At 41.0% G+C, this 56644-nt stretch overlaps 1 pseudogene; it reads right to left on the reverse strand.

Moving 5' to 3' along the window:
- Positions 1-17801: 17801 nt before the first annotated feature.
- On the reverse strand, positions 17802-17885 carry LOC115031680 (annotated as a pseudogene).
- Between the last annotated feature and the right edge of the window lie 38759 nt (positions 17886-56644).

The following is a 56644-nucleotide window of genomic DNA, read 5'->3' on the forward strand; positions in this document are numbered from 1 at the left end:
CTGCGGCGGGGGTCGTGGGTAGCTGGCGGGTGTCAGGCAACCCTGCTCTCCCGCTACCCCGGCGCTGATCCAGCCGGATGAGGCCTGTGGTCCTATGCCTTGTTGTCTGTTTTTAATAAATTCAATCTGCTTAACTCTGATTTACCATGAAATTCTTTTTTTCATCAAAACCATGTTTGATTTTGTCTGGGTAGAGGTCTCTGGAAAGATCTCTTCTGGTGGCTTTGGTAACAGTGTGGTATGGAGCTGTGCCACAACTGCTCCCTTACATTCTAGAACACTGGGAATAGAATTGTTTTTGCTCTTCCAATAATTTCAGTCTGCACTTGCTATTCAGTGTCTGCACCTCAGTATTTATCTTGCAGTTCAGGGGCAATGGAATACAGGCTACCTGACTGCTTCTAAATTGGATAAAAACCTGCTGATGTAATAGTTGAATGAATATTTGTCTAAATCACAATGTGCATATAGAAAACTAGAAATGTGCAGCCTGATGCGTTTTCACTAACACACCCTCTTACAAGGGCCCGTCTTCATCTGCCAGGTCTTCCAGGAGCTCCTACTTTCTAATAACATAGGTTCGTTTGTCCACATTGGATGCACACTGTATGTTTCTTTCCTATTTTCCAATCCCAGCTCACTCAGCATCTGTTGGCAGATAGAGCTGTTATATAGCAGAGTTTATTTTGTTCCTTCAAAATATTTCATTGTGTGAGTCTGCCAGTTATTTTATCTGTCCTGCTGTTTGTGGTATTTGGTCTGTTTCTGCTTTTAGTCAATGCTGAATTCCATTCACTCAGCCTCTGGACCCATAATTATACCCTCTGACCTTTCCCCTGAGGTTTAATTTTCTGAAGATGTTGTAAAGTGTCTATTCAAGCCCTTTGCCACTCTCCTATCTTATCTTTCCATGCTAATTTACAAGAATTCGCTACGTTCTCTGAGTCCTGTGTGTGGTTTATCTGTCTCCTGTAGTATAGTCTTGAATAACAACATATTTGAACATAACATATGATCCTAATTTTAATACACTAGATCTTATAAGTTGTGGTTTCATGTATATGCTTTCCTTGGGTGCCAGCTATAGTTCCAAGTTCTCTGTTCCCTCAGCGTGTCCAGGCAACATTGTACACCAGACTGGAAGGATGATGCAGAGTCCAGAATGGGTAGGATCTGAAGACTCCCAGTCTGGCTGGGAGTGAATGCTGGAGGTTTGGGGAAGCCTTCTCCGAGGGTTTTCATGTTCTCTTTCAGATGGTACTCAGTGAAATAGCTCTCTTAGCCAATCTTCAGTGAAACACCTTGTGTGCACACACTTTATTTGGGGTGAACAAAGGCTATATATGAACCGTGCATAGTGGGAAGGAGTTTTCAGGGTGAGTATAAATTATTGGCTGGAGTTTGAATTAGGGGGAATGCCTCATTTGCATGGAGAAGCATTCCAGAAATCCTAGGTACTTGCTAGATGGGTTATTAGGAAAGAGGAAGTTGAACTTATAGGTTTGCCAAGAACTATGTGACCTTCCTCAGGGAGAGGGTGTGGGGGACGGGCTCCCTAATTAGGTCAGGGAAGGGAAACCTTGCTGGAAAGGTGGGTCCTCCATTTTTCACTGAGTTCAGAGGAGCTATTTGGACTTGGTAGGTTTTGACCTTAACTAGCAGGGTTTCCCAACAATGAGGTTTTATTTTATTTTATTTTATTTTATTTTCATTTGGATAGTGCTATTTGTGCTTATTCCTCACAAAAAGCCATTTCTCACAATATTTCCTTGAAATTGTATTGTTTTATATTTTGTGTTTACTTGTACAATGCACTCAGAACTAGGTTTTATTTTAATAGATGACACAAGTGAGAATCTTTTTCATAAGTATTTGGTTATCTTTTATTGGAAATTTAGTCTTTCTATTTCTGAATATTCTCCTTCACTCATCATTTAACTTCAAACCGACATCCTTGTTATAATCACTGTGGCTTTATAATGAGTCCTAATATGCTGGACTTCCAACTTAGCCTCATTTCTCAAGATTGTCTAGGCAATTTGCCTTTTCATTTGTAAAACAAATAATACAAATAAATTTTAGATACAAATTTTTAACTTCCACAAAAATGCCTGCTGTGATTTTGATTGGAATGTTCCTCAATCTGCAAATAAATTTGGGAAGACAAACCCATGAGTTTCATACGTGATCCCTCTACTCAGGATTTCTTTATTCTCTGACTATTGATTTGTAGGATTACATTGGCAAAGAAGTCTTGCATACATTTTATAATTTTACTTATTCTTAATATTTTCATGTTCTTTGGTACCACTATAAATGTTGTCCTCTTACAGGTTTTGAACGAATTGATAATAGAACTAATTGACTATTTTGTATCTTGCCTTTCCCTCTAGCAACTTGACTAGATTTAAATAACACTTCTGATGATAGCGGAACAGACTGGCTTGTCTTCACATAATTCACAAATCATGGCATTACTTGTGGATGCCAGTGGAGTCTAAAAGACAGTGCTTGACCCCATGGGTTCTGAGGAACAGGTCGCTGAACAGCCTGATGAGGGTGCTGAGATCCAAACTTAGGTCCCCTGTAAGAGCAGTGTGTGTTTTTAATGGCTGAGCTCTATCTTTGGCTTGAACATCTAGGAATTGTGGTGTTCCCAGGTGGTTCTAGAGTGTGTTCTGTCTGGCTATCAGGGGAAATGCACAGTTTGAGATCTTGAGGGGTGGTGTAGTATGAAAGACTAAAGTGGTAAATACCTTCTTGAAGATAACTCAAGGAAACCGAATCAAACTATTGGTGGGCAGAAATCATGGATGTATTCCGCTGGTAGGACTTGCTGAAGGATGACAAAGAGCAGAGACACACCAGGAATGAAAGTTGGTTTTTATTTTCCAGAAAAAGAGCCAAGACCTGCCGAGGTGCTTGCAGAGGGTGGAGGAAATATAGAATGGGCAGTAGAAGAAGGCAGTTATAAATAATCATCTAGGGTCATGTGACCAGGTGCAGAAACAGGGATTGTGAGTGACATGAGTGCTTCTGTTTTATTTTGTTACAAAAAGGATGTTTCCCAAGGGACATAGACCTATTCTACATTTACAATGTAGTTGTGGTTATACAAAAGATAGTTACATCATGTTCTGTGTATTTCTTACCTGGTTAGTGTTTTCATTTGGACATGAGATATAGTTAGTGTCAAGTTGACAAGGGGTGGATTTTGATGACTATTCCCAGTGGTCAACTTGACTATATCTGGAATGAACTACAATCCAGAAATGGAGGGCACACTTGTGATCCAGATCTTGAAGCTGGAAGACACAAGCTTTTGATCTGGATCTTGAGGAATAGTGACCATAAACAGCTTAGACCCAGGCAAGGTGGTAACTCCTTTAATCTCAGAAGACAGAGGCAAACAGATCTCTAAGTTCATGGCTGGTCTGGGACAGAGAAAGTTCCAAGTCAAAAACAGCTTAGGTCCAGATGTGGTGATATATACCTTTAATCTAGGTCATACCTTCTGCCGGAGGCCTACATAAAGACAATGGGAGAAGGAAGGCTTCCTGTTTCTCTGCCTGTTTGCATTTACTTGCCAGCACATCTGTAGGAACATATACTTCAGGATTTCAGTTTATACAGATGACCAAGTAAAAAAGCTAGCCTTATGGGACTGAGCAACTACTAGATTCTTGAACTTCTTATGCATAGCTGCCCATTGTTGGGTTAGTTGAAATACAGACAGTAAGTCATTCCAATATTTTCCCTTAATATATAGAGACATTCCATAAGTTCTATGACTCTAGAGAACTTAGACTAATATACTGCTCTATTTGGGAAGCAGGCTCTAGTCTAAGGTTTAGGAGGCATTGGGATGGAAGCTGAGGGAATAGCAGAGAGGTGGATATACTGTGAGCTGTGGATCCACCTCACTTCCTTTGAAGGAAGAATTCAACTGGACTGATATTTTCCAAAGGGGATAAAAGTCTATAAAAAAGGAAATAGAAAAAAAATTAAATCCTAATTTCTGGTTTTAATGGTATTTCCTGTCTTTTTGAAAGTCTGAATGAGCCAAAAACTTCTTAGGTACTTGGAAGCTATTTTAACCAAATTAGATCTATGGAGAAGAATGTAGGCTTTGGAATGTCTTTTAGTAGACAATGCATGCTAATGGGTTTGTGGGTCACCAGGTCTCTGCTGCAGAGTGCTTTTCCCACTTGCTTTTGCTTTTTGATACACAATTGTAATTATCCTTTGCCCAATTTTCTGTGGTGGGCAGATGAAGAAGGATGCATATGACCATCTGAGAATACAAATGACAATCACATTGAGTTCTTTCTATGAGGCCAAACCCTCCTGTCAGGCAAAAATGCAACATGACTACTTTTCTCACCTCCAATTTTTTCAAGTTAATATGTCTGAAAGTTATTACTGACTTCTGGGTTCAGTAACACATCTGAATGGGGGTGGGGAATGCTTGTTTGTATGGTGAACATTGGAATGCAGGGAGGGGGAATGCTTGTTGTACAGTGTGTATCAGGAGGGGCTCAGAGCCACTTTGTGCCAGGTAAGTTGTGTGCTGCTGTGTCATAGATCAACCTCAGTGTTGAAGTGGCATCTTGATGGAGAGAACCAGAGCCACGCAAACTGAGCAGAAGAGACAGATAATTTGAGAGCCTACCACGTCATACCCATATGTGTCCTCCTTTCTCATTGGGTCCTCTGTGGTCAAGGCAGTGCCGAAAGTCCTGCACTCCAGGTTAACTCTGCAACTTCCATCTTTATTTCTTGAATGCTGTGTATGTTGTGATGGGATGTCCCATCCTGTATCCCTGAGATTTAAGTTGGTTCTCTCTCCTTTGTCCCAGCACCTAGTATACAACATGGATTGAAGGTAGTAATTTTGTTCCTTCTTCCTCTAAGTGGGAAGTGATTGATCCTACCATTGCACCAGGAGTCATATTTTACAAGGTTGTCATTACTGTAGCTCACATAGTTCACAGCTGAACAAGACTGAAGATAAATTTTGTCCTGCCGAAGTCTAAGTGGCACCTTTTGGAACCATGAAAGCTAGCAGTAGTAAGGAAGATTCCCAGTGGGGTCCAGCTTCATTTCTCCATGTTTTACAACTCAAGTCTATATTTTCAGTGAAAATATCTTTTGATCTTGTTCTGGAGGGTAAATAAGAGCAATGACAGTAGCCTGTGGTATGTAGAGTTTTGTGGAATACCATTGGCCAACAACTCCAGTAGATGTTAATGCCTCCTTACAAGACCAAGGTCACATGATATGGCTCCAAAGAATTAAATTAACCTATGTTCTAGGAACCACAGCATAATGGAGGCTGTGACAGTTTTATTAAGAGTGATCAGACTTTTTATACCTTTATCATAAACAGAATGTGATGGCAATTGCCAGGATCAATAGAGTTGTAGTTGCTAGAATACAATGATATTTGCAAGTTCTACAGGGTACACAAGATTAATGTTTAAGACCAATTGTCTTGTCAAGGTTCTATGCTTCCTTGACAACTAAGGCAACATAGAGAGAAATACAAAGAAACCTGGACACTTCACTGCCAGAGAGTGCATCAGTCTCTCAGAAACTGGAAGGCACAATATTCTCCAGGAGCCATGGACTCTAACGTGAAAAAGCTATGATGCCTGCCTCTCAAGGCAGCTAGGCCAAGCCAACTCCATGGCTTCTTGCAGATGTAACCCATTTCTGAATTAGGCTTTTTATTTGTTAACCTGCTTTGTATACTATGGGGATTGTGTCAGATTATGGAGTAATCCCATTGAAGATCTTTTTAAAATGAAAACTTTTATAAACAATAGAATTTGATCATGTTTTCCTCATTCTGCAACTCCTCAAAGACCCATCACACTACCTACGCAGCCTCGTGCTTTTTCTCTCTCTCACCTCCTAAAACCAAAAGCTCCCTTTCCCTCCTCATTTAGTCTCCTGTTCCAGTCTTCCCTGAATCTCAATAAGTACGTAACTATTCATTGTATTCCCTCTTCCTTGGGATGCTCAGAAGATCTGCAGTGTCCCCACAAAATGTCTTTGCTTTTCTAAAGTCTTCAGGTACATCATTAATTTGTTAATTTGAGATTCATTAAAATTTTTTATATATTCATACAATGTTATATAATTTCCTCTTAGGGTTGCCTTCATTATGTCTTTATAAGTTTTGATAGTTTTATTATTGAAAAAAATTGTTTCATACAATATATTTTTCCCTCCTCTGTCTCTTCCCAGTACTCCTCACCTGCTTACCTTCCCAGCTTCACACTCTTACTCCTTTTCTCTCTTTAAAACACCCAACGATGGTTACACTTTACTTTATGGCTAATAGCCACTCATAAGTGAGTACATACCATGTTTGCCTTTCTGGGTGGGGTTTTATTAACATAACTGTTTTTTAACAGATAAATGATACTCTGTTGTGTAAATGCACCACGTTTTCATCCATTCTTTGCTTGAGGGACATATAGGTTATTTCTAGTTTCTAGCTATTATGAACAAAAGGTCTATCTTGGATTTGGTTTCCTGCTTTTGGGGCCCTTTCCTCTTACTGGCTTGTCTTGTCCAGCTTTAATTGGAGAGGAAGTATCTAGTTTTACTGTAATTTGATATGCCATGGCTGGTAGACATCCATGGGAGGCCTGCTTTTTTCTGAAGACAAACAGAGGAGGAGTGGATGGAAGAGGGGAGGTAGAGTGGAGAGACTAGGAGGAGAGGAGGGAGAGGAAACTTCAGTCAGGCTGTAATAGTTAGTTAGATAGATAGATAGATAGATAGATAGATAGATAGATAGATAATTAGATAGCAAAAAAACTCAAACCAACCAACAAGACAAAAATGTGCAAGCAAAGCAAAATGAGGCAAAAAGTTCTAAAAATTACCCGTGAGTTCATTTTGTATTGGCCAGCTACTCGTGAGGATGGGACCTATTCTGGAGTACAGTTAATATTTCAGTGAGATGCCAATAGACAAACTGCATTTTCCCTTGTGAGTGGGTGTCAACTGCACATAGTTTCTTGGTTAGAGGAAGGAGACTATGACCACTTCACCCTCTCTGCCCTGGGACCCTATTGGGCATGAAACTGTGTGGTGTGTGTGCATTTGACGTTGGGTTACTGTCATATTTCTTGGTATGGAAATCTCATCTGTCTTTTCTTGAGTAGGTGTTTGAATCTCTGTTTCCTGTTATTTTTTCAGGTTGTAGACTCTCTGAATGCAGGTTAGAGTTCAGTCACTGTTTATGGTTGATTGGGTTATCAGAAGTGGTTCTACCTTGGTTGGAGCTAAGGAAGTCTCTAAGACCAGGGTAATTCTCTGTGCAGTTAGATGATTCTAACAGTCAATACACAGCAGTCTGGAGTAGGTGCTTAGGAGGCAGGGATAGAGGGAGTGTCCACAGGAGACTGATACAAAGCTGGGTTGTGGGGGTGGTAAGTGAGGAAGGGGTACACAGTCTTCTGGCAGGCCACAGGCATAGGTAGAATTGGCAACATGAGCCTATAGCCCCTACATAGAAAAGGCTAGACCAGCAGGTCAGATGCATGTGTTTCTCACACAAGCTTCTGGAATGGATAAAGTTGCTGGTAGATATCTACGGTCCTTCTAGGGAAAAAGGGAGGCCAGATTTCAGGCTTGAGATTCCTGGTCTCAGACAGGTCGCAGGAGGAGTTGGTAGTGTCAGTCTGAGATAGTGGAGAAAGGGAGAGAAAGAGAGGGCAAACTGCAGAAATGGGTGGATTTGGTGGAATGAATATTGGGTCCAAGAGAGGGCTGTGGGTTGAGTGGGGTTGGTTATTTAAGTCTAGAGTGAGCTGATAGTGTTTTTTTTTACAAGTAATTTCCTTACCACTATGAACACACAGAGATTGTAAATTGAGATCCACTATAGTTTTATGAAAATATATGATCTGTATGAAACTATTTTCAAAAGAATTGCACAGCTACTTCTGCCTTTTGCATTTTAAGGTAATATTATGACCTAGTACAAATTTAACTCAAGCTGTTTGGAACTACCCCACAGCCAGCTCTGTGTTAGTTAAGTGACTTGGGCAAGTTTTAGGAGCTGTGAAGTCTTTCAGCTTAATAGGTAGAGTCATGAGTTTACTCGTAGATAGAAAATTGAGCTTCACTTTTAAAGTGAGGAAAATATTAACTTTAACTAGGAATAATGTTGAGGAAATATGGGCTCGATTATCAGCCCTCTGGGGTTGGAAATCCTTCTACATTTTACTCTTCTTGTCTGTTATATGTGCTTGTTTTCTGTGACGTGTTCTAGGGCTGGTTTTGCAGCCACATCACTTTAGTTTCCAAATTCCTGTGACACAATGAGGGTAAGTATTTGTCCCTTTGTCCCTGGTTTCTGGCATATTTGTGAATCTCCAGAAGAACAGCAGTATCTTTTGTATGCTGGTGAGGTAAGCCATGGCTGGGCCCTCTAGAAGGTTTTAAGATTGAGCTGGATGCTCAGATGGCCAAAGCATTGTTAGATGGTTGGGGATTTCACCCATCCCACCTTCAGGAAGGGAAAAGAATCTGGAGATCACATTAATCACCCACAGCTAATACCTGCCAACCATGCCTGCCCAAGAAAGCATCCATGAGTTTGAAGTTTCTGGCAGATTACAGAGGGTAGGGTACTGTGGAAGCGCATCACCCAGGAGTTTTATACAATTCATCCATTAAAATATAGCTATGTTACGTGCCTTAACATAAACTGACAAAAGAGAAAAATGTGTTTCCTGAGTATTGAGGCATTTCTCTGAATCACCAGACCCTGAGAGGGAAGGGGGCAGAGTCTTGGGAAGCTGCAATTCACTGCAGTTTGGTCTGACTTGTGGGAAGCCTGAGCTTGTGACTCTGATCTGAAATTGGGGCTCACTTAAGAAACTGTTGAGTGGGTGAAGGAGCATCTTCATATATGCAAAGGGGATGGGGAAGAGGGGAGATGGGATTAGGGGTTGTGGAGGGGAGACAGGGAAAGGGGATATCATTTAAATTGTAAACAAATAAAAGGATAAATAAAAAAAAAAGAAACTGAGATCTCACCTGCCAACTTCAAAAATTGTGAGAAATTCCTTAGGTGATTTTTTTTTAAATGCCCAGTTGATGTCAAAGTATTAGATGACCTGTTGATGCTGAATTGCCCTCCTCTACCTCTTTTCTTGCAAGAACTGTTGTGAATAGGATCTCAATTGAAAATAAACATATCTATTTTTCTTTTAAAATCCTTTGATTAAAGTATAAGTCTAAGGCACTAAAGCACCACATTCAGGGTTGTAGCTCATTGTAGTTTTAAGTACACCTTTGTGCTAGGTAGAATCCTGCTCCTACCCACATCCTTAGGTTTTCATTTCCCAATGTCAATCGTATAAATTTTAGAATTAGAAAATCCTGTTTGCAAATTGTGTCTTGGGTATTCTAAGTTTCTGGGCTCATTTATCAGTGAGTGCATATCATGTGAGTTCTTTTGTGACTGGGTTACCTCACTCAGGATGATATCCTCCAGATCCATCCATTTGCCNTGTTTTTAATAGCTGAGTAGTACTCCATTGTGTAAATGTACCACATTTTCTGTATCCATTCCTCTGTTGAGGGACATCTGGGTTCTTTCCAGCTTCTGCCTATTATAAATAAGGCTGCTATGAACATAGTGGAGCATGTGCCTCTGTGTGTGTGTGTATATGTATGTGTGTATATGTGCATGTGTATATATGTGTATATCTGTATACATGTGTCTATATGAGTATTTGTGTGTGCATGTGAGTGTATAACCTGCCTTCTGCCAACAATTCAAATAGACAAGGAAGAGAGAAAATTGATATTTCCTTAGAGCCTCCAGAAAGACGCACAACCCTCAACACCTTGTTCCTTACCTTGTTCAACACCTAATTCCTTAATAGATGGTGCTGATTGCCATAATGAATTGTATTAATGATAGGGAGAGATTGCTCTAGGAAGTATTTAGGGACAAGCCTCCTATCAACTCATATGTGGCCTTATGATACACATGTAGCCCAAAAGGTTGTCAAGAATCTTATAGCAATAGAAACCATGACAACCTGAATTGAAAGAGAAATGCTACAATGAAATGTCAATAATTGATCATTATGTTTTAGAATTTAAAAAAGAGAGCTCATGCATGTGCTTGGAACCAGAAGATGAGCATCCCTGCAGTAGCTTCTTGAAAATGTGGAAATTGTCCTGAATAGGGAAGTACAAAGAGACTAGAAAGGTTTTGAGGTGATAAAAGAGGCCTTGGTTGTTGGAATAGACTAGCAATAGAAAACATGGGCATTGATATTGTCAGAGAACAAGCAAAGAGAATATGAGGCACAGCAGAGAAATCTGTATCACGCTTGGAGTGCATGAGTTGTCAGTAGAGCATTGGTAGCAATATGGATACTACTGGAGGTGTGTGTTATTGTCAGAAAGCATGCCTTAGAGAAAAAGTTGAAGGCTGAGAATCTTCTGCACAATACATTAGGATCTATAAGTCAGAGTATTAAGTCACATAAAAGGTGATTCACAGGTGCTATCAAACTGACTCACATCCAGGAAGTATAAGGGCATTTTCTTCCCACTACTGAAGCAAAAAATGAAGACTGAATTATCTAGTGGATATTTGTAGGTAAGCTCTTGAACATTACAGTGAAGCCCCATGTTGTGTGTGTGTGTGTGTGTGTGTGTGTGTAGAGGTTATTTAGAATTTTAAGTCTGCAGAAACACTATCAGCCAACCCTGAAAGGAATAAAGAAGAAAAAGGGGAAGGCTGTTAGAGCTTCAAAATTCTATTCATAAAAAACAGAGTGGAACAATTACTTAGCTTCATGAAGGGTCTATATTTGTATTAGTTTGTATCTGCAATGTATCCAAAGATCTCTACACTAAAGGCTTCATTCATGCCCTGTAATGTTATTTAAGTTGGCAGAACCTTTAGAAGGTGAATCCTGGGAAGAAGTTAGGTCATTGGTGGGTATGCCTGTCTCTCTCTGTATCCTGGCTACTTCTGTCATGTGTACTAACCATAATGCCATATGCCATGTAGGACCAAAGCAACAGGCATAAATGAACATGGGCTGAACTCTCTGAAATGTTAAGCCTAAGTTGACATTTTTTTCTTATGAAATCAATTGCCATAAATGCTTCATCACAGTGCTGGAAAGCTAATTATATTTCATTTTGAAATGTAAAGGAATTCAGAAGGCAGAATTTAGGACTGTAGAGAAATACTTTTAGTCTTTGAATGTAATGGAGTTTGCAAATATTTATTTCACAACTGTTTAGGATATAATGATTCATCTGGTCCTCAAATGGGAGTATCTGTAACTGATGTTCTATTCCTGGACCATTCCTGTATACTGAGAACAAACTTATATTCACAGATGGCTTGCATAATAACTTGGGCTTTTAAACTGATGGGATTTAGATGAATTATGTATTGACCATGAGATGAGAATGTTGGGGCAGTTGGAAATGGTTGAACATATTTTGCATGTATGATGGATACACATTTTGAGAGGCCGGAGGCAGTCTGTCATAGTCCCTCCAGTGATCTAAAGTATACTTGCATCATTCACCATACCTAGCTAAGTAAGCTGTTGCATTTTTAAAAAATATTTGCACCATTTTCCATCCCCACAAGCAGAGATACATGTGCATGTACGTGTGCCTGTATATATGTGTGCATATGTGTGAGCATGTGTATGTGTATGTGTGCCTGTATATATGTGTTATATGTGTATGCTTTATGTTCTGGATTGTATTATATATCTTTTAAGAGTTCCAAGGTAAAGAAATGAACTAATGTTTTACACACACACACACACACACACACACACACACACACACACACAAACAAACACACAAACAGTAACTAATGCTAAATTAAGGCTTATAGACTTACCCAGATTCATGAAACTCTAGTAAAGAAGAATGGCATTGTATATGGAAAAAAAACTAGAAAATTCTCACTATGAAAAATTGGAAAAAATATATAACAGTGGTCAATTTTCCTAGTTTCATCCAAGGTTATGAATTTAAGGACAAGGCTGTTATTCAGGTGTGTTCACCATGTTGCCTATAATAAGTAAGTCCATTTTCTTTTTTTTGGTGTGATTGTTTTAGAATGGTAGGTCAGAGAAGGCTCCAACTAGAGCATTCATAATGTTGAGGAGGTACTTGAATACACTCTTTACAGATGTGTTGAATGAGAAGTCTGTGACTGGGACTAGAGGGTCTCCAAGTTTCTCTAGGTGATTATAATTTATACTACATTTGACATCCATCAAAAGTGCAAAGGACTCGTAAAAGGAAGTTTTGGAACAAATATAGGCTTGGACTTGTTGAGATTATGAATGGGGTTCTTTCCAACTACTGAACTTCAAATGGCAACTTTTCTGCATTGTTTGAAAAGAATAGATATCAGTGACTACAAAAAATATTTATCACTTCTTAGTGTGTTATCTTTACCTTCACAAGTCTGTGACAGTCAAAGTGGCAAAGGCATAGCCATGTTGCCTACTGCATCTGCTGCTCCTTTCACACATAGCTAGCAAGCAGAAGGCCGTCAGAAAAGCCTAACTATGTAGTCATAGAATAAAATAAAAGAGCACCATAGCTCCTGTTTAAAAAATACTAGGTAATGATTGTCCAAGTATTTATGAATCTAAGAAAGGAAAACTCACTTCCTTTGGGACTTCCCTGATGGCAGCCCTGCTTGCTCCCAGGAACTCAGTAGCCACCACACATGGCAGAGACCAGGGGTGCTCTTTGTGCTCTCCCTTTCCTCCTCACCCACTCCAGTTGCCCATACCACAGCCAACTACCAGGACCTGCCTGTGTTCTGCGTCCTGTGTTCAGGTCCAATCTAGTCAGTTGCCTTACATCTATGCTGCCTGCACACTCTCCAGTCTCCAGACCTAGCACAGGTTGTGTACTGCCTGTGCTATTTCTAACAACCAAGTTTGGCTCCAGTCACATATCCTGTGTATTGTACTATACCCTAACCATTATGTACTACTGTATCCAATCTCCAGTCTTAGCCTATAAAACATCTGTGAAAGGATTCAGCTTCACGAGTAGCCGAAACTTCATTAGCTCATTCATACCCACCAGCCTTGTCTCATCCTCAAAGTCTATAATCTGGACTACTTCGAGGAAGCATAGAACTTCATATTAAACACACAGCCAATGAAGAAGACTACTTGCCCTGGGCTCAGCATAAAAATACATGGAGGGTAAGACAGTGTATCTTTCTTGAGATATACCAATCTGATAGAAATGTACTAAATTAGAATTACCTAGATGAACCTTAGGACACAGAACTAAAAGGAACAATCACATATTTCATCAGAGATTTCAAGGAAATCATACCTCAGATTCATTAGAGTATTTGATAATGACAACATAGACAGAGAGATCAGAGCTCTGTCGAAGCAGATGACTGACAAATGATAAAGGCCCAAGCTTAACAAGGTCACAAGGATTTCAGAACCACAGGGGTGAAATTTAATGAAAAAATAGAAGAGAAAGATTGTATAGGGTCTCCTCAAGGACTTGTAGCTCTGATGCAGCCAATGCAAAATTACACCAGAAGGGGAGGGGATTAGTGGATTAAGCGCTTGCTGTACCAACACAAACATCAGAGTTTAGATATAACACTCACTTAAAAAGCTGATGGTCACAGTGTAATCTCAGCATATTAGAAGAAATGACATATATTGAAATCCCTAGGGTAAGATCGCTACATAGACTATCTGACCAATAAGTTATGGGTTCAGTATATAAAGAGAATAATTGAGGATAACACACAACATCAACCTTGAACCTCTATATGCACACATCAATATGCTCTTACACAAGTGAACACTCATTCACACATACACATGCAAACAATTTCTATTGTACAAACTTAAAGAGGCAGAATAGTTTATTTAGAAAATTGCAGTAAGGTTCTCTCTTAGAACAAGATACACAAGGATTTTTAAGTGCTTGGGTAAGATAAGTAACAGTAAAACCCTTTACACAGAGAGGGATGAACAGAGTGCATTGAAGACTATTTTAGGCAATACATACTATAATCTCACCCAAATAGTTCTTTTTAAACAGGATTAGGGTGACCAAGTGGAGGAAATGAAGATGTGGAGGGCAGCTGGAGTCAGGGATACAGAAGTTGTCCCCAGATTCCATCCCAGGGCTAGTGATCATGCTGAAGAGTCTAGGACAGCAGGACAGGGAGTGGTCAAATCCCCACCAAATTTTGTAGTGTTTCTTCAACATTCCTTGGAAACTTGCTAACTCTCCCCTTATGTCTGTCTTTCAGGAAGTTGAAATGGTATCCAAGTTCCTTATATGTATTAAGGGGAAACTGCTGCTCCAGCAAAGAGAAACGCCTACAACAGAGCTAACCCAGCTGTCTCTTCTCTTTTGAACTACAGGCTACACATATCTGCTTTGCAGCAGGAGACATGGACTCTCAAGCATGAGGTTTTTCACTGCCATGGGTGATGAGCCTGAGAGAGGACAGTCAGAGGTGGTCACTGGGGCCCATTTTCACAGGAGTTCCAACAGTTAACTAACTCTGTTTCTATGGGACCTGACACTCTCTCCCAACCCTCCAGGAGCACCAGGCATTGATGTGTTACACAGATATACATACAGGGAAAACACCTGTATACATAAAGTAAATAAATATAAAAGAAGCCATTTTGGTAAAGTTTAACTTCTACCTAAAAGTATTGCAAACAGAACTGAGTGTATATATTCTCTGAAGGTGTGTAGGTATTTCAAGGAGCATTTCACAGGATGGCCTGAGTTAAACATTGTTCTCCTGTTCACTAACAGGGGGAGACTTGCACACTATTCACCCAATAGAAGAGCAGAGAATAATGAAAAGGTGGAGCTTCAAGTGTGAGTGCCAACAATGGACAAACCACAGGCACCAAGAGTGCTCACCTCAGGTTTCCTATAGGGTAAGAATAAAAACAAACTTTATTGTGACTCTCAATTGCACTAGGTTATTAAGAACTTATTTTGATTTCTAAAAAACGTACCCAAACAATTTGAGATAAAGAAAACAGTCTATAAAATTACCATTTGGTTCATTTTATGTTGGCCATCTACTGCTGATCATGGGACCTGCCCTGAAGGTAAATATAACCAATGAGACTCCATTGGAGACAACCAATATTTCCTTAACAAGTGGGTAGCACTTGCACGTAGCTTCTTGTTTAGGGTTGGAAGCCCATGTTCATATCCTCTTCTCAGTGCTGGGATTCCATCTGGTCTGAACTTGTTCACAAGATTGATACTTTAAACTTAGTCATGTACCCATGGCTGGCGATACCATGCAAGGTAGACTAGAACTCACCACGACCACTTTCCTAACCCAGTGTGATTTCTAAATATCAAATATTTATCTTTATATTTATGGGTAAGTGTAGCTACCACCTCATCAAAACAAGGTTCTTTTGCAGAAGAGGGACCACTACAGAAAACCACAATTTGTCAAGTTGCAGAGACTGTGGGTACTCAGCCCCACTCAATACATCTGCACCTTACACCTCAGGGAACATCAGGTATGATGGGGAAAAAGCACTTCAAGAGCAAGGGGACCAGAATGTCTGTTGTGACATTGTATCTTCTATAAATATATGGAAAGCTAAACCTATAGACTCTTAATGATATGGATACCTAAAGAAGGCGTGAACAATAACAACACTAGATAATGTCTCTCAACATGGGCCAGGGAAATTTCATAAGGACACATCCATAGGGGAAGAACTGTAGTGAGAATCAGTCTTTCCCAGGAATGAGCCTTCTGGTTAGTTACCAAGTGGTCAGCCTTAAAGTCACATATATAGTAGCAATGCTAAATGGACTCATCGGGTTGCATTTATATATATTTATTCACATGTGTATGTGTGTGACAATAATAATAAAGGAAAAGCCAAATTTTAGAAGAAGTTGGGGGATACAGGGTTGGACAATAGGGTTATTCAAAACATGCATTTTTAAAATTCTATCCATGTACTATATTTACACCATTCCCCCTTCCCAGGGTTGGAGGAAGAAGTGGGAAGGGGGAATGGTGTAAATATAGTACATGGATAGAATTTTAAAAATGCATGCTTTGAATAACCCTATTGTAGCATCTTTACCATCAAATCATATGATTCATATGGCTTTCTGTCAGAAAACAAAACAAAACAAAACAAAACAAAACAAAACAAAGCAAAATAAAACACAGACTTTCCCAAGTATCAAGCAAGTTTGGGAGTTGCATATACCAGATCTAAGTAGCATCATCCCTGAATCCTGTGAAGTCTGACCAGCAGGGGACAGCACTCCAAGCTGCAGCCATGTAAGGAGGCAGAACAAGCCCTTTCCTAAAAGACAGTATAAAGACAGCTGATAAAGACAGCCAAGACACAGTCTATGATGTAGATAGTTAAATTTGGTTTTAGTTTTGGGTGGGTTCCTTTTGGGGGACAGATGGTGGAATCCAAGCTGTTCCACAGCTGTGACCACCTGACACACATTGAACCATAACTTTCTTTTCTTTTTAAGTTACAGCACCAGAGGTTGGACGGTACTCTTCGATGATTTCACAGCCCCAGGGTCCAGCCTTTATTTTCTAGGGGGTGAAGTCCTGTAATAGTTTCACTTTCTCCAAAGTGTTATATCTAAATTTTCACAGCAATCATCTCTGGACAGACAGTGATAAGACAGAGGTTTAAGAAAACATGTATATCAAAGATCCCCTCTCTTGAACCTCTGCAGGGAAATTTTCACAGTTCTATCTGAGGGTTGTCAGCAGCGAGTTTCTGATAGCTCCATGGGAAAGCTCAACATTTTAAATGAAATAATTCTGGGAATTTTAGACAAGACTTTTACTTAGCTCTGAAGTGTATTACTGTACATAATGACCAAGTTGTCCATTGTATTTGGGAAAATGGTAAGTAAGATATTGGGTCTTTGATTAGAAAGTAGCAAGTGACCAAAGTGTCTGCTACAGCAACAGGCCTTTTCAGATGGCCTTCAAAAAATGTCTCTTCTGGTTATTAGCAACACCAATGCTCTGTACATTTGCTAGCTTGCAGTTACCTATAAATAGCTCCTTAGTTTTAAGATTCAGAGATCTGGTTTATAACTTTTCCTGTAGTTGACTGGAGAGAGACTTTCCCAAAACTATCATCTATTTCATTTACTTTGCTAGTAATCTTGAATTTAGTTGAGTTAAAAACAGGTTTAAATTTATACAGTTCATACATCTTGACTGTGGTAAAATTGTGTAGCTGTCTATATTTTGGATGAGGGATTCTCTTTATACAATGAATTATTGCTTATCTTTTTATTTAAAAAGTATGGCATTCATACCTCATATAGAAAACAGATATTGTATGTTAGAATGATAGGTTTATTTCTATAGCCCTCTGTTCTACCAACTGAGCTATCAAAGGATGGTAGTTTTTTTTTTAAATGTTTTTCTAAGATTTAATAGATCAAGAAATGAAAAATATATTTAAATAAAAATTGATATTTTCATTAGATATAACAGCACATATTTAAAAATAAAAATGCCTTTAAAAAGCGAAACATGACATTTTTACTTATACTTTACTATTTAAGAAAAGCAAAATCAACTTATGAATTTTTTCTTAAAAATTCCATATACTGCATAGTTGTATAATATTTATGCCAAAGGAATACAGAGCGCATGAAAAGCATGATTCTAACAAATTTAAATATTCATTGAAATAAAATTGAAAAGCAACCAAACAAAAGATAGATAAAATCTAAAAAACGGAAAAAAATAGAGAAACTTTCAGATACTACACTTGATCTTAGCCAAAAGGCCGAGAAGCGATAGAGAAACTTTCAGAAGACAATGGCTACCACCAAGGAGGAAAGCCAAAATTGAATAATGTTGAGTAGCATTGTTTGGGGACAGGTATGGTAAAATCAGGTCACAAGGTGGACATGTCTGCTGCTAAACTGGCCTGAAGACATTCTCATCATGTGCTGGCCTTGGTACTGGGTTCATATTCAGTTCCCTAAAACACTGTTTGCTAATCTCTGCCGACAGCCTGCCCATTGGCTCCTTCCTCTCAAATACTGAGGTTGGAACCAACACCCAGTGCCTTCCTGAGAGTGTTGTTTGACCTTTGCCCCAACCAGTCATAGTTGCTAAGGAGTGATGTGATGTCTGCCCTTTTGAATTTTCAAGCTACAAATATCCTTGCTGTTTTTAAGACCTTAGAGTACATTTTCAAATGGCTTGAATCTGTGATTTCCCAGATTGCAACCCTAATTAGCACCAAATAAATGTAATTTTCTCCTGTTCTCCACCAAGTTGATTTTATGCTCAGTTGACACCATGCAAATCATCTCCACTAACTCATGCACTTCCTCAGGTGGCCAGGGCCATGTTCAGTGGGTGGGCCACCGTCACAGATGAGCAGCAATTAAGCTGAGCCTGCCCTTTCAGAAGTACTGACACGTTCCTCAATTCTCCTATGAAGTGAAAGAACTAACCCTGAAGGTGACTGCACACTGGGTTGCCATGGAGGCAGCATCCGTGGCCACCTGCTCCTCCATGGAGCCCCTCCCTGTGCCTGCTTAATAAAGGAGAAAGTACCTTTCTTTGCTGCTGGCATAGATAGCTTTTCATCCCTGAGCTGCATGAAACCCAGTATTTTACAGAACATTTGGTACGGAAAAAAAAAACCGTAATGGACAGACCTTAGATTTGTCTATCTGTTGTTTTGACAACCCTACGGGATATGTGGATTTTATGCCAGGTGGGATGAAAATGAGACACATTCATGGAAGATTGCTATCTAAGCATTGGGAATGGCCAGCTTGTGGGATGCTGGAGGGTGCCGTCATAGTTTCCTTTGTCTGCTTTGAAGGCTGCTTAGCTTAGCTCTTCAGAGGTCTGTCCACATTCAGGCCAGTCCTGCAAGGGGCAAAGGGTGATTTAGACACAGAGATGCCTCCAATCTTCTGCAGCTTCTAAAGGTGGGGCACCTAATTCTGAAAGCATCTGCCAGAAGCCTAATTTTGAGATATTATAATTCCATGTGGTTGGTTAATCTGTTACAAAAATCCTCCTCTCTGCACCTGCAGACTCCACCTGCCTCTATTCTTGGTGATTATCTCGCACATTGAGATGGGCACTGTGGCTAAGCTCTGCTAAGAAAAAAAAAAAAAGAAACTAAGGCTCAGGAAACATCAAAGCAGAGCCCTAGGCTCTTGCTTGATTGGCAATGACCCCCCACTTCTGCTTTCTGGCCTCAGGGTCTGGTAAAACAAAACATCCCTTTCCCCCACTTGCTTCTTGTTAAGCTTAGTGCTCTATGCCTTCCTTCCCTGTACCTTGGCTCTGAAATTGTCCAAAGCAGCTCTATCTCACTATGCTATCTCCCCTTATCACACATGATTCTCTCTATGAGACACTTCTGTGGGCTGGGGAGGCCAACCCTTCACCTTCTGTTTCCAAATCCTCTTTGGTCCACTCTGCATACTTACATCTGTGGTCTTACAGAGAAGTGTTTTGTGCTTCAAGGCTTAGATGGAGCAAAATCTTGCTTCTAAGGCAAGACAGAGACCCATAAGACAAAAGATCTCAGGTTTATTCTTCACTCCCAGTCCTTAATGGGTTTCATCAGCATGGATAGAACGAGCAGAAATGTTACAACTGTTAAAGTCAGAGCTTGGACCCTGGCAACCTTTACAGGCAAGGAACTTCCATCTATGTCCAATAGGCGAATTAAAGAGACAAATAAATCCAGAAAGGCAAAGAAGGGCAAATTATTCACTGTGCCTATGTCTGGAAGAGGAATAAGTAAAAAGTGACTCCTAACTCCATCTTCAGGGTCCTGGGATGAAATTTAGGATTAAATAGAGGGCAAGAGATGTGCATAGCTAAGCATCCTGGTCAGTGAGTAGTAATGCTTGTCACTGATCCATCATTGTATTGGTCCTAATTTTTCCTGAAAGATGGTCTGGCAAGTTATCAGAACTGTGTGAAATCTGAGGTAAGTTCTCTGGCTGGCACCAGGTTCAGCCTAGTTCTCCTCTTGGAAGGTTCCTGGAGAAGTGCCAATTAATTGAAGCTCATCACTTAAATTGTTTAAGTACCCCAACAGCCAAAGGGGAAGGCACAAATCTTTGCCTTCTTTCCAGAGTCCCTTAGAGGTCCATACTTTGTCCTCAGCAGAGTGGGGGACAACATGTTCTCAAGAGATCAAAAATTGAAAGTGTAGAAATACGAATACATAATAATTAGTAAAAACCTACAGATTCACTCTAAATTTTAGAGCTTCTGTGTTGTAAGCAAACATAGTCTTGAGGCTATGCTTATTATTATACAAATTATTTATTACCATTCATTACTATGGTAATAAATATTACTATGAATGGTAATAAATAATTTTATAATAATAAATAAGACATAAATAAATAAATAAATAAATAAATAAATAAATAAATGCCAGTATCATTGGTGTTTCTCTTGAATGCCATGTGCTGTAATAACAGGAGTGAGGGGAACATGAAAGAAAAGGCAAAGAGGAAGAAGCAGAAGGAAATGAAGACAATGAAAAGGACAGAAAATGTTTACCTTTCAGGGATAGTTTGGGAGCACTGTCAACGTTAAGAAAGGCACAATTCAAATGGGAAAAAGTTGTCTGATGGTTTCATTTCAAGATCAAGGCAGAGAGTAAAGAACAAGTAACGAGTGGGTATAAGATCTACAGCAGTGTGGTGCTGTTCACTAACTTTCATTTTGATGTACTGAGGAAGTGAGGCCTTCTAGACATGACAAGACTGACACACATGTGAACTCACACAGACAGTGGCAGCATGCACAGCAGCTGCACATGTCTAACTCTACTGTGAGGGGAAGTAGACACAGCCTACATCCCTAACCCAGAAGCTATCTCCAATTGCTAACTTGTCCCAAAGGAAACATTAGTTCTCTCCAATGGAGTCTACAGGGTATATGAAGCACATCACAGACAGGCTCCATCCTAGCAGTAGATGGTGAACATAAAATGAACACAGTGCTCTTTTTTGAGGTGTTTTGCTTTGTCTGGGCATTTTTGCTAAAACTTACAGATCTTTTGCTCATATATTGTGATTTCTTATTTTGTTTTAGTGGGTTTTCTGTGTGAGTATGTGTGTGTGAATGCATGTTTTATCATGTGTGTGTTTCTTCTACCTATTCTTTGGCTCTTTGTTCCATTTGTTTTCTCCCATCTGGCTTGTTTTTTACCTCCTCCTCCTCCTCCTCCTTCTCCTCCTTCTCCTCCCCCTTGTTGACTGTGGCATTTGTATACGTTAACCTGGGCAATGCTAGAGAGCTGGCCCTGGTGGCATGGGTGCAGGAGAGCTGGTAAGCTGACCAACTAAGCTATCACCCAGGCCCATATCTAGGGCTTTGAGTTGGCCCACTCCAACATCTATCCCATCTATGCACTGTTGGCACATGTGAAAGGGCTCTTCCTATAGATTCAAAGCTAAAGCTCCATGACACAGCTATGGCAGGATATTTGAGAGTCATGCAGGTAAGGATCCAGTATTGATAATGTAGCAGAAGTGAGAGGCCTCAAACCAGACCAATGACTCATTGAAATGAACATTTGCAAGTAAAGATGTGTGGACAAAAAGATATACTTTGTGTGGTAGTTTGAATAGGTATGCCCACCATTGATTCATGTGTTTGAATGCTCAGCCCATAGGGAGTGGCACTATTTGGAGATATGGCCATATTGGAGTAGGTGTGGCCTTGTTGGAGTAGGTGTGGCCATGTTGGAGGAAGTGTGTTACTGTGGGCATGAGCTTTTGACGTCTCTTATACTCAAGCTCTGCCCAGTATGTAATCCAGTCTCTTCCTGGCTGTCTGAGAATCAAGATGTAGAACTCTTGATTCTTCTAGCACCATGTCTGCCAGTATGCTGCCATGCTTCCTGCCATCAAGATAATGGACTGAACCTTTTAAACTGTAAGCCAACCCCAATTAAATGTTTTCCTTTGTAAGAGTTGTCTTGGTCATGTTGTCTCTTCATAGCAATAAAACCTTAACTAAGACACTGTGTCATATACCATGACACATTACAGTTTCCACAATGAGGTTTTTTTTTTTGTTTTTGTTTTTGTTTTTGTTTTTGTTTTTTTCTGTTGGGGGGGTTTACAAGGGTGGAGGCAGACATGAAGGGACAGGGAAATGAATGGAATTTGGGTACATGATGTGAAATTCACAATAAATCAATAAAAAGCTAAAACAAAAGCAGTTCAGGACCTGCATTGGCTGCACTTTCTCTGTTCATAGCCCTCACCTTGCTAGAAACATCTCTTGAATTAAGCAGCCTTCTCCTTGTCTGCAGAGGGTGAAGTCCTCCTCCTCTCTCAAGTCCCAGCTCACAGTTGTGCTCAACAGAAGGTTGAGTAGGGTCCTTCCCTCTTTCCAAGGAAAGCAATTCTGGTGCTGCAATTTGGGGCAATGATCCAAGCTGTTGCCTGGACTGTGCCCTTTTGGTATGTGTATGGACACCCAGACTGGCTGACCCATTTTTACAGAATGGAGAATAAGGATTCTGAAGAAGGCTTTGTTAAACAGCTTGGGTGAGAGAGGTAATAGAGCAGGTGATGGTGGGTCTTCGAGGGCCTCTCCCCTGTTGCAGTATATCTCCAATGCAAATATGCCCTGGCAATGAAAACACAACACAATTAATATGAATACGTGCTGTGCACCTAGATTGGGCAGATCTATCACTACACTACCATCTTCCACATCTATGAGACCCATTAGAACTTGAGGTTTCTCTGGGCCATATGCTTCTGCTCCACTTTTCTTCTTCCTCCTCCTCTGCATCCTCTCCCTCTTCCATTTTCCCCATTCTTCTCTCTCCCAACTTTCCACTCCACCTTCCCTTTTATCTGCCCAATCATCAGCTTTCCTTTATTTTACAAATTAAGGTGGTTTACAGGAAATCACTGGAGTGCTGACTCATTCCTTGTTCACAACCCCACACAGGAGAACAGAATTAACATAAAATATAATTAGCCCCAGGGCTATCCACAACACACCCCCTCTTCCTGCTTCACTGTTCCATGCCCTGAAGAGGGGATGCACACAAACATGCCTTGGCCACAACCCAGTGTGACTGAGGTGCTTGTCCTTGCAAAGAAAACCTACATTGTAAACTCTCTATCAAATACTGTTGGGCCAAGAGCATGGTGCAGTATCCTCACCAGCTGGTTGGGGTCCTTTTGCTATACAATGATAGAAATGGCAGAGAGTGTGCTGATTGGGTTTATGCCAACTTGACACAAGTTGGAGTCAGTTGGGAAAAGAGATTCTCAACTGAGTCAGTGCCTCCATACGATTTGCCTGTTGACAATTTTAATTAATGATTGATGTGGGTAGATCCAGATTACTGAGATGGCACCACCTCTGAGTAAGTGCTCCTGTGTGGTTTAAAAGTCAGGTTAACAAGCCAGTAAATAACACTCTTCCATGACCTCTGTGACTCAAGTTTCTGCCTTGATTTCCTACGCTGACTTTTCTCTAGTTATGGACTCTGAACTGAGAGTTGTAAGAAGAAATAACTCTTTCTTCACTACCTGCTTTTGGTTTTGGTGTAAGTAAGTAAGACAAAAATTTGTACCAGTCTTTCAGATACTCCTGTGACAGACCTGGCCACAGCCCTGGTGAATTTTGGAGGACTGCAGAAAGATTTTTGGAACTTTGATCTGGAAAAGCAATTTAAAGCCCAAAGCTCACTGGACTGTTCTGTGTGAATTTAGAAGATGAATTCTGAGAGCTGTGTAGGTGGTGGAGGCCTGACCTGTGAAGTTCCACTGGGAAGTTTGAAAGTCTCCTAAAGACTCCATCAAGGCTGTCAGATATTTTGAATTGTGAATCTGTAGTTCTGATCAGCTAGGGCTGAAGAATCAGTTGTGATTAACATGGGATGAGAATCAGTAAAGTGTAACCTTTGTTTTACTAGGACAATTGATAGTAGTTAGCTTGAGCTGGAGTCAGCTGTGATTAAGAAGAGATCAGCATCATTGAGGATCACCAATTTGGGAATATTTCCTCAGGGTCAGCTCACAGATGGTGTGGTCCAGAGGGACCTGAGACTACACCTCATGCTGGTAGCTGAACTTGGTAGGATGAGAATCACCCAGGTGTTTCTGGTTTTGAAGACATGAAGGGGTCATAGAGAGCAGGTGAGTCTTGGAAATTTGGGATCCTGGGGTCTCCCAAGAGAAGCTGGGTGATGGTGATTGGTGAAGGTGAAGCCTCAGTTGTAGTAGAAGTGCAGGATTGAGGGGGTCCTGGAGAGAAGTTGAGGTTTAGTATAGTGTGGCAGATCTGAGTCCCCAAGGAGAACTTAATAGAGGCTATTGGAGATGGTTCAGTTCAGGGGCAGTAGCAGCCCCCAAATTTGGGAGATGCCAGTACCATGGGATGACTGCCAAGGACAGAAACAGATCTGGGCCTAATCCTGCAAGCCAAGCTAAATGTACCGTGGATGGCAGAACCAGAAAAGTGGAACTGCCTCAGGCCTCTGGAACCCTAAGATTGTGAGTGAGGAGCATCTCTTAGCTTGCCACAAGTCTGGGAATGTATGTTCTGAGTAATCACAGCATATCTTGTATGTCAATGAAGGTTTGTGTCTGCACCAATCACAGCTTTATCTCCTGTGCCCAGTTGCAGCAATTCCCCACAGCAAGTCCAGCAGAGGAAGGACTTCTTCACAGGCTTGGCTGGAAATCGTTGCAGGTTCATAGAGTTCATGAAGACTCATGATAGCAGAAAGTCTACTTTGAAATAGCCCTGAGTAAGGCCGTGCCCTTAGGAATCAGAATGACTGATTGGCTGTGAATCATTGTGTGATTTTTTTCAAGCTAGGCATGGAATATTTAAGACAGGGTGGTGTGGTTGGCTGACTGACTGAATTCCATCCCTTTCCTCAAAGCAGCCAGTGTAGCAAGGGACAGTCAAATAGCTGACAGGGTCAAAGTGCCCTACCCTCCAACCTTTGCTTAATTACTAGAAAATAAGTATAAAGAATGCTTTGTGTGCATACAAATAAAACTTTGAAATTGTTGCATAAACACTAAAATTATTTTACTATTTATTAGCAGTGCTTTAACACTGGAGAGGTGTCCCTCCCTAGTCTAGGTATGTTTGGGGGAGCAGGAGGCTGTCCACTCCATCATACTTCCTAGGCTGAACACACAGGCTCAGAATGTATGCTCTGTACACTCATGGTCTTAATTCTAAAGTGAGGATGTGCCATGTAGGTGGCTGACTTTGAGGCATTTCAACAGAATAATGAATGCAGCTATCCTGTCAACAGATATTTAAAGAAAAAAAATCAGACAGACCAAGCCCCTTCAAAGGAGAAAATCTAACCAGTTCTTTGCGTTTATTTTTTACAAATATTCCAAATGATATCTTGTAGTCTTCTTCCAAATGCTTGGACTGTTCTGATTCCAGAAGACTTAAGTAGCCTGAAGTGTCCAAGGGTTTGTGGTATCACCTTAGCTCTCAGTAAATCCCCAGGTTGCCTGGGTCTAAGAGTATCCACAGCTGGTGCTTAGGGTGGGACAGAAATAAGAAATATAGTCCCCTAGAGTCTAGGGTTTTTCTCTCCTGACATTTTCTCTGATTATAATGCCCTTTCTTCTTTCACGCAATAAATCTGCTTTAAATTTCTGTTGATCACCATGTGCTGTTCTGAGTTCTGGACACACAGCTGTGAGCAAGATGAAGCATCATTCTCACGGGGCTTGCACTCTGCTTCAGAGTAGAAAACATAATAAACAAATGGTAGTTATGAGGGATATTCATGAGACAAAAGACACAGCAGGGAACAGGCAAAGATAATGGCAGTGACATAAGGCATTTATCTCTCTGACCTTCAGTGGCACTGAGGACTCCACTCGCCTGCCTGCCTTCCTTTCTTCATCCCTGCTTTCTTACTTCCTTCTTTCCATCCCTCCCTCCCTCCATCCTCCCTTTTTTCCTTCCTTCCTCCCTCCCTCGGTCCCTCCACCTCTCTTTCTTTATTAATTGACAATAGATTCTTCTTTCATACAATAAATCAGAACCCATAGTTTCCCTCCCCCATCCTTCCAGCTCCCCTTCTACCCGACTCTCCCCCAGATCCACTCTCCTGATTCCATTTCTTAAAGGCAGAAATTGTCCATCTGAGAGAAGCATTGTTTAGCTTATCATGACTGTATGCTGATGTGGTATACTGAATTTGTGCTCCTTCCTGGAGCCCTGCTGTTCTCTGTCCAAGTCAGGACCCTTGTTGGGTGCTACAAAGCCATGACATTGTTGTAGAAATAATATACTTTTCCAGTAGGAAATCACTCCATACACTTAGGGGTTAACAAAGAAAAGGTTCTCTAATATAGGGAACTTCTGCTTCTGGCTAATGCTCAAAGAGGAGCTGCCCTTGAATAGAAGATTTCACTAACTTATATACACCGAAGACTTATGCATTCCGTGTATTATGGCATTCTTTAGTCTCTTTGGGTCTCTTCCCAGGTTACATTTTGAACAATTTAAACAGAGACAGGAGACTGCAAGACTGGCCACTTATGGAGATGGGAGATTTACACAGCATAACACCGACAGAATTATTTCATGATGTATCAGTGTTGTTCTTGTATAGATGTTACCCAGGTTCATTTTGCCCACCTGGCAGAATTATGCTCCTCCTGATAAGAGCTCAGGGACCTCATCTGCAGACCACAGTTTAATGGCTGTGATTCTGAACTGTGCACTTTGAGCTGCTTCTTAGAGACATGTTCTTTAATGGAGAAGGAGCTTAATAGCTGGTTGGAACTCAGACTTGTAGCCTTTTGTTATGAGAATAGTGCCTCATTGGAGGTCAAGCTTGGTAAATAAATATGAGCAAAAACTGTCCCTGCATCCCTAACTTTCAGTTACGGTACAGAGTTTTCATTCTCACAGTTTCTAGGAAAACTAGTTGGTCTATAAGTAATCTCTCAGCCATATTGGAGGCAGTGTTCCTTTAGCTAAATTCTACTCTGTATAGCTTAATATTCCTTAAGCAAGCTTATTAGTAAGGCTTTTATATCATTAGTTTTACTACTTCAAGGTTTTCCTTCATCAACATAGAGAGATTTTGTTCTACTCACTTGTTATCTTACTGTTCTACTGCTGTGGAGAGACCCAGTGAATCAAGGTGACTTTTTAAAAAAATAATAATTAATTAATTTACATCCCAAATGTTGCCCACCTTCCTGGTTGCACCTTGCAGAGTTGCTCCCTATCCCTCCTCCCCCTAGGACCAGCCCCTATATCTTCTTTGGTGGCTCAGTCTCTGGGAGCTCCCAGGGGTCCAGGTGAGTTGACACTTTGGCTCTACCTGTAGGGTTGCCTTTACTCCTTCCCCCAACTCTTCCACAGGGGTCCCCAACCTCAGTCTAATGTTTGTTTGTGGATATCTGCATCTGTCTCAGTCAGCTGCTTGTTAGAGCCTCTCAGGGGGCTGCTAGGCTAGGCTGCTATCTGCGAGCACAACATACCATCATTAATAGGGGAAGGACTGGTGCCTGCCTTTAGGATAGGTCTCAAAGTGGGCTGTTCCAAGGAGACTCTTATAAAAGAAAACATTTAATTGAGGACTTCATTATGGTTTTAGAGAACTAGATCATGATCATTATGGCAGGAAGCAGACAGGTCTAGTGCTGGGGCAGAGGCTGACGCTTGCTTCATCTTGCTCACAGCTGTGTGTCCAGCACTCAGTACAGCAGGCAATAGGCAGAGAGAAAGACTAAGCCTGCCATGGGATTTTAAAACCTTGAAGCCCAACCCCTGTGGCACACCCCATCCAGCAATGCTATACCTCCTCCAACAAGGCTACACCCCCTAATTCTTTCCATAGTTTCACTGACTAGGGATTAAGCATGGAGATATATGAGCCCATGGTGGTGGTGGGGTATTCTCATTCAAACCACCACACTGGGATATAAGATTTGTAGAAGAGACTTTGATTGATTATGAGAAAGCCCAAACACCCATAATAATGGAGAGGTCACTAGTATACAGGAGGCCTGGTAAGATATACTGAGCACCTGGAGGTCTATAGTGCTTTTGAGATGCTCATTTTCTTAGCTAATAGGGAGAAGTAGGTGTAGGGAACAGAGGAAACCCTGAGTGAATGTGAATTTTGACATAGGCACAGCCTCAGATCCAGGATGCCCAAGGCTTCAGATACATGGGACAATTGGTAAAAATCATATGTCTTAGGCACATGGCAAAGGCTTTTATTGGAAGTCGAAGTATGAATGTTTATGACTGATCAATGTGTGAAAAGACTAGCAACTGAAGTTTCCATCTCTCCCTCCCTAATGTTATAGCCTGAGGTTACTAGCCTATGGAAACCTCCTACTGAGACTATCAAACCTCTTCCCCTGCACTATGCCTAAGAAACATGCTGAGGTTGCAGCAGTTAGAGGACCCTACCTGATCCCAGCTTTACTGTACTTGTGTCTGTCCTTTCTTCATTACTTTGCTGTCCATAGGTAAGGTTCTGGTAATAGTAGATAGGTTCTTTTTGGAGCTCGTCATTGCTTGTCATGTTTACAGTTCGCTCCGACCTTACTATCACTTACCTTTAGCCTCTATGTGTGTTTGTAGTCTAAAGTGGCATGTTTGTATAAATATAAATACACATAAACACACACATTGCATAATTATGTAATGTTTTAGGTTGAGGGTCTGTGTGCAAGGACTGTGTACTGATTGTAGTATGTGTGTGTATGTCTGTGTTTTATATGTGTGCTTTGAAAGTGTGTATTGTATGTGAATAAGTACTGTGATTGTGTGCTGTGCATATGTGGAGGGCTGAATGTGCTTGTAACATGTGGGATGTGAGGTTGTGGATTGTATGTACAGTTGTGTGTATGGTGTGCATGTGGTTGTATGTTTGTGATGTGTGAAGCTGAGTTCCTTACCTAGTTCCCTGTGTTCTATGAGAAATTGGGAATTAGAAATTGATAAAGGAAAATTAACATGCTAGGCTTTGGTTAAACTGGGAGTTGGCTGTGAGGGTGTGGGGATTGTGGTGTGGAAGAGAGTGTTGAATTGCCTCAAGCTTAGTAGTTTTGTCTCCTCATACTATTGTGGCTATTCATTTACTTTCTCTTATATTAAAAGACAAGAATTTGTTTCCAAACAGCCCCTTTAATCTAGCCAAATGTGCAGTCAACTTCAGTGCAAGTAAAAGTGAAGAAAACTAGAAGTGAAAGATAAATGGCTGTGAAAGATTGAGATTCAGCCAAAACATCTGATATCTTAAATCAAAATGCAATTTCCAGTTCCACTTAGAGCAAAGACCACCTCTGCCCCTACTCCTGTGACCAGCATCTCTGTTTGGGACTGATCACTATGCCTTTGAACTCCAACAGTCCCTTACTTTACATTTTATGTCCTTCATCCTCAATAAATGGTCTTTGTAATCCTGGCATGGCTTGCATCTCACTCACGAAGCCTTCACTACACCTGGCTATGCAGCTGGACTTGCAGAAGCATGCCTTCTGTCTGTTATAGTGATGCTTTCTGTTTCGAGGGGCTTCCTATCTATGCCATAATCACACCATGCTTTTGTCCAGCTTGTCCTTTCTGTTTTCTTTTGCTCCTTTGAATCATGACACAAGAGTGAAAAGTACCTTCCGCAAATACATCTTCAGGAAGTCTCATAAAAGGATGCTGGCTGTGGGGTACTGCTTTATAGAGAGCTGGGAAGTTACTGACAATAATAAATGTGAAGTTTACAGATAACAGTTTGAGGCCTCTGTGGTGACTGTTGTCATGCATGGGAGACAAATAGATCCCTAGATGTGTCTGTGAATTTAGTATCTCAGAGAGTTTACCTCCCTAGAAGCCAAAAGAATTATAGCTCATCTACATACAGCTACCAGAAAGCATCTCTTAATTGGCCTGGACATTAGCTCCAAATTGAGAACTTAGAAGACTTATGCAAAAGCCTGGATGTCATCTCAGTGAGCATAACTTTGCTTCCTATATTTGAATCTGTTGAGATGATAATTAAATTAGATCTTTTCCTTGTTGATAGGCACAGGGAACACAAAGCCTTTGAGTACCCAGTGATCCCACAGAACAGTCTGGAAGCCAGAATCGTGCCTCTGGAAAGGGACTGGATCAAATGAAAATTTCCTTAGTGGCAAAGGGAAATCTCTGGCTAATTATAGATTATTTCATTTATGCTCCAAGCCACAGCTGCTAGCTCTTCACGATGGTTACACAGTTTCTTGGGGGATATTTGGCAAAAGAGCCAGGTAATTCATGTTCATGTCCTGAGCCCTTGGAGCATTAATAACTGAAGCCATGTGGATTTTTCTGGTTCAGTGTTCAACTCTGTCCTAAACCAAGCAAATAAAATGGCTGTGAAGGTCCTTTATTGAATTCAAGGCTTCCTCTGCATATGGTCAGAGTGATTATTCTAGTGAGAAAAACTGTAATTTTTATGCTTTTTGTTTGCAAAAAAAATTATGATTCTACCAGAGAAAACAGAATGGGCAACATATGTAGCTTTTACTCTCAACACCATCATGCTCCTATTTGTTCACATGTTGGACTTGTTTCTGTGGTGTCACATGTTGGGGCAGTATCTGTCTTTTTCCTTTTAAGTCAATGTAAAAATAAATGAATAAATAAAGCTAAACAACAAACAAACAAACAAACAATGTTAGTGCCTTGAGGCAAGGTTGGCTGTGGCCTGTTCCCAGTCATTTGTTTTTGTATGTAGCTGTGCACTCATCTTCCAGATCTGCAGTCAGTTTTTATATTGCAGATAACCCCCCTCCAGGAATGGTGCAATGGTGGAGAAAGTCATTTAAATATTCTTCCTAAAATTACTATTCTACTATTCTTCCTCTCTCCTTTCTCTCCATCTGTCTTTTATTCTCAGTAGCAGTCAGCCAATGGTGTGGGAATTGTTTCTGTCTCCTATTTGTAAGCACTTACCTTCTATGTAGCTCAATTCATCTTAGGAAAAGAAAAAAAAATGTTGGTAAAGTCCTATAGTAATGGTTGAGGTTCAGGTTAATCATAAAAATGACAAAAAAGTAGTGTAGAGGAAGAGACTGGTTTACTTGACAATAAGCCAGAAATTGAAGCCTCAGAGATACGGAGAAGGGAGAGAAGGAATAGTAGAGATGGTATTTAAAGTAAACATGATCACTGTCTGATTTTAGAATGAAGAACTGCATGTAACTGGTTTAGAAGAATCAGGATGAGCATAGGAAAACTAACGGGTTCAGAAGAGCTGCAGGGGACATTATCATGACAGGACATGACAGTTTGAACATGCCTATGTGCTAGCAGGGACTTCATTCACCCTTTCACCTATGGAATGGCTTCCTTATCTACACCCTAAAGCCACCGAGATTTTTAAAATTATGTCATTCTATTTAGTGCCACTGTGTAGAATGCCACAGACCAGGAAGCTTATTTAAATGAATAGTCATTCTCTGATAGTTCTGTGGGCTGGGAATCCAAGATCAGTGTGCTGACAATTTGAATATTTGCTTCGAGATGGTGCTATTGCTGTGAACTAGACAAAATGAGCAGGAACAAATATATCTTCACATGGTAGAATGTGAGAATGAGGAAGGGAAAAAGGATGAGAACACTCCACAAATCCTTGTCACAGACACACTAACTAGCTCTATTTCACTAATGGGCATGGAGAATGGTCTAACCATCTCCATTTTGTTCTACCTCTCAATACCATTGGGTTGATGATTAAGTCTCTAATATGTAAATTTTGGAGAAAACATTCAAACTATACATGGGGAGAGTTCATCAATGTAAGAAAGATGTAAACAGGCCAGGTGACTGGAGGTATACCACAAAAGCAAGGTTATTTCTGCATTCCAAGAAGACTCTGGTATTAAAACAGCACCAGGGAACTGCTTAAATGGAGCCTCCAGGAAATTCTAGAGGCAAGTATCTGAGAAGAACACAGCCAAAATAGCAGGCTATGGGATAGAGCCATAGAAGGGCATGCCAGATGAAAAAGATTCCCCTGGTTTTGAATATGAAACCTGAGAGAGACATACAGTACTAGAATTGGGAAAGTTAAAGAAGGACTAGGTAGTGGGGAATTTTAGTGGATTGTCATGTTTAAGACCATGTGCTTCCAGCAATGGTTTTTATGTGTTGTCCTCACACCTTGGAAACTGTCTTAGGTTTTAATTGCTGTGAAAAGACATCACAACCAATAAGTGGGGCTGGCTTATAGTTTCAGAGGTTTAGTTGATTATCATCATGGTGGGAACATGGCAGACATGATTCTGGAGACATGATGCTGGAGAAGGAGCTGGGAGTTCTACATCGTGATATGAAGGCAGCAGAAGGAGACTATGTGAGGACACAGCAAAAAGTCTTCATTACTGAACAGGAAAGAGGGCTCTCAGTAGATATTGGATCTGCACTGATGTTAGTCTTCCAGTTTCCACAACTTCAAGAGATAAATTTGTTTCTAGACTGTCCAGGCATGCTGTTGTTACAGGAGCTTGACTGCACTATAGAACAGATTATTATAGTGTGATCTAATTTAGTGAATTCTAAATTTTTCTCATATGGCACACCTAATAGTCTACCAATAAATGGTTTTTTGAACATTAACTCTTAATATATATGTATATATACATACATACATATATATTCATGAATTATGAATGTACCATATACTGCATAGGTGGAATGTCTACACATCTTCTTCAGCTATCCCATTGGCAACTATTCTGTGCCTCCTGGGAATACCTCACTTTGGAGAAACTGGTGATAGTGTCCTGCCTAGTTTGTTTTATCAAGTAGGTTAGGGAGAGAGATTCTATACAGACTTTCTGTTAGGGAGAAAAATGTTGGATCCCTATACTGTGTAGAAATGTAATGACAAACATCCGTAAATCATCAGTAGAGACCAAAGATCACCGTGTAAGGTGAGACCCAGTACCACCCTGGTAAGCCAGCCTGCATGTTGAGCAGGAGGGTGTTCAGGCAACTAGACCTGAAGGTGGGGTATCAGCACCACATTCTTCACATCAGAACTCTATCATCTGTTCCTGGAGCTCCTGGATTTGATTTCATTGGAACCATGAACAGAATTTAGGTTTGACCCAAAGTTGAGCTAATGAACTCCTGGATCTACAGTATAAAGTTGCCTATGATTAGCATCATCCAAAATCTCCTTGGGCATGTTTCAAGAAGCCCTCAATGATTTCTCAAAGTTTGACCCTCTTAGATCACTACAGAATGGGTGAAGGAATCAAGAGTCTTGTGCCAGTTGTTTTCCTCTCAAAGTGAAGATTACATTACAGAGTCAGCTGCTTGGTGTGAGAAAGTGCCAGCTGCCAAGTTTGTCAGCAAGATTTCAGAATTGATCTGGTCTTCGTTGCATGAGTCAGACATTTGCCCAGTATACTTGTCAGCTTTAGGGGAGATACAATACACATTTCACTCTTTGGCTGTCTGTCTTAATGGAGATGGGAGACATCACATGGGTGATCATCTGAAAAATCCATGAAGGGGAGTTAGTCCTTGGCGTAATCAGAGGACTAATGGACTATTGTGAGTGGTTACCATGAATTTAACCATAATATAAATAGTAATGGAGTCCATGGGTAGGTAAAATGAGCTTTTAATTATATTTTACTCTCTCTCTTTCTCTCTTTCTGTGTGTGTGTGTGTGTGTGTGTGTGTGTGTGTGTGTGTGTGTGTACCATAGGACAATTTATAGAAGTCAGTTCTCTCCTACTATGTGTTTCCCAGGAATCTTAACTCATGTCCTCAGGCATGGTAACAAGCACCTTTGATGGTCCTATGAGTAAGGTTTGTATCAAGCCACCATTCTATCTTCTATAGGGTTCATCTATTTGTTTTTGCAATGCATAATAGATAAATACAAATTACCTATAGTTAATATTTCTTCTTTCATCCTATTTCTCTTTCCAGCCTCCAAATACTATTTTCTTTTCTCTTTTTATAAGAAAGATTGAAAATACCTTTACAACATTTAAACTCTGACAGATAATTTTGAATGTTATTTCTGGCTAATACTAAGCCTGAAATGATCACATGTGAAAGAAAATAATTAAAATATATTTGGCATAAATATTTTTAAACTTATATTGTAAAAACAGAGGTGATATTGATGTATATCATTTTGTCTGTTGAGGAATTACACTTTAATGACAAGATCTCATAAAGGCAAATAGCTGTATAAATGGCCTGAAGTATCATAGTCCCTTCTACTCTGCCACTATTTATTACATCTCTTGCAGCAAAGTCCTCTTCTGAATTACTGAGGGACACATGTAGCTTGACCAGAATATATCTCAAATCAGGGTTTGCAAGGCAGAATATCCTGACCATGAGAACAGACTACTCCATGGAGACAGGAAAGAGAAGTTGAAGAATAACCTTCAAAACAGCATTTTGTAGCCTATTTCCTACAGCCAAGTCCTACCTCACACAATTTTTAGGACCTCCCAAAGAGCATCACTATTTTGGGGCTGATACTGAATACTGAACATGGCCTGTGAGGGACAGGCAATATTCAAATCATAATAGTATCCAACGCTAGGGGCTGGTTGTGCTGGTGAGTCCATCTTATCCAGTGCGTGGGGATGTCTTAGCTAGTTTTATGCTGTTGTGATTTAACACTGACCAAAATGACTTGGAAGGAAAGGGTTTATTCACTTTTAAAATAATGATTCATCACTGAGAGATAGCAGGGAAGGAACGCAAGACAGAAACAGGAGGGAAGGAACTCAAGGCAGGAATGTGGAGGCTAGAACTCAAGTAGAATCCACAGAGGAATTTTTATTAACTTGCTCCTCATGGCTTGTTCAGCTTGCTTTTTTATACAATGCAGGGCTATTAGCTAGGGGTGACACTGCCCATATAGGCTAGGCTCTCCCATGTCAATCATTAATGAAGAATGTGCCTTGCTTATAGGCCAGTGTGATAGAGGCATCTTTTCATTTGAGGTTTCTTTCTCCCAGATACCAACTGTGTCAAGTTGATAAAATACTAGCCAGCAGGCCAGTACCCAGTAGCTTATATTCTGATTTTGAAGTTCTAATGAACAATTTAGTCTCTATAAATATTCTAGCACCCAAGGAAACATTAGATCAATGACTTTAATTCTATAAAGTAACTTAGTTTCTAAAGCTGTTTTCTTAGATACTTTTCTATGGCTCTAATAAAATACCATGACCAAAGCATCTTACAAAAGAAAGCATATAATTGGGGTTCATGGTCCCAGAGGATTAGTATAGTGGGACTTTCTTATACCTGCCAGCAGTATGAATAATGACACAGAGGCTTTTTAATATTTTAAAGCTTAGGCCTTTCAGCTAGAGCAGTTTCCCAGCCAGCTACATAGTTTAACCCAACTAATCCAGGGACTTTGTCCCACTATGTGGCTAGTTCTATCTCTCTGCTCTGCTCTGTCCATCTATTTACCTCCATGTCTGCTGGCAAATTTCTGCATCTCATTTCTACTCCTAGTGTCTCTCTGTCTCTCTGTGTCTCTATCTCTCTGTGTTTGTCTCCGTGTTTATCTCTATCTCTGTGTCTCTGTCTCTCACCCCAAAGTCCTGCCCTCCACTTTCTGCTCAGCTATTGGCCAGCATATCTTCATTATAGCCAATCAGATACAATTCTAGATTGTCTCTAGACCAGTGGGGAGATATGAATATTTACAAAATATAAGGCTGGTAATGGTCCATTGAAATAGCAATGCCAAGATCCTGCTAGCACTTAGCTCTCTGCTAGTACAGAATTAATAATTGAATATACAGAGACACACCTTCATACAATGTATCCCTATAGATTAGAGTTCACAGCTATCATGACTTGGAGCATTGCAGTAGGCAAGCAGGCATTATGATCTACAACCATGAAGGAGAGAGAGAGAGAGAGAGAGAGAGAGAGAGAGAGAGAGAGAGAGAGAGAGAAAATATGGGCTTTTGAAACCTCAAAGCCCATGCCCAGTGACATGTTTCCTGGAACAAGGCCACATCTCCTAATCCTTCCCAAGCAGTTTCACTGGCTGAGGACCAAGCCTTCTTATATATGAGCCTATGGGGCTATTATCATTCAAACTATTAGATTCTACTTTCTGGCCCCCATAAACCATGGCAATGTCATAATGGGTGGTGTCTGTTCCACCAAGTGGGGACCAAATGCTCAAATGAGCCTATGGGGTTCATTATCATTCAAATTACTACAGATACATAGCACTAATCTTGGAATTAAAAACTGGGAACACAAAAGAAAATAATGAAAGCCAAGGTGGTGGAGACTTCTCTTTTCTCCTCTGGATTCACCTGTTGTTCTTTATCAAGTCATATCAAAACATTGGACTGAGAAAAGGGTGTACAATCTGAGAGTAGTTTCCACATTCACAGTTTGCCTTCTTTCTGACTTTCTACTACTTTTCCATAGCCTTCACCTTCTGAGTACAGACAGAAGGATTTCTTACTAATAGCTTACAAATTTAGTGACCTTGAAGCTCACAAAGTGCAAATGGTAGAGCTTACAAGACACCTCATGCAACAGTTGTCTGATTGCTCTTATGTCAAGCAGAGGCTGTGTCCTGGGATGCTTAATCACTGTACTAGAGGCTACTGAGCTGTGGCTGCTTCTGAATATGGGCTGTAGTTCCTGAAATGCCTGTTTGTGGCATTTTACCCAACCCAACATAGTTTAAAGTTTTGTTTAGTTTTGTTTTCCCGTTTAAAGACTCCCTGTTTGAAATGTGCTGACTCATTAGTAGTGAATTTTTGGCCAGCTGCACTGTAACTCATTTCTAAATGAAGTTTAACACATACATCATTTTCTTCAAATGGCACATCACAGCCTTACACTTAGGAACATGAGGGGACACTTGAATTCTGTGTATTACCAGGGTGCCAGTTATTCACAGCACAAATCAAGAAGGCCAAGTCTCCTTCACCTTCTACCTCTCATGGGAATGTGTACATTGGGCAATTAAAAGTGTTTCCACTCTGTCTGTGTCTGAAAACACTTGTGAAAGCACCTTTTAGTTTAGAGTGCATACAAATATATCCTATGAATAAATGCCCTGCAAGTATGGAGTCTATAACTAATTGAATCTTAGCTATATGTTTCTTATTGCATCTTGGCCGGTTTGTGCTGCAATAGCAAAATATCCTGAGAATGGATTTCTTCTTAATTATTTTTTGTCAGACAGGATTTTGCTGGTTTTCACAGGTTGGCCCTGACTTTCTGAGCTCACACCATTATCTTACCCCAGATTCCCAAATTGTGCAGGTTTATGCATTATGCCTGGTTTAGAGTGGGTAATTTATAATAAGAGGGATTTATTCTTCATAGCTACGCAGCCTGGGAAAGCAAAATGTTTTGAAGTATGTTGTATGATGAGGATAGCCCCTTTCCTCAGTGAAATCCCCACATGGTGGAAGACAGAGAGGAAAAGAAGCCTCACCTGGTTCTTTCCTTTACTTTTGAGGGCTACTAACTCATTTCTGAGGGCACAGTCTTCGGGACTCAGTCATTTCTCAATGGCTCCGCTCTTCAAATCACCACCTTGGGGAATACGTTTCAGTGTACACTTTGGAGAGGAAACTGTCATTACAACCATATCATTTGTCAACAGCAGATCTCCCCCAGGAGTTCCCAAGAATACAAATTTTTTGTGACACACTTAATTCAAGGTCACATTTTCCTTTGAACAAGAGCCTATCACCATCTCTGTTTCTAACAACAAAATGCCATCTTAATTCTCATACTTTGAATGGAAGCACATCTGTCCTTACATCTCAGAGTCACAGTCTCTTTGCCTCTCAATGATGCTCCAGGCCAGAATTTTAATATTGCAGATGGACAGATGGTGAAGTCTATTTTTGATGGAAGAGATTAGAAGATAAACAATACATAGCAGGACATTGTAGAGATGCTTGGCTTGGGGCTCTGGAGGTGGCTGCAGCTGTGAGATGCCAGCAAACCACAGAGCCTTCTGTATTGTTTATGAACTTGTGAATGAACAGTAACTAACAGTTACTAAATGGGTAGACTGCTGTTGAAAGCCAATCCTTAGACCACCAGGCTAACAAATCCCTTAAAGAATGAGAAGAAAGGGATTTCCTCATGGAAGGGTAGCCTGGCTGAAAAGAAAGGGTTATTGAGAATAGTGTGCAACCATACTGATGCCCTGGCTCAGCACAGTTGCAGTCTGGGTAGCAGGTTCTACATCTTGGAAGGAAATTATCCTGCCTCCCTTACCTCCAGCTTGATCCACTATTGAACTCTTTGTACAGATTGATAAGTGGGGGAAATTTAAGCAAGACATTTGTAAGAACTTGTACCTGATTTACCACAGCTATAGAAAGGGTAACCTTTGAGTCTTATCTGAAGAAGAAGGGTGGCTTTTTATAGTCAATGTTTTCCTTAGGGTAACATTTTTACTGTTTCTAGAAGCATAGAGCTCTAGAAAAACCAAGCCTTGGCAGTGTCTACCTTGCAGGGTTATTTGTGGCACTTAAAAAATGACATATGCTCTGGCTGGCAGTGTAGCTCAGTGAAAGAACACTTGTCTAGCATGTATAAGGCCTTAGATTCTATATCTACCACTGGAAAAACACAAGAGATGCTTCTATGTCTGGGATATGTTAAGTTGATTTTTTATGTTAAGTTGAATAATAACTTTTATTATTATTAAGAACAGAAAGCACACATTTGGATCAGAGATGCTGTGGAAGGCAGTGACTAAGACACATGCCTTGGTCTGGGGCAGGGTTAGAAAACAGTTCTTATGCATGATGATTTAGGAAAAGGTTTAGGAGTATACTTTTCCAGACAAGAACTTCCCACAGGGCATTGCTGAAGTACTGTGCTCTGTCCCCCACTATGTCCCCAAGTATTTTCTGGGACACTACCTATTAGTATATTTATGATATGTGGGGAATGGAAGTAGTCAACAGTTAATTTCACTTTTGGTATTCAAGCTTATTTATGATGCTAGGGCATACACCCTTGTCCATACAAAATCTGTGCAACTTCTTTACCACCAAACCTCACTACTAAGGATATTAAAACTCATTAAAATATTGCCAGGCCAAAATCACTTTGGAAATCAGTCTGGCAGTTCCTGAGAAAAGTGGAAATAGTTCTACCTGAGGACCCAGTTATACTGCTCCTGGGCATATACCCAAAAGATGCTCCAACATGTAATAAGGACACATTCTTTACTATGTTCAGAGAAGCCTTATTTATAAAAGCCAGAAGCTGGAAAGAATGCAACAGAAGAAGGATCACTACTCAATTAGTTCTATGAAGCCACAATTATGCTTCTACCTAAACCACACAAAACCCAACAAAGAAAGAGAACTTCAGACCAATTTCACTTATGAATATGGATGTAAAAATACACAATAAAATTCTCGCAAACAGAATACAAGAACACACCAAAATGATCATTCATCATGATCAAGTAGGCTTCATCGCAGGGATGCAGGGATGGTTCAATATATAGAAATCCATCAACATAATCCACTACATAAACAAACTCAAAGGAAAAAAAAACCATGATCATCTCATTAGCTTCTGAGAAAGCATTTGACAAAATTCAATGCCACTTCATGATAAAATTCTTGGAAAGATCAGGAATTCAAGGCACATACCTAAAAGCGTAGTAAAAGCAATATACAGCAAACCAGTAGCCAACATCAAACTAAATGGAGAGAAACATGAAGCAATCCACTAAAAACAGGAATTAGTCAAGGCTGCCCACTCTCTCCCTACCTATTCAGTACAGTACTTGAAGTCTTGGCCAGAGCAATTAGAAAACAAAAGGAGGTGGAAGGGATACAAATTGGAAAGGAACAAGTCAAAATATCACTATTTGCAGATGGTATGATAGTATACTTACGTGACCCCAAAAATTCCACCACAGAGATCCTACAGCTGATAAACAACTTCACCACTTGGCTGGAAATAAGATTAACTCAGACAAATCAGTAGCCTTCCTCTACTCAAAGGATAAATAGACTGAGAAAGAAATTAGGAAAATGTCACCCTTCACAATAGTCACAAACAATATAAAATATCTTGGTGTGACTCTAACCAAACAAGCAAAAGATCTGTATGACAAAAACTTCAAGTCTCTAAAGAAAGAAATCAAAGAAGACCTCAGAAGATGGAAAGATCTCCCATGCTTATGGATTGGCAGGATAAATATAGTAAACATGGCTATCTTGCCGAAAGCAATCTACAGATTCAATGCAATCCCCGTCACAATTCCAACTCAATTCTTCATAGAGTTAGGAAGAGCAATTCTAAAATTCATTTGGAGTAACAAAATATCCAGGATAGGCTGGGCGGTGGTGTGGCATGCCTTTAATCCCAGCACTTGGGAGGCAGAGGCAGGCAGATTTCTGAGTTCAAGGCCAGCCTGGTTTACAAAGTGAGTTCCAGGACAGCCAGGGCTATACAAAGAAACCCTGTCTCGAAAAACCAAACCAAACCAAACCAAACCAAACCAAACCAAACCAAACCAAACCAAACCAAACCAAACCAAACAAACAGACAAACAAACCAGGATAGCAAAAACTATACCCAACAATAAAAGAACTTCTGCGGGAATCACCATCCCTGACCTCAAGTTGTACTACAGAGCAATAGTGATAAAAACTACATTGTACTGGTACAGTGACAGGCAGGTAGATCAAGGGCATATAATTGAAGACCCATAAATGAACCTACACACCTATTGCCCGCCGCTTTTGTGTCCCCCTGGTAAGAACACGCTCAGGGCAACCGGAATCTTCTGCAGCACAAGCTTTATTGCTTACCCCATCAGGAGCCAGTGGAGAAGAGAGCCAGAGAGAGCGCCAGAGAGAGAGAGAGATGGCGGAGCCCCCTCCCTTTTATGGAGGACTGTCCTCCGCCTCGGACGTGTCACTCCCTGATTGGCTGCAGCCCATCAGCCGGAGTTGTCGTCACGGGAAAGGCAGAGCACATGGCGTGGAAAGCTACCCCGGCACATGCGCAGCTTGCTTGTTTACTACTTAGAACACGGGTGTCAGTGCCATCAGCGCCATCTTGTAATGGCGAATGTGAAGGCGGCTCCTTACACACACCTATGGTCACTTGATCTTTGACAAAGGCACTAAAGCCATCCAATGGAAAGAAGACAGCATTTTCAGCAAATGGTGCTGGTTCAACTGGAGGTCAGCATGTAGAAGAATGCCAATTGAACCATTCTTATCTCCTTGTACAAATCTCAAGTCCAAGTGGACCAAGGCCCTCCACATAAAACCAGATACACTGAAACTAATAGAAGAGAAAGTAGGGAAGAGCCTCAAACACATGGGCACATGGGAAAATTTCCTGAACAGTACACCAATGGCTTGTGTTCTAAGATCAACAATAGACAAGTGAGACCTCATAAAATTGCAAAGCTTCTGTAAGGAAAGGACACTGTCAATAGGACAAAACCCCAACCAACAGTTTGGAAAAAGATCTTTACCAATCCTAAATCCAATAGGGGGCTATTACCCAATATATACAAAGAACTCAAGAAGTTAGACTCCAGAAAACCAAATAACCCTATTAAAAATAGGGTATAGAGCTAAACAAAAAATTCTCAACTGAGGAATACCAAAAAGCCGAGAAAATGTTCAACCTAAAAAAATCAATGTTTACCTGAAAAATGTTCAACATCCTTAATCATCAGGGAAATACAAATCAAAACAACCCTGAGATTCCACCTCACACCAGTCAGAATGGCTAAAATAAAAAATTCAGATGACAGCAGGTGCTGGGGAGGATGTGGAGAAAGAGGAACACTCTTCCATTGCTGGTCGGATTGCAAGCTTGTACAACCACTCTGGAAATCAGCTTGGCGGTTCCTCAGAAAATTGGACATAGTACTACCTTAGGACCCAGCTATACCACTCCTGGGCATATATCCAAAAGATGCTCTAACATGTAAAAAGAACACATACTCCACTATGTTTATAGCAGCCTTACTTATAATAGCCAGAAACTGGAAAGAACCCAGATGTCCTTCATCAGAGGAATGGATACAGAAAATGTGGTACATTTACATAATGGAATACTACTCAGCTATTAAAAATAATGAATTTATGAAATTCTTAGGCAAGTGGATGGATCTGGAGTATATCATCCTAAGTGAGGTAACCCAGTCACAAAAGAACACACATGACATGCACTCATTGATAAGAGGATATTAGCCCCAAATCTCGGAGTACCCAAGATACAATTTGCAAAACACATGAAGCTCAAAGAAGAAGGAAAACTGAAGTGTGGATGCTTCAGTCCCTCTTAGAAGGGTGTACAAAATACTCACAGGAGGTTATATGGAGACAAAGTATGGAACAGAGCCTGAAGGAAAGGCCATCCAGAGACTATCCCACATGGGGACCTACCCCGTATACAGTCACCAAACCCAGTCACCAAACACTACTGGGGATGCCAAGAAGTACTTGCTGACAGGAGCCTGATATATCTGTCTCCTGAGAGGCTCTGCCAGAACCTGACAAATACAGAGGCAAATGCTAACAGCCAACCACTGAACTGAGGACAGGGTCCCCAATGGAGAAGTTTGAGAAAGGACTGAAGGAGCTGAAGAGGTATGCAACCCCACAGGAAGAACAATATCAGCCAGTCAGATCTCCCAGAGCTCCCAGGGACTAAATCACCATCCAAAGAGTACACATGGTGGGACTCATAGCTCCAGCTGCAAATGTAGGAGAGGATGGCCTTGTCAGTCATCAAGGGGAGGAGAGGCCCTTGGTCCTGTGAAGGCTTGATGCCCTAGTATAAAGAAATGCCAGGAGAGGGAAACAGGAGTAGATGGGTGGGTGGGTGAGGGAACACTATCATAGAAGCAGGGGGAGGGGGTGGGAGATGGGATAGGGGGGTTCTGGAGAGGAAATCAGAAAAGGGGATAAAATTTGAAATGCAAATAAGAAAATATCCAAGAAAAGAAAAGAAAAAATATATATCCAAGACTAGTTTGTCCTCATGACTATATACAACCTAAACTCATGTGAACTTCAGAATAAAGTTGGCTTTTGCATGGAAAAAAAAGCAAAATTGGTACATATACACAATGGAGTACTACACAACGATTTAAAAGAATGATTTCATGAAATTCACAGGCAAATGAATGGAACTAGAATATATCATCCTGAGTGAGGTAACCCAGACACAAAAGAACACACATGGTATGTACTCACAAATAAATAGATATTAGCCCCAAAGCTCAATGCCCATGATATAACCCACAGACCATATGAAGCAGAGAAGAAAGGAAGACCAGAGCATGGATGCTTCAGTCCTGCTTTGAGGGAGAAAAGGACAATTGTGGGAAGTGCAAAGAGAGGGACACTGAGGAGGGAGAAAGGGGGGAGAGGAAATAACAGTGGCAGAGTCAGGAACTGGAACAGATGTGGGACAGGTACCAAGGGTCATGAAATTGAACAAAAATATGTGTCAGGTGGGGAGATGAGGAAAAGAGACAGTCACTGGAGGGTCCCAGACATCAGGGAAACATGTGGCTCCTAGGACCCAACAGGGATGACTTCAGCTGAAATGTGCAGAAAAGTGGGATATGGAACCTTTTGAGACCATTCCCAGTAGACACCACGGCCCCTGGTTGAGGGATGGGGCCACCCACTTATCTCAAAGTTTTTATCCCAGAAATGTCCCTATCCAAAGGAAGAACAGGGACAAAAAAATGGAACAGAGACTGAAGGAAGGGCCAACCGGGGACTGCCCACCTGAGGGTCCATTATGTCTGCAGACAACAAACCCAACACTGTTGCTGTGGTCAAGAGGTGCTTGCTGACAGGAACATAGTGTGGCAGTTCCTTGAGAGGTCCAGCCAGCAACTGAGCAATGCAGATGTGGATGCATGGAGCCAACCATTAGACTGAGCTCAGGGAACCTGGGGGCAGGGGCAGGGGGCTGGCAGAAGGACTGGAGGAGTGGAGAGGGATTGCAACCTCATTGGAAGAACAAGATCGGCTGGCCTGACCACACAGTTCTCCCTGAGTTCAGACCACCAACCAAGGAGTATACCTGGAAGGATCCATGGCTCCAGATACATATGTAGCAGGGGATGGCCTTGCCTGACAGCAATGGGAAGGGAGGCCATTGGTCCCAGGGAAGTTTGATGTCCAAGAGTAGGGGGATGCTGGAGCAGTGGGGCAGGAGAGTGTGAGTGGATCAGGGAGCACTCTCATTCAGGCAAAGAGGAGGAGGGGAGATCGTATGTGGGATGGGGGGCTGATGGGGGGTAGCCAGGAAGTAGGATATCATTTGATATGTAAATAAATGGAATGATTAATAAAAAATAAAAATTAAAAAATATTGCCAGGTCTAGAAAAATTATATCTTTGTCTCAAATTAGATAAGAAGGTGCTAAAAATTCCCAATGCTTTCCTCTAAGGACTTTCCATCTTGAGGGTTAATAGACTAACTGTGTAAAATTTAAGATTATTTCCAAATAGCAGATTGTAGAATGGCTCTGTTTCCGTGTACTAGTCTATTGGAACTTTGTATTGTAAAAACTAACTTCAATTTTAGGAGGTATGATGGCTATAACCTGGAGTCCCAGCTACTTAAGAGGTTGAGACAGGACCATCACTTGAGCCCAGGGACAACATAGCAAACACCCACTAAGTATTTTTTTTTTTTGGACTAAAAACTATGATGTAATTTATTCAATTACTGTAGGTGAAATTTTCTATGTAAGTCTCATTGTCATAAATTGCTAGCATTCCAAAAGACACGTGTTGAGGACCTGCTTTGTGCCCAACCCAACCCTGCTTTCCTTTCCTCCCAATCTGTTCCTACAGTGCATGTGCACTGTGCAAGTGTTTGCAGCAGTGTTCATAGAGGGCTCAGTGGCTTCTTAGACAAGCTTGGCTTTGGGGTGCTTATTCCCTCTGCTATGCTGCTTGGTTGCCTAGAGGAGAGCTAAAGGTCAATAAATCAGTTTATTTTTTGCTTGCGTGACAGGCTTTGTTTTCTTCTCTTCTGAATAGCCATCTGAGCCCAGGGCCACTTTAAGAGGAGCCTTTTTGAGAGGAGCCTTTATTTTGACAAACACATGGCTCTGGTGCTGCAGCTTTTTTGACTCTGTGAGTCTCTGATGATCAAATGACCTGGCAGGTTGTAGTCTCTTTCTGATTGCAGCAGCATGGAAAACTTGATCGCTGTCTGGTGGGCTAGTTTCATGGCCATCTTACTGTTCTTCATCATCATCGTCATCATCATCATCGTCATCATCATCCTCATTATCATCATGTGATGCCCAGTTGTGGAATAAGAGTGGGAAGGCCATTTCTTACCTGAAAGGTTAACTGAGGAGTAAGGTAAAGGCTCGCTCTGGAACTTCCTTAATTTCACACTCTTCCCATCTCTCTCTAGTGCTATGGCATCTTCTTGCTGGTTTATTCCTCCCACTAAAGCAGTTTAGGTCAGAAAGTCCAAATAATTCTAGGGATGCTACTGTAGGCTCAATGCCTTTGCATCTGGTATGTTCCTCCTGCCACTGTCAACAATAACCATGGCTTTGTAGGGCTAGTTTGTGAGATATAATTTTCTGCAAGGAAAGAAAATCAAAATACATCTCCCTCCAATTAAGGGCTGTTGAGATAAAAGACAGGCCTTCTTAAATGCCTAAAGAACAGATACTGACAAGATGGAAGCTCTGTACCGCTTCTGCTGTGTAACCAGGATGTTAAACATCTCTTTGAAGAAACGGCTGCACCACAGCTGCGACATACCATAAGGTCTGCAGGGGGACTTTCTTCCTCTCAGCATCCCCCAGGACCAGCATCTGAATGCTCCCCAGAGTAAAGGTTGTTGTTTCAAAGCATTTTGTACAAGAAAAGCTGTACTTCAAGCCCAGGATGCACTACACAACATTTAAAGTCTCCCTGGGATACTTTTATGAGTACTAGGGAATACAGAGTAGTACCACTGCCCTTCAAAACTGAATCATCAAGAAGATAATGAATGCACCATGCTATACTAAATAAATGTCCAGTAAATAGCTACAGGAAATTTAATTTCCAAATAATAGCCTAATCTTATTTATCCAAGTATTTCCACTATAGTCAAGTTTTACTTTAAAAAAAAGATGATTCTGCCTGTTTTATAAATGTTCTGATACAAGATGAATGTAGATTTATGTTAGTGCATATATATGTGAATGGCAATTCTACATATACACACCTGAATATTCAAGTACATCTTTATACAGTTATAAAGAGATGTGTGTTTCTATGCACTCACGTGTAAATGTCAGTTCAGTCAAGTAAATGTTAGAAGATAAAATGTGACATTAATTCTCTTATTTTGCCTGCTGCCCTATTCTTAATAGCTTCCTTTCTTAGGCTTCATCAACTGTCTCAGCTTCTTGATACAATAATAACTCTCATAGCCCAATCAAAGTCTTGGCTGATGTCTTATACATTGTTAGGGGATACTTGCAAACTTCTACAAAATGGCAACGATCTCTATCTTTTACCTTAGCAGAAGAGGTGGGGCTTGAATGGCACATTGCCTGTGAAGCTCCTGGTATCTGGGAAGACATGTATGTTCCAAGCCTTCATTTCTAATTGGTAGCTGCTGGAGGTGTAACCTTTTCATAGGCAGCAATATAACATATAAAGTGTACTTGCTATGGAACATAGAAACCAGAGCATTTGTTCTTGTTTGCCTTCGATAGATTTACATTTACACAATTTGACCAAAAATTTAAAAATATTTGGCTTTGTAGGACTGCTTAGAAGAAATGTGTTCTCACTTGCTGCTATTATTTTCATACAATGCTCAATGTTGCAGAAATAAAAGTGAGCCAAAAAGCAAGGTCTTTGCCTTTATTTAAAGTAATTTAAAACTATAAAGAAGACATCTAAGGAATTGCTACATGGGAGTTCCCTTGTTGCAGAGGTCCCTTCTTCCCCCAGGAATCACACCAGAGTAAGATCAGAGCCAAGGTGTAGAACCACCTGAATGTGGAACTCAGTCAGATGTGACCAGATTGCTCTATCTCATGGCTTCAGAGTAAAAGCAAACAATGCTTATGGGATGGAAGGAAACCTTAGACTAATGGTCACTAATCTATAGTCCTAGACAGAACCCAGGGATTTGGAAAGTATATTTTAGTTTTCAATACTCTGTAAAACACCATGGAGGCCGGAGAGATGGCTCAATAGGAATGAGCACTGGCTGCTCTTCCTGAGGAGATAGATGATCCTATCCTTAGTATCTGTGAAGTGGTTCATAACCGTCTGTAACTCCAACTCCAAGGAATTCAATGCCACCTTCTCACCTTGCTGAGCACCAGACACACATGTAGTATACTGATAAACATGTAGGCAAGCATTCATGAATATAAAATAAAAAATAAAAATTTAAAGACCATAGGTGTGGTGGTTTTATTTGGTTTTGTCCCCATAGATTCTCATAGAGAGTGGCACTATTAGAAGGTGTGACCTTGTTGGAGTATGTTTGGCCTTATTAGAAGAAGTATTGTCACTGTGGATGTCATCTTTGTGATCTTATAGCAAAAGCCAGTGCAAAAGATAGTCTCCTTCTGGCTGCCTTTAGATCAGGATGTAGAATTCTCAGCTACTTCTCCAGCACCGTGTCTGCTGGCAGGGTGCCATGCTGTCTGCCTTAATGATAATGGACTGAACCTCTGAGACTGTAAGCCAGCCTCTATTAAATGATTTCTTTTATAAGAGTTGCCTTGGCAAAGGACACTGTAATAAAATAAAAAGTCAACCAACAGGTTGGGAAAAGATCTTTACCAGTCTTAAATCCGATAGGGGGCTAATACTCAATATATACAAAGAACTAAAGAAGTTAGACTCCAGAAAACCAAATAACCCTATTAAAAATAGGGCATAGAGCTAAACAAAGAATTCTCAACTGAGGAATACCAAAGGGTTGAGAAGCACCTGAAAAAATGTTCAATATCCTTAATCATCAGGGAAATGCAAATCAAAACAACCCTGAGATTCCACCTCATACCAGTCAGAATGGCTAAATAAAAACCTCAGGTGACAGCAGATGCTGGCAAGGATGTGGAGAAAGAGGAACACTCCTCCATTGCTGGTGGGATTGCAAGCTGGTACAACCACTCTGGAAATCAGCTTGGCGGTTCCTCAGAAAATTGCACATAGTACTACCAGAAGATCCAGCAATACCACTCCTGGGCATATAGCCAGAAGATGCTCCAACTTGTAATAAGGACATATGCTCCACTATGTTTATAGCAGCCTTATTTATAATAGCCAGAAGCTGAAAAGAACCCAGATGTCCCTCAACGGGGGAATGGATACAGAAAATGTGGTACATTTACACAATGGAGTACTACAGCTATTAAAAACAACGAATTTATGAAATTCTTAGACAAATGGGTGGATCTGGAGGATATCATCCTAAGTGAGGTAACCTAATCACAAAAGAACACAAATGATATGTACTCACTGATAAGTGGATATTAGCTCAGAAGCTCAGAATACCCAAGATACAATTTCCAAACACATGAAACTCAAAAAGAAAGAAGACCAAAGTCTGGACACTTCGATCCTTCTTAGAAGGGGGAACAAAATACTCATGGAAGGAGTTACAGAGACAGAGTTCACAGCAGAGACTGAAGGAATGACCATCCAGAGACTGCCCCACCTGGGGATCCATCCCATAAACAACCATCAAACCCAGACACTATTGTGGATGCCAACAAGAGCTTGCTGACAGGAGCCTGATATAGCTGTCTCATGAGAGGCTCTGCCAATGCCTGACAAATACAGAAGTGGATGCTCACAGTCATTCATTGGACAGAGCACAGGGTCCCCAATGAAGGATCTAGAGAAAAGACCAAAGGAGCTGAGGGGGTTTTCAACCCTATAGAAGGAACAACAATATGAACTAGCCAGTACCCCCAGAGCTCCCAGGGACTAAATCACCAACCAAAGAAAACACATGGTGGGACTCATGGCTCTAGCTGCATATGTACCAGAGGATGGCCTAGTTGGTCATCAATGGGAGGAGAGTCCTATGGTCCTGTGAAGGTTCTATGCCCCAATGTAGGGGAATGTCAGGTCCAGGAAGCAGGAGTGGGTGGGTTGCGGTGCAGGGAGGTGGGGAAGGGATAGGGGATTTTCAGTGAGGAAACTAGGAAAGGGGATAACATTTGAAATGTAAATAAAGAAAATATCTAATAAAAATAAACATAAAAAATAAGAGTTGCCTTGGTTATGGTGTCTCTTCACAGCAATCAAACTCTAAGACAATAGGAAATTATTCATTCCACCCATGGTAAAGTGTTCTGTGACATGAGTAGCAGGATGTTTGCCTTGGGCTGGCAGTCTATCAACTCTTAGAAAACCTGCCATGCAGTTACTGTGTATGGCTTTGATTACATGAAATATTCAAACATAGCCTGTTAAATATAAAGGAAACATAGAGTAGAAAATTAATGTACATTTCTTAATGATAAGAAGTTGACAATGGTAACACAGCATTAAAGTAGAGACCCAGCTACATCATCTTAAAACAAACAAGCAAGCAAACAATACCAAACCAAACCAGAATTCTGTAGAAGGTGTTTCTGTTTTATTTTTTGGAACATCTTCTTAGTCACATGCCTAAATAATAGGATTCCTGTGAGGGTTTATGAGAGAATTTATGTGAATGTCCTGGCGTTGGTTCCTGATCAGCTTTTCAAAATTGCTCTTTGTCCTTCTTTGAAGGCCAATAATAATCACTTGATTATTATTTTATGACTGTTTGGAAGAATGGGAGATTGATGAAATAAAGTAACAGATTCCAGATATCACCATTTATCTACAATGTTCAAAAATAAACTATAAATGCTAATTCACTCTTAAGGCCTGAGATCCCAGATAGTTGATAAAGAGAAAAGCAGCTATGAGTTTGATTAAATGTCTCCATGGAATTGCAGAAAAACTGAGACTCCAAGGTGTCACTTTGGTGTAAGTCCCTCACTTGGCCCCCATAAAGAGCATGGCACAGCAAGTGGCACGTGCATTGTCCCACACTAGCTTCTCATGACACCCTGTGCATACATCTAGGACTGCCAAGTGGGCCACTCCTCAATGGTCCCTGGAGGTTTGGCTTGACTCAGTCACCAGGTATTGGTTTTGTTTCCATGGTAGCCTTGCTATCTACCTGGTATGGACCGGCACCTGAACTTGCCTTTTTCTACTGTAGGGCCCTTGTTTGTAACCCAGCAGTCAGACTACCATTTTACTTTCAAACACCAGCTCTAGTTGCATCAGAAAAAGCTCCCTCCCAGCACTGGTCTGGTTTGTTATCTTACTAATACAGACTCTCAGCTCATATCTGAGATGTTTCAAAATTCTGCTTCAGCCTCTCTAACCTATGTTTATTCTGTAAACTAATATATATTCACAGATAGATTTTTCTGTGTGCTTTGTGATATGAGAGTGAACACTGGTAATTAAGATTGGAATAAACGAACCTGTATTCACCATGGCCAGATTACCAACGAAGGAAGACTATAAAAAGTAAAAGAGATCCTGTCACTGGAACCACTAAACCTTGGGAAATTATTGTCATTGGGGAATGTGGAAATACACAAAACATTCATTTATGTTTCTGGCATAGTTGGACAGAGACAGAGAGACTATAGAGAGACTGGCTGTTCCCTCAAGTCATTGTTCATGCAAATTACTAAACGGCTTTTTCCCCCCCTTAAAATAGAAAGTCACAGCCTTCCGATTCTAGTTCCTATCTCAGACAAAAACAGCCCTAGGGCCCTCAGAGGGAACCCAATCTGGTTCTGTATATTATTTGACTTTCATGTGCTTATTTGTGACTTGTCTTTCAAAGTACCTTGTCTAATTCTGGTTCTAAGGAAGCTATTTCACAACTGAGTAAGTTGTAGAATGTCAATATCAAGACAAAATGTATCTACACATAGCTTTTTTGGGTGCTAGATCTTCTGGAGGCCCCGCTGACTTCCTCCTCATGGGGAAACAGGCTTGATTTCACATTCCTGCTAGTATCCCTGAGGTAGGCCTGTGTCTACTATTGGATTTGATGCAACTGGCGATCCTATCTTAGCAACACTGTCAATAATTATTTAAATTGTTTAAATAAATCCCTTGATGTGCTCATTCTATGACTGTATGAGAACTTTTATTTTTCAGATTTCAGATTTTAATGATATCCTAGAGACCCAATTCACCTCCTAACCCAAATAACAACAGTGAAACTCAATTTTTATTATTTTTATTATTCAACTGAAAATATAGCAAGCAGATCCTGTGGCTCACCAACAGCCCTGAATCTGAGATATGCTTAAGGGTCAGCAGTTTGGCCTTTGCTAGAGTAAGGTATACTGTGCTGTACAGAACAGGAGGGAGAGCCTAGCATTTAGCTACAGTCATTCCAGAATAGACCCAGATTCACAAATGTGCATTTAGCTCCAAATACATGATTTTTATAAAATTGAAGAGGGAAATCTCATAGTTTTGATACGGTTTTAAAACATATGATCTTGTCTCTCTAAAATTCTTCTCTCTCTAAAATTTTTATTTTTTATTTTTTTATTACATATTTTCCTCAATTACATTTCCAATGCTATCCCAAAAGTCCCCCATATCCGCCCCCCACTTTCCTACCCACCCATTCCCATTCTTTTGGCCCTGGCATTCCCCTGTATTGGGGCATATAAAGTTTGCAAGTCCAATGGGCCTCTCTTTCCAGTAATGGCCGACTAGACGATGGGAAGCAGCCTCTGGCCTATGAATTATTCTCAGCCAAGCTAGGCAGGGTAGTGATGATGTCTTTAAAACTGGACTTACTCATAAAGGAGATACAACAGGGCTTCCCTAGCAAGGACAATACTGAATTTATGGTGATTACCTTACTTTCCCTGGGAAATGGCTCAGAAGGCAAGTATGGGTTTTGTTACAACACTAGGATGTTCATTGGAACCTTGAGCTCTGTGCTCCCCTCAGTACAAGGTGCTCTCTTTCTGTCATGAGGATCTCCCGAGTATGTCATCAGCATGACCATGGACATGTCTGGGTCAAGGAAAACCAAGAAAGACTGCCTATCAGGTCCTCAGGCAATTACTGGGAGATGACATGGCTTTATGGAGGTGGGAACCTTTAGAAGCCTGAGATCATCAGGTTATGAACTTGAAGGGAATGTGGGACTGTGACCATTCACTCTGAGCATTCATTCTGCCACCAGCATCAACCATGCTCATCAGCCCTGAGCTGATGCCATTGGCAAGATTTGGCCTCTAAAGCTATGAACTAAGCAAATCTTTTATCTTTATGAGTTGGCTGCCTCAGGTATGTTATGTAATGTGAGGCTGACTAGCATATAAATGGATGATGACCTTAACTGCAGGAAGTGAACCTGTAGCAGGTGAGAGAAAGCATCTGGAACAAATGCCCATCAGCAAGACCAGAGAAGTGACTGCTTTCAAAGACTTTCAAGATGAAGAGTCCTGAGCACTGGTATATTTGGATTTTTGCCCCCATTGTGAGATATGTAGTTGTTCATTTAGCCCTTGTTCAAAGAGCATCTGAAGAAATGTCCTCAATGCAGAGACATCTAAGGAAGATGAAAAGAATTGAACAGATCAAGCTGAAAGAGTAAAGAAGGGAAGGACTCAGGGAAGTGATGTTGTGCCTTCTGCTCTGCATGCTGGAGCAGAGGTGCCATGATACAGACCTCCTGGCTTTCAGGCTCATAGCAATCAGAAAGCAGAGGTGAGCGAATGTGCGCAGCCCAGCAGATGAAGGCAAGAGAGTGAGAGGAGCTGCACAATCCCAACTGCGCATCCCTGTTTAGGTTATAAAGTAGATGCCTCAGGAAAGGAGGGAGGGCTTAGGAACCACAGTGGCTGGAAGAGGCAAATCTGGAATTTGGGAACCTGGATGGACAGGCCTGCACAGTCAACCGGTGTCCAGGAGAATGCATAGCACTTCTTAATTATGTGGGACATCAAGTGTCAGGCTTTCCTTCAAGAACTGCTTCTTGGAGGGTGGAATGTGTCCAAAGTCAGCAACATATGATGGCCCTAGGTACAACTGGAATTCCAACCTCAATTTTCAGTCTACTACACAGATGCCACCCTAAGTCCTTAGTGCCATGGAAGATGGCTGTGATTTTCAGGTACACTGTGATGCCTGGCTCCCTGTCATATGTCCAGTGTAGCAGTGGACCCAGAAAAGGAGTAATGGTAGACAGAGACAGGAAACTCTGGATTTATGGGATGGATCAAGAATGAACAATCCTACCCCCACCTGCTGTTTATATATTATTTAGCTAGCTACTAAAAAGGAAACTATAAGCAGAGCTTGGGCAGTCTCTTTCCATCTACACTTCCCTGCCCTTGTGATGTTGTTTTGTTCTGGAGGACATTCCTACTAGGCCTTATTTAATGGCTATGATCTTCCGAATGTGGCCACATCTGGGTCAGAACTTGTGCAAGAGAAAGGGACTGCAGAACATCTGGACTCCAGCATCTCTGTGTACTGACTTCTAAACATGTAGGTGACTATGTGCATGCTCCTAAAACATGGTGGCTATCCTGCTAGCATTTTCAGACACTATGACATTACTCCACTTGACTTTTCATGTGATGGGTAATTAGGATCTGCAGCATCATTAATGGAGGCTATGAAGTAGACATAATACCAACATACTCCCTTTAGATGGGCTGGGATTGAATCTTTTACCTCCTCTAGCTGCTACAGGACAATACTAGATATCTGTCACAAGGCTGTTGATTCAAAATCACACAGCCTTTAAAATTTTGTATTACAATTTTAATTTTGTGTGTGTGCGTGTGTCTGCTCATTCATGCAAATGTGTGCAGGAAGCATGGTGCATGAATGGAGGTCAGAGAACAACATGTTCTCTTCTTCCACCATACGGACCCTGGTGGTCAAACTTTGGTTTGTTGGCAAGTGTCTTTGTCTGCTGAGCCATCTCAACAGTCTTCACACAGCCTTCAAACTCTAGAACAGGAAGATCAGAGAAGTGACTAGTGAGCCTGAAGACATTTTGTGAAGCTAAGTAGATTTGCGAAGTGTTCTGAGACATTGTGGTATTTCTTCTTTATAAGAGCTCAACTCTGTGTAGAGGACATATTGATTCTGGAAAAGCTTGAAGTAATAAAATTGATGTTATAAAGGATTTGCTAATAAACTTGCTTAGGAAATATTAAGTTATAAAAGTTGAATTTAGCTAGGGAGCAATGTCTCCAATATGCCCTGGAGATAAATAGAACACTGGCAATGCTTGTTAGAACCTGTTGAAAAGTTTCTGCTAACATTGTTCATTCTGATTGATTTCTGATTAGGTCCATCCCCATAGTATCAAAAAGCATGCCTCTAAGGTGCAGATCAAGGAAGCAGTGCCAAGTCACAGTCACCATTTAGTCCTGATCTGCCATTAAGTCCTTTGAACTCTTATCAGGAAAAGCATAATTCTGCCAGGTGGGCAAGATTAACCTGGGCAACAACTGTTTGACAAGAAGAAAGCTGCTGGTACTCAAAAAATAAGTTCTAGCTCCAGGGCTCTCTGGGCTCTATTGTCTGAAGTACATGATGAATCCATCAATAGGCATTTTCCTTCCATCTCCAGGGTGGGGAATGGGGGATGGGAACATTAACCAAGGGCAATAGCAATAAGCTGTATGCATTGGGGGATCTCTTGCACAGCCCTCGACAAGAACTCAAATGAGGGGTTCTCGTGTTTGGTGTTGGGGGGTTTTTTAGGTTGGGTTTTTGAGGGAGCACAAGTAGCCTAGATGAGGAAAGTTCATTAAAACTCTATATGTAACCTGGGTGGTGATGCATGCCTTTAATCCTGGCACTTGTGGGCAGAGGCAGGCAGATCTCTGTGATTTCCAGGCCAAGTTCTAGTCTACAGAACTTGTTTCAGGAAAGCCAAGACTACATAGAGAAACCCTGTTTCAAAACGAAATGAAACAAAACAAAAATCTATGTATCTATACTTATATACTGGATATATGTGCATGATACTTTTTGGTTCTTTTTGGATGAGTAGTTAATAGTATGATTCCTTGTAATTCTTTCAGATACCCATATTGCTATTTTATCCACCTCTCTTCTGAATTTGCCTCCACTCTTTTTCCCTAAGGAGCCCTGTTACCCTGTTAATCACTTTTATCATTCTAGTTCCCTTTACTCCCCTCCTATCCCCTTCTGATTTTACCTCTTCTCCCTCCCTAAGGAGCCCTCATTTCCCCCATTTCCCTTAACATATCACTCATTCCTGTCATTCTCCTCTCTATTGCTTCCCAATCCCCCTATGTTGACAATAGTCCTATTTCACTTTCCTTGTTTCTGTAGTTACTATAGAGGAAAGGACTAGTTTTCATGGTACCATAAGGTACTGTGCAAGCTTAAAAAGAGGAAGGCAACCAACAGCACTACTCAGCTATAATGTCTATGAACCACATCAACAACCAGTGTGACATGATAACCCTAATAGTGCACTATTCGTACACACACCTTGACAGTAGCCAACTGCTCTCTAATTGGATTTAAGATCCACTCAACAAAAGGGCTACCATGTCTAGTACTAGAAACCTAAATATTGACTCAGTACTAGTGAAATCATGGCGACTGGAGGAGAATCTACAACCAATAATTTACCCACATTCTAACACATGTGTCTTTATATGCACATATCACCCTCATCAAGAAGACTCCTCTTTGCAACAGAGAGATTAAAACATAAAACCACAACCATTCAAGATGTAAAGTTGTAGAGTCCAGTCCCAATGGATTAATCTACAAAGCCCTCCCCCACCTAAGACTCAGGGATGATTGATGAAGAGGAGGAATTAGTGTAAGAGCCAGAGGATTAGAGACTGCTGTAAACTGTGCCTCCTAGCAGCATCAGACACTATTCCTATAAACGCTCACCAACATAATCACCCAAATGTGAGCTGAACAGGGATGCCACCAAGGGAAATGCCAAACTGGATGGGGAGCAGCTCACTAGGTTTCACCCTACATAAATAACTATGGGGTGTATGTCCTCTTCTGCATGCCCACCAGGAACCCTTCCTAGAAAAGCTGCCTGGCTACCCATTAGGAAAACAGTGTGGGGGGATGGGGGTGGGGGAAAGGGATACAGTAACCTTTGAATTAAGGTGTTGCCTGTTTGTTCAAGAACTCCTTTTGCAGAAACTCCTGTGTCCTAGGTGAGTAGGAAGAGCTTTCACTGAGGAAATCAGTTTCCTGCTCTGAAGGATTGAAAATTTTAAACTAGATTGCCTTGTTACCTCCATCCTTGAAACCTGCCTCATCTGTGCCACAGGGATGAGCTGCTGACTCAAAGAGCTCCCTCTCCCTGTCTCTGTCTCTTTCCCTGTCAGCCTCCCTTTCTCCCTCTCCCTTTCTCCCTCTCCCTCTCTCCCTCTCTCCCTCTCTCCCTCTCTCCCTCTCTCCCTCTCTCCCTCTC

Source organism: Mus caroli, chromosome 7, assembly GCF_900094665.2.
Source record: "Mus caroli chromosome 7, CAROLI_EIJ_v1.1, whole genome shotgun sequence".
Lineage (NCBI taxonomy): Eukaryota > Metazoa > Chordata > Mammalia > Rodentia > Muridae > Mus > Mus caroli.